Genomic DNA, 72,089 nt, shown 5'->3' with positions numbered 1-72,089 from the left:
AGCACAACCCGTAAGGGCTGCAAACAATATCCCCTGGTTTGTTCCCCCAACTATCCCAATATTCCTTTCGAGCTTGAGGGTATTATCGCTACAAAACTTTGATTCCCGATGAACACAATTTCCAGGAACCCAAATCCCTCCTCTCACCCAAGAATCCCACTCCGGCTATTTCAAGAATTGAATTCTTGATTTTATGCTGGTCCCACTAGTTTTTTTATTCCTGAAGTTTTGGTAAATGCTTGAATGAATGGGGATGTGTGTGATTCATTTTCCTATCATTTCATTTCCCTTTGGTAAACATGCCCTTAGAGTGTAATAATTGGTGTGCTTGAATATATATACATGCAAAGTTCTAGTCAAATTCACAAGTTGAGCAAGTGATAAAATTGACCCATTCATTTTCCAACATAAAAAAGCCTTGCAAGTCTTGTTATCCTGTTGTTGGGGTTACTTGTTTGAAGAGGAGCCTGCAATTGTTTTACATATCACTTTTTTCAACTTCATTGATCCTTCAAACAAACTGAATCAAACTCCACTCCACCACACAAGTGGTCACCATTCAAAGTAATAATTTTGATCTTTAAGCGTGCAAACTTCAGTGTAGTGCTGGTTACCGGATCCATACCTGAAACCCGTAAAGGGTTTTGAGTAGTCCATTATGTCGGTATCCCTGCAAAGGGAGTCGCATATGTTACCATAAAGGGTTTATGTTAACAGACAAACAGTAGAGAAACTAATACTCAAACATAGATCAAGACAGATGCAATGAGAAGAAAATTTGAAACGCGCTTAAAACAAGATGCAGAAGTGTGCAGATGAAACGGGAGACTAAATGATCATCCAATTTCAACCTCACAAAGTAACAACCGTTATAATGTGCAAACGATATGAAGCTGGTCTTCTCTTGACATACTTAGCATTTGATATTTCCTTTCATCACAAGGCGGCCAACACTACCGTAAACAATACAAAATATAAACTCTAGAAGCGTTCTAAAAGATGCTAGGCGCTAATCGGGTGGCGAGTTAGAGCCTAGTGCCTAGGCAGCTAAGCGGACTAGGCAAATTTAAGTAAGTTTATTATATATTATATAAATAAGTTATACTTAAAAAAAACACATATTATATACATAAATTGCAAAATAAAATGATATATAGATTATAAAGTACTACTACATATTGAAAACATGGGGAGCAAGCACATAATGAGTGTTCATCCAAGTATTCAACAAGTTTATTACATTTTATTGAAACAATAAAATCCAAAATGAAAGTAATCGATTCACTGTCTAACGGAGAGTCGTGACCTAGGCGGTGCCTAGACGGGTCTAGGTCCACTTTCTTAATTTTCAACCGCATTGGAGTGGTGACCAACCGCCTAGCCTAGGTGGAGCCTAGACGGCGCTAAACGAAGATTTTTAGAACACTGAGAATATAATATAGTGTGGTCTTAAATAGAACAAATAATAAAATATTATCTAAACAATTTATATAATATATTTTTTAAATGAACAGTGGATAATTATTCTTTATTTTCTTTATTATAAGGCTGGTGAACTTTCACACAAGACTAAGCATCTTTTTCCACTTTCCTGATTTCCTGCTGCCTATTCTCTCTCTTTTACCTCGACTTCTCCGCTTCTAACTTTCTATCCATTTCATCTTCTTCTCTCCTAAATAACAAAAAATCAAAGAAACTCCCTCAAACCCTCCATCTCTCCATTGCACATCTACCTCTATCCATCCATCTATGCTATGCCACCACGACACTTCTCCATTTTCAGGCACAAAAGTTATGGGTTTGCGCTACATGAGACAGCTAGAGTTTTTGGATTTCTAGTTTGCACAGACACAGAGCAGAGAGACAAGGAACCACCTAGCATATGCCACCTAGCGCCACCTAGTCGGCCACCTAGACTCTCTCCAATTTATTGAACGTTTTGCTCAAAATCGCCACGAAAGCCCACTACCTAGTGCCTAGGCCGTTTTTTAGTATTGGTTTATTTCAACAAGTTAGACAGCTAGGCGGATTTAAGTCAATTTGTTGTATATTGTATAAATAAGTGTTTATTTATTCTAAAAAAAAACACACACACATAATTATATGGGGATACATAAATTGCAAAAATAAAATGACATAAATAATAAAGTATTAAAACATATTGAAAACATGGAGAACAAGTATATAATGAGTATTCGTCCAAGTATTCAAGTCTCTTACATTTTATTGAAATTAGAATGCAAAATGAAAGTTATCGATTTTCTGTCTAAGTAAAAGTCGCGACCTAGGCAGGTTTAGGCAGGTTAAGCAAGCTAAGCAGATGCCTAAGCAGGTCTAGGTACACTTTCTTAATTTTCAAATGCACAGAGACTAATCGGGGCGATGATCAGCAACCCTAGGTGGAGACTTTTAGAACTATGGTTTGTAGCCGTTCCGACAATTTAGTGTATTTATTTTTCTGTTAATTAAATAATGTTCATATTTCATTTGTTCGTCTGTTTATTTTCAACTATCTTTTGTGAGATTTTACATTAAATAAATTATCTAAGAATTTTTGTAAACATCGTGCGCTTGCTAAATCCGTAAATCGCACCAATTAGTTTGAATGCAAATAAAGTTGCTGCTTTGTATCCTTTTTATCTTATACATTTTGATGTGATGTCTTCCAATGCCTCTATGCCTCTATAGAATCAAATTATTTTCCAAGTTCAGAAATCACGAATATTGGAAACTGATCAACTATCTTAGATTTTTAGAATCATAATTTAATTCCTAAAATTTACAAGTTTTTCGAAAATTTTGAACTTTTGCGTGGGCGGACGTACGATCTCCTATTGCTCATGCATACAAAGTTTTCTCCGACCAAAAAAGAAAAGGTGTTAACAAGTTTTTGAAAAGTTCTGATTATAGTATGCCATTTATCACATCATTTCCACGTTTTAAATTAGAGTATTACAATAGGGAATTTCTCGTATATAACCAATATTTAACCCTTAATTTCACAAATGTCAGTTTTTATAAAAACTATCAATCATAGCATAAAACATGCTTTAAATAGACCAAACTACCCTACAAATTAAAATCAAATTACACAACACCTAAAATCGTTGGAATTCATTTTCATTCAAACTCACAACATGATTGCTGTCACCGAACCACTTGAGGGTATTAAAGTCTATTACAATGAAATTTTGGATATATTTGATAGTTTTTATAAAAACTGATATTTACGAAAGTAGAGTGTAAATATTGGCTATATATGATAAATTCTCATTACAATAGGTCGTGCTTGAAAATATAAACTTCTAGTCAAATTCGAGTGTCAAATTCAATAAGTTGAAACTTTTCAAGACACGAAGAGAAAATTGACCCATTCGTTTTCCATATTTCAAAAGAATATTCACTAAAGTCAAATGTCAATTGGAGCACCAAATTCCTGTCTCCCTTCACCTTCCTGGAAATGGAAAACGCAGTTTCCTCTCAGCTTTATTGAGTGTTTCTTGCACAGCCTCTTCTATCTCTGCAGCTCCAATCTTCCCAAAAATACAATAAAATACAGAATTTCAGTATTATTATACGGAAAATTCTATTCTAATCCTTGGCATTTAATTGTAATTTTTTTAATATTAAATAGGTTGTAATAATTATTGAGTTTTTGTTTTTTTTTTCTAGGTTATATATTGATCCCCATAAATAATAAAAATGTTATTTATTAAGTTCCCATAATAAGAAAAGTCATATATTTTTCATTGTGCGTGAATTTCTCTGTATATATGTATATGCGTATTACGTAAATATGTATGTTTAGTTACTATAGTTACGTACCGATACATTTGTATCGATATATTCGTACCGAAAGTTATGTACCGATATATTCGTACCAAAACTTACAAACTGATACTTCTGTACCTATGAGTAAAATAAGATACCTAAAATTATGTACCCATACATTCGTACCGATACTTCCGTACCTATGAATAAAATAATGTACCGAAAGTTATGTATAAATTGTTTTTGTTTTGTTGTTAAATTTTTTTTAATAATAAGAATTTGAATTTGAATTTTGAATAAATCTTTATCTATTAATATGATTAGAGTACAAAAAAAAAACATTAATTATGGATGGGTAAAGAATTTCGAATGGTAAGTTTATAAATAATAAATGTGCTATAATTACTTAAATATGGTAAATTTTTAAAATATGAATTAATATTAGATTTTGAAAACCATTCAGGTTAAAATCTAAAAACAATCTTGTTGTTGAAGTCCTAAAATCTAAAAGTCCCAGGGGTGAGTGGTGAGAAACACCATGTGTGCATTTTCCTATATTCAATTAATTTATGAATAAGACTTGTTCCATCTTCCCATCCTATGTATGTCCATGCAAAGCACAAAGCTTTAAAACGTAGTTGTCATTCTTGGCCAAGAAAGAAACGTAATGACCATTTTAAATAAAATAGAGTAGTTGGTTAGGACAATCTGATTGTCGTTTGGCACTCAAATTGAAATTCTCTTTTCCGTATATTAGATTAGTTGTTAAACAAAAAAGGCTAAATAGTTAAAATGGTCCATGAGATTTGCATAACTCATCACTTTGGTCCCTAACATTTCAAATCGATAAAAGTGGTCCCTGAGATTGTCCATCATCCATCATTTTGGTCATTCCGTTAAAAACTCCGTTAAGTGTTCCAGAGCTCTTAGCCGGAAGTTTGGGCAATTTTCAAAGCTTCGTAACTCAATCGTTTCTTAACCAAATTCGACCCATAATATATCAAAATGAAGAAAGGAAAGTGTAAAATAAGATTATACCTATTTGGAAGCCTAATGGCTGCTGGCGAGACCCTTTCATAACTTCTTCAATACTCAACGAAATCAAGTGATTCAAAAACTAAAATCATACTTCTCGACGAGACGAAGAGAATGGTACCTTTTTAGAAGGCTAAATCACTATGTTTTGGCCGAAAAAGGCTTGAAAGTGACTGTCTTGGTCTCGAGTTAGCCACTTTCGAGCCATTTTCCGGCCAAACTATGACGATTTAACCTTCTAAAAATATACTATTCTCTTCGTCTCGTCGAGAAGTATTATTTTAGTTTTTGAATCACTTGATTTTGTTGAGTATTGAAGAAGTTATGAACGTTAAGTTTATCTAGTTTCCAGTGAGTTTTCCAGTTTTCCTTCGGACCAGGCAACTTTGAGGTTATTTTCCAGCCATTTCTGGCAGTCATTGGGCTTCTAAATAGGTATAATCTTATTCTACACTTTCCTATCTTCATTTTGATATATTATGGGTCGAATTTGGTTAAGAAACAATTGAGTTACGAAGCTATGAAAATTGCCCAAACTTCCAGCCAAGAGCTCGGAGACATTAACGGAGTTTTTAACGGAAAGACCAAAATGATGGATGGTGGACAATCTCAGGGACCACTTTTATCGATTTGAAATGTTAAGGATCAAGTCATGAGTTATGCAAATTTCAAAGATCATTTTGGCTATTTAGCCAACAGAAAAAGTACTAGGTATTATGAAATTTTTTATTTTGTTCAAATTTATCTTATTTTATCAAAATCAGATGAATTAGTATGAGTGAAATTTAAAAGGGAAATCATCTATGCTACTCCTTTTTATTTAATTTTGATAACAAGTGTCCAATTTGTGGTGTGAAAAATGGGTAATGTTAAGAAGACTACATTTGTAGACAAAATTTACGAACTAAATGATGTGCTACCAATATAATTGAGCATGTTTATCAACGCTTAAGTAATAATTCAATCATCATCTTCCGTGTCATTTAATTTGCAAAATTTTGTCTCCCTAGCATTACCCATGAAAAAATAGCAAGAATTTATGATAACTTCAAAATTATGTGCATGCATTCAAGTACCTTGGTTTCAATTTCCAGTTCTGCTGAAAACTCCTCAGGGGAGAAATTAGAGTGAACATTTCTGGCTTTCAAACCCAAATATTGCAAGCACTTAAGAACCTCCAACATAGATTCAATTCCTGATGTAGGATTAGCCACCTTTAATCTAATCTTGCTCCATTTCACTCTTTCCTTTTCATTTTCTACCAAAAGCGCTTCCAGCTCCACGTTCCTCTTGATCAATTCCTCCTTGTACCTCTTCAGCTGCTGAATGTTCATAGCTGTCATTTGCACAATCCAATTCTTATCACTCTGCAACATGTAGAATTGGAACACCAAACAATTATATAAAAAATTTCTTGCTCATTTGCGCAATTCGAAATAGTTATGTGCTCCTCTTAATTTTTCGTAGGAGTGATATTTGCACATCATTTTTCATCTTCTGAACACCCCTTTAATTCTGGCTCTTGAATCTCTTTTAATTTGTTCATCAACTCAATGTCTAGAAAAAACAGAAAGATGTGGATCACTACAATAAAAACACTTTCATGAAAATAAGATTAAGAAACTATAAACAAGCAGTGCAGTATAACTATTTTGGAGCGCTGATAACGGATATTAAATTTAGTTTAATGTGGTTAACTGAATATACCCACCCTGGTTCCATTGGGCAGTAAAGAATGCAAGGCTAAGTAGCTCTGCTTCTGCTTCTCCCTCCTCATGCGCTCGTTGATCATGTGGCGAAAAGCCCGGTGTTTGCCGTCCGGTTCGGCTTCATTTCTTGCCGTTGCAGGTTGCCAGCTTTTCCTCAAGAATTGCAGCATCCTCTTGTTCGTATTCATGGATTTTGTGACATCACTGGGAAGCTTATCAATGACGGGTGTATTTGTGTACAGCACAAAAGCGCTTTGATTCAGTACTACTGGAGGCCTCTCGTCATACCATAACAATTCACCTTCCAATGCTTTGAGGATATATTGGTCCATTTCCTTCTCTCGCTCTCTCTCGCTCTCTCTCTCTCTCTCTCTCTCTGACAGATGTGTGTGTTGTGCCGGGAATTTCAAATTTCAGTTATAAGGCACTTGTCGACCTGGGTTTGATGCAATTAAAAAGCATTTAACACGTGGTCAACTATGTGGTTTTGGTCATGGAGATTTCTCGGTCAAAATAATACATATATTATTCCCCTATACGTACATGATTAACTTTGGAGTCGTTTTGTTGGGCTGATATAAATAGTTGAGTTGATTATTGTACGGACTTGATTTGTCTGTCCTTCCACTTTTCATACTCTCATCTCCTCTTATTTGTACGGTTACGGTTAAATCAAGTTAACATTTTATATTACTATTAATTTTTGTCTTATTATCTTTACAAAAAAAATCAATATAAAATGTTAACGTGGCTTAACCGTGACTGCACAAAATAAGACAGGATAAGAGTGTATGGAAAGTGGGAGGGCAGAGAGGCCGGGTCCTTATTGTACACATATAAAATGTTCATTTTAAGTCCACGTCAACGGCATGTTTACTTGTAAGAAATTTGACAAACATATACTTCATCAAATTTCAAACATGATTGAGAGTAAGGCGAAAAATTAAGTTAGGTCGTGTTTGGTCTTAAAATTGCAGTAGTAAGCTGAAGTTGTTCGAGCTCAATGTCGTTGCGAGGGTGAAGTTGGCCAGGCTTTTGAGCTAAATCTCGTATGGACAAGTCTTTAAAGGAAAGTGAGTCCAATACTTTAAAAAAAATATATAAAAAAAAAAAACTGAAAACTACTTGGGATGTCCACTTCACCTTGAATTTTATTCTTTTGTTTATTCAAGTTTCAGCAATTAGAAAAATCTATTTCTCTAGTCTCACCGCATAAATTCTTTTGCAAAATATTAGCCAAATCAAACGATTGTAGTATCTAATTGTGCTAAAAAAAATGACGCATATAGTATGTTAATAAACATTAAAATGCCATCATGAGAATCAAATTGATAAACGATGTCAAATTAAAATTTGATATTTGCAAGAATAATGTATGGAGTGAATTTGAAAAATACATACAAGTAGTCCTAATTTCTTGTAAAATATGAGATCTCTTTTCTTACATGCTCGTATGGAATTCATCTATGCAAATAGTCTTGGAAGAAACTTGACAAATAGAAAAAAGTTTATTCATTTTAAGTCCATGTCCACGGCATATTTCCTTGAAATATATAGTTCATCAAACATGAGACATCTTCACATCTTTAAACAAAAAAAAAGTACCGTTAGATTGAGTACTAGTTGATTGGCTACATAATAAAAACCAAGAGGTATTACTCGATTTTTCATTTGAACTTGTAAAGTTTGGTCAATTTTTCTATTAAAATTTTATTTTAGCCAATTACTTCCTTAAACTTTTATAATTAATCAAATTTCCCGTCTTTTGATTTTCCAATTTTTTTAACAATTATTCCGTTCATTTTTTTATCATGTGTTGGCCACTTGCTCTGAGGACAAAAGAGTTATTTTACCCATGATAGGCAAAAGCTTTTCGTCCTCATATCTTTGTCGAATCGAATCCAGCAACTTGGAGAAGACGGCAATCTTATTGGAAGAGATGGTCCTCTTCATGAAGGCAACAGAGTCAGCTGATTTAGGCGACAACAACGGTGCTAATTGAAAGATGAGAGACGTCGCTAACGTCCATAATGAAGAGAATAATAGAGTCAAAAGTCAGTTAGTGTTAGTTAGAGTTACTGTAGTAATAATTCTTTTACCTTTCTTATGTGGTAACTTCAGTTAGGTGTTGTTATATATACCCTGTAAAATTATTATCTTGAGTTAATGAGAAAGATTTCATTTCCTCAATATGGCATCTCTCGCCACAGTCTAACAACCTCGATCCTTTCCCAAATTTTCCCACATACCAAACAGTAATTTTCTCACCTGCCAAACAGGTCTACTTTTGCTTCCCTCTTCTCAATTCTTGCTCAGACTTTTGCATCTTTGATCTTTAATGGCAGTAAATTCTTTCGGCTCATATTCTCCGGTGATTGCACCTCCTTGATCTCCTCCTACGATTGTAAATCCGAACACTTCTCCGCTTCTCTCAAACCCTAATTCTTCATTTCAGGCTTCAATCAACTTGATTACAATCCAAAATATCGGTAGTATGGTTCAAACAAAGCTTAAACGCCACAATTATCTTGTCTAGAAATCTCTTTTTGATCCGATCCTCCAACGCTGTAAGCTTACCAGAATCATCGATAGATTTGAGCCACCACCGCCTCAATTTCTTGCTGATCCTTCAGGTAATCTCACCTCTCTTCCAAATCCAGCCTTCGAGCAATGGTATGACAAAGACCAGAACATTATCATCTGGATAAATTCTACTATCTCGGAAGATCTCAGTTTATTCATTGTTGGAATCCAATTTGCCCGTGAGCTTTGGCAGAATCTTAAACGTCGGTTTGGTGGAGTCTCTCGATCACACATTCATCAACTCCGCTCCAATCTTCAATCCATGACCAAAGGATCCTCTTCAATCTTTGAATATCTGCTTTGTATCAAGGACGTTACAGATGCCCTTGTTGCTGCTGGAGCGCCAGTTGATGACAATGATCTTTTCCTTATTATTCTCAGTGGCCTTCCTAATGAATGACTCATTTGTGGGCTCTGTTCAATTCCGTTTGGCTAATACTCTTCATGGCTTTCTTCTCAGTAAAGAGGTGGCTCTTTCCAGAAAGAAGAAAAATCAAGGTTCTTCTTCCAATGAACCATATCAAGCTTTCAATTCCATCCAAGCATCAAATCAACCTCCGCTGCTACCTACACCAAATGTTCCTCAAGTACAAGCTTACAATGCTCAAACTCAGCCAAATAGAAATAATTCACGGCGCAATTTTTCCCATCGCACCAAATTCAATCGCTACAATAACAATCATGGTGGCAATCATGGTGGACATTACTACAACAACAATTACAATTCTCCATACACTGTTCCTTGTCAAATTTGTGAGGATCCTAGTCATCTTGCTATCGATTATTCTAATCGTATGAATCCAAACTTCCAAGGGCAAATTCCACCTGCCAAGCTTGCAATATGTGCCAACACCACCACCTCTTCTTCCCCGCCATGGTTGCTTGACTGTGTGCAAGCTTTCACATGACAAACAATGTTCACAACCTGCAAAATCCTCAGCCATACACTGGTCCTGACAAAGTCTACATTGGAGATGGCCAAGGTTTGCCCATTCTCCAATCAGGATATTCGTTTATTCAAACACCATTTGCTACCTTTAAATTGAATAATGTTTTGCCATGTTCCTCATCTGAAACATGTTCTTATCTCTGCAAATATGTTTCTCATGGATAATTGGTGCTCATTAACCCTAAATCCTTTTTACTTTACTGTCAAGGATCTTACTATGGTGAGGATGCTTTTTAAAGGTCATGTTCGCAGTGGTCTTTATCTATTCTCTATGTCTTCTTCCTCTACAAGAAGGTTCTCTGCAAATCCTGCAATAAAAGCAACTACTCAAATTTGGCATCAACGTTTGGGGCATCTAACTTTCAAAACTTTTCGATCTATTGTATCAAAGTCTACCTTGCCTATTACTAATAATGTCAATCAGTTTCATTGTTCAAATTGCATATTGGGCAAATGTGCCAAATTACCTTTTCATGAATCTATCTGTACGACTTCTAGAGCTTTAAAACTGGTACATGCTGATGTTTGGGGACCAGCACCCTTACTCTCTGTGAGTGGCTATCGGTTCTATGTAATTTTCGTTGATGATTTCACGAAATATACTTGGTTGTATCCTTTGATGCATAAATCAGATGTCTTTCATACATTTGTACAGTTTCAGGCTCTTGTTGAAAACTTGTGTGGAACCAAAATTGGTACTTTACGATTTGATTCAGGGGGTGAATTCCTTAGTTTTGCCTTTAAGACACATCTTGTTCAACATGGTATTCAACAACATCTTAGTTGTCCTTACACCCCTCAGCAAAATGGCTATGCTGAAAGGAAGCACATACATATTGTAGAGACCGCTAGAACCTTATTGGTTGCATCAAAAGTTCCTCAATAATTTTGGGTGGAAGCCTTTCTCATTGCAGTTTATCTAATCAATAGACTACCACCTGTCTCCAAGCCTTCACCATGGGAACAACTCTTCCACAAGTCACCAGACTAATTTCACCTGAAGGTTTTTGGGTGTACATGCTACCCTTGGTTAAAACCTTATACCAACTCCAAACTTGATGCTAAGAGCAAGCTATATGTATTCATTGGCTATAGTTTAGTTCACAAAGGATATAGATGTCTCGATTCTTTAACCAATAAAGTCTACATTTCTAGACATGTTTATTTTGATGAAAGCTCATTTCTTTTTCATCAATCTACCTTTATGTCACTGCCTACATCCCCTTCCACAACCAACACTTCATCATCTTCCTTCTCTTTTACCTTTCCAAACTCCCAATTCAGTCTTGTCCCCATTACCATCACACTTTGTATCCTTACCTATACCACCCACAGAAGTCACTCATGTTCCTTCACCTTCCATTAGTACTTCTCCTACAGTACCCTCATTATCATCTCCAAGGGGTATAATCAACAAGAAGGAATCAATTACAGTGATACTTTTTGTCCAGTGGCAAAGCCAGTCACCATCAGAATCCTACTCACTTTGGCAGTTCAGTCCAATTGGTTTTTGCATCAACTAGATGTTAGTAATGCTTTCTTACATGAAAATTTGAAGGAAAATGTGTTCATGACTTAACCATCTGGATTCATTGATCAAGATCACCCCAATCATGTCTGCTTTTTAAAGAAGTCTGTCTATGGATTAAAACAGGCTCCAAAAGCTTGGTTTGAAAAGCTACAATCTGCATTAATTTCTATGGGATTTCAGGCCTCTCAATCAGATCACAGCTTATTTGTCATTCACAAACTAGTTCTAGTTCTAGTTCTTGTCTATGTGGATAATATACTTATGACCGGACCTTCTTCAATTGCTTGAAGTAAGGTGATATCTCAGTTAAGTGTTCAATTTCCTGTCAAAAACTTAGGAGATCTTCATTACTTTTTTGGGTTAGAAGTACAAAGGTCTTATGCATGAATTTTTATTCATTAGTCTAAATATGTATTAGACTTGCTTAAAAGGAAAAAAATGGATAAAGCAAAGCCCTATGTTACTCTTCTAGGTTCTGCCAAACTTGACCACACTGGTGTATTGCTTGAAGATCCTGTAGAATATAGAACAATTGTTGGGGCTCTTCAATATCTCACTTGGACAAGGCCTGATCTTTCATTTGCTATTAACCTTGTCTGTCAATTCATGCATTCTCCAAGAGATCAACATCTTCAAGCTGTAAAACGAATACTAAGATATCTCAAAGGTTCTTATGGTCATGGTTTATGGTTTTAAAAGGTTTCATCCTCTCTTACACTTAAAACCTTTTCCAATGCTGACTAGGCTAGTTGCTCTTAGGATAGATGATCAACTGGGGGTTTCTGTGTCTTTCTTGGTCCTTCATTCATTAGGTGGAGTGCAAAGAAGCAACACACTGTTGCCCATTCATCCACAGAAGCTGAATATAGGTCTTTAGCCCATACAGCCACAGAAATCACTTGGATATGTCAATTGTTTACTAATATTGGTTTTCAGTTATCTGTTTTACCTCAGATTTGGTGTGATAACATCTCTGAGATTGCTTTAGCCTCAAATCCTATCTTCCATGCTTAGACCAAACATGTCAAAATTGACTACCATTATATTAGGAAGCTTGTTCTTGCCAAGCTTCTCATAGTTCAATTTGTATGTAGTCAAGATCAGCTCGCTGACATCCACACCAAATCACTTCCTCGACAACGGTTTCTTGATTTGAGATCCAAGCTTTCACTTTAACTTTCTTCGTTTAGCTTAAGGGGGTGTGAAGAGAATAATAGAGAGTCAAAAGTCAGTTAGTGTTAGTTAGAGTTACTGTAGTAATAATTCTTTTACCCTTCTTCTGTGGTAACTTCAATTAGGAGTTGTTATATATACTCTGTAAAATTATTATCTTGAGTTAATGAGAAAGATTTCATTTCCTCAATACATAACAGCCTTTCTTAACGCCATTGATGATTCAGATCTCACATGATGTGTCATTGTAGAGAGTATCTGCCTGGAGGCGTTGGATTTTTGTACCTTGACGTGGTGTTTGCCGTTGTCAGAGAGCGACTGCCTTGAGGCTTTGGATTTTTGTACCTTTACGTGGTGTTTGCCATCGTCACTGATGTCGGCAACTGTTTCCAAAAAAATGGTGGAGGTAGCGGTCTCTAAGAACTGCGCCGTGATTAAGAGCTTCCTGCGGCGATATTGGAAGAGGATGGGGATGAGTGTGTAAGAGATGATGCACTGGAGCACCACCACCTACAACATAAGGCTGCTGGATTCTCATGTCTAAAATTGTGGAAATGATGGAGGTCTCCTCCATGAGTGTTGTGAGAGAATGAAAATTTAGAAAGAGTAAAAAAAGTTGAAAATTAAAATGAGCAAAATGACTTTCTTACTCTTTGACATTTCTAACTTTAGTACATGTCAACGAAATATTGGATGAAAAATTCATAAACTTAACGGTAATAGGGACAATGACTAATTATACTACAACATCCCACATCGCCCAGGGGAATAGATCCTGTAAGCCTTATATGTTGTTTGGGCCCAAAATATTAGTTTGGGCCGAGTATAGAATCATTCTCGGCCCGGAAGGCCTTACGATAAGGTTACCATGGAGCGTTTAGTTCATGGGCTTTAAACCTAGGTCAGTTAAGCCATACTGCAAGACAAGTCGAATCCTGGCGCAATAAAGAGTCTCGGCGAGATTAATAACCTGGAAGTGAATCCGGCTCGATAAAGGACTGGGTTCCAAATCGTAGTGAAAAAATGATTGGTCGAGTTGGTGTTTGATTAGGAGAAGAAGTCCTAATCCGAGTAGGGTTTTAACTCGACCTAGAAGGTATCCGGTGCTATAAATAGAGGAGGCTGTGCATCGTTCAAGTCTCTCTAACTCAACACACAACTGCCCTGCATAAACTCTCTCAACAACTTTGAGATTTTTATTTTCTTTTTTCGCTGACACATCTTTCGTTGGCATCAACAGCACTGTGAAAGCAACCGATGATATCTCCAGTCAGCATAGATAGCTCTGTTGCCGTAGAATCAGTCGATCTCGCAGCATCTTCCGTTGGCATCAACAGCACTGCGACAAGGGTGATTGGTTACCTATCCCAATCTCAGTCGAGAAGGATTTCTGAATCCTTATTGATCGAGGTCATCTCATTAGCCTTCTCAGCAAAGTGAGGTGTTACAGCTTACTGATCTCGGCGCATTGCACGTTGAGTTATTTTATGATTGGATACTCTCAAGTGGGATTTAGAGTTCGGCATTCAGACGGCCGAACCATGTTCACCATTAAGACTTATATCCGCTTTGAGTATCTGTGCCCTAACACTTTGGTGTCGATTTAGCGTGAGTTTACTCTGACGAATACCATCACTGTGACCAAATCCAACGATGACGATTCATGAACTTCGTAAGAATAATAGCCTTGTCTTCAGGTTCGAGAACCTAAGAGGCCGAGACGTGTTCCTTCCTTGGTCACAATCGCAAGATGCAGAAGTCAGCTGCGCACCCAACGCAACATTAACAAATTTTACTCCTCGGCCGAGCTCAACCGACGAGTTGGCACGCCCCGCATTCAACCGAATGACGTAGTTAGCTTATAGATTACTCGGCATGCGTGCCACGTAGGCTTAGTAGTTTTTAGGGTCAACATTTTGGCATGCCCAATGAGACCTAGTGCTAAACTACGGAGTTCATGCCAATTGAAACGCGATGGGTAAAAAAGAAAACAGCTATGGGAAAATCAACAGCCGGTTTGCCGATTCAGAACATAGGACAAAGTGTGCCACAGACGCAAAATCCCCTTAACGCTGTGACACCTAAGTCCACAAGCACGACTAGTCAAGAAAGGGAAGTTAATCTCGGCGGTCAGCTTCGCAGTCTTGAAGTCCCTAACAGAAACACTTGAATTCTCAATGAAGGGATAGTGGAGGATTGTGACAAGGATGATGGCGAAGGATCTGATCCACCAACAAGATCGTTTCTTCGAAAATGACTTAATGAGCAGTCTCGAACGGTTGAACAGACGCTTAGTCGAGGAATCAATAAACTGCATGACGTGATACACAGTACTAGTGAGACACAAACCAGATTGCTCGAAATACTGGTTAGTAAAGTCAGCGACGGCAAGTCTTTCGATCTTTTTCAGCACTTGCCACCAAGAAATAATCTGCCACCAATTATACAGGCCGAGTCCATTCCTGCTCGGCTCAAGCCAATTGACTCTGAAAAAGGAGGAGGATCGAATAGTAGGCCAGGCGGGTCCGACCATAAAGTAGAAGCCACACCCGTTGATATGACTGAGGTTCAGCGGATGATCGATTTGGCCATGAAAAAAGGGCCGAAGTTCCCTAAATTTATACATCTGTATCCAGCTTATGTGGAACAGTTCGAATACCCTAGAGGTTTCAAAATCCCAGATTTTAGCCTTTTTGCCAAAGAATCATCCTTATCCTCGTTAGAACATGTGGCTCGTTTCACCGCGCAATGCGAAAATGTCAATAGCGACTTTCACAAGCTGCGACTTTTCAACATTTCGCTGACCGGTTCAGCATTTGCTTGGTATATCAACCTCCCACCAAATTTTGTCCAAAGCTGTGAGGAGTTGGTCGAGAAATTTTATGAGCAGTTTTATCGGCCAGGGATGGAAATATCAATGTCCTCATTAGCAAGGATGGCTCAAGCATTCGATGAGTCACCAATGGATTATCTTACCAGATTTAAATCGGCCAGGAATTGGTGCCGAGTACCTCTCCTCGAAGTCAAATTTGTCAGATTTGCTCTGAACGGTCTTGACGTAGAATACAAAAAGAAATTCTTTGGGGGTAAACTTTCGGGATATGTATGAACTAGCCCAGCATGTCGAGCAATATGATTATTTGCTTCGCAAAGAGAAGATCTCGAAAGCTCCATCCCAAGGGACAATCTACAAAAATCCCACTATCAGTTACGCATCGACCGAAGGTGAATACGTCAGCGTGGACGCAGATGAGATAGTAATAGATAAGCCATACGTTTGCAAGGCACTGACTCAAATTGACTCTAAGGAAGTCAAAACCCGCTCGGCCACTGAAGAAACAATGAAAACGTCAAAAGTTTATACTTTTGATATTACAAAGGCTGACGCAATTTTTGATCAATTGTTGTCAGCAAAGATCATCAAACGTTGGCCTAAGCATAACATTCCCAAGGCCAAAGAGCTTAAAGGAAAGATATATTGCAAATATCATAATTCAAGCAAACATACAACAAATAACTGCGTCGTGTTTCGAGACAACGTCCAAAGCTAGATTGATAACGGCAAACTCAGATTTCCAGAGAAGAAAATGAGTGTTGATACCGACCCGTTTCCCACGACAACAATAAATATGGTAGATGCTCGCCTACCTAGGGACAAAGGAAAAATGAAGGTAGAGGTCGTTACAACGCAATGTTCTCTGAATCAGAATTCTCGGCCACGTTTCAATGCTGATTTCCGTTCAAACAAACCACCTACAGCTCTCACGGGACCCGCTATTATCAAGCCCATGACAGATTACAACACTGATGAAGAAAGTGGGTTGGCGGTTTTATGCAGAAAGTGTAAAGTAAATGTCAGCGCCGAGCCGAAGGAAGAGTCATCTCCAACCACGATGGAACAACCTACAGCCGCAACATAGCGGAAGGTGCTCGACGCAGGTCAACATCAAGGGAAACCTTCAGTCAAACGGCACCTTGACTTTGATGCTTCGTTTTATGATGGAGATTATTACATACGCAATTCTAGCAGCTCGGAATCATCTCAGAGCCAGAAAACTTTCAAACCTCCCGAACCTCGAGACCAGCGATGGTATACATATCACTCTTCAAAAGGCGTCTACACTGCACTGTCCAAATCCCAGAAACGTCGGCACCAAAGAATAGACTGCATGGCCCGCCAACGGGCAGCCCAAGAAACTTCGGTCCCTAAATGGCTACCGAAGGAAACAGTTGCTAATGATGATGAATGACCATCCCCAACTATTATGACAGAGCTGGTTCAAGGGAAACAGCTGGTCAAACAAGATTTTGAAACCACATTTGAGGAGGCTGATAAACGGATTAAACTTTTTCTTCGGCTCGGGGAAATGAAGGCATGCCTCGAGCACTTCAGGCAGGAGGCTAAAAGCTAACTCCCCCCGTTAACCCCACAAGAACCTTTGATCAAAATTCAACAGAATTTACATTTACCATTCATCGAGGAGGCCTTGGAATATATGCGAGAGTTTCATAAAAAACATTCGGCTAACGATTTATATGGTTTGCCGAAAGCATGTCAAGATACAATTGATCTCGTCCTTACTTGCCCTGATGCCAAGCGAATTATTCAAAAGACCTTAGACCCAAGGTTGAAAGCTAGGTTCCAGCACATACGAGAAGCTCGAGTCCTGGGCTTTAAAGTCGACCCGTACACTGATATCGATGTGACATACCTTCTTTTCTTATTAGAGGATCTTCAGTATTTACGGTACCACTTCGAAGTCTTTTCGGCCGTTTCTCTCTTCGGCCTTACGGCTGATGAAATAACACGAGTCGCACGGTTGGATGCCTATCTCTACACTAAGGATGCCCGTATAATGTACCAAGAGCAAGCTCGTATCCTGGCACCAATCCCAGGCATAATTCTGATTTCAGACGAACCTGAGGCACCTAAACAGAACAAACAGACTTCCGAAGAGACACCGTGGGAACAAACCATCGAATAAGGAGCACAGGAGTCTCTTAGTTCAACTCCGACGGAAGCAGATACAGCAGTCAGTGACCAGGAAAGATGAGAGCCTGAAGAGGGAGATGGTAACCCGATGGGCCCATCGGTCCTGGATAACATGGAAATCAGTATGGTCCATGTTTTGCCCGCTGACTTTCAGTCGAGCACATCTCAACCAAATTTCCTCGACAGCGACATAGTTACCGAGGAAGCTGGTTATATTGATTTTGTAACTGTTGCCGAAGTCGAGTCAACAACAAAAGATGACAACCTCAAGGCTGCTTTGGCCGAATTATTTCATCGATCATCATCGGCCAAACTTCATCATTTGAAGCCATGGTATGTAACGGCCCATATCGAAAGGTATCCAATCTCCAAAGTTTTTGTCGACTGTAAAGCCACCGTCAATATCATGCCTGTAAACATCATGAAGGCGTTACGTCGCTCTAATGACGAACTTATCCCCTTTGGGATCACAATGAACAGTTTCATTGGAGACAAATCCCAAACCAAAGGGGTGTTTCCTTTAGCGGTAAACATCGCTGGTCGTAATCACATGACCGTCTTTTTCATCGTCGACTCCAAGACCGAGTATAATGCACTGCTCAGTCAAGACTGGATTCATCAAACCAGCTGTATTCCTTCGTCATTATATCAAGTGCTCATTTTTTGGGACGACAAATCAATCATCGTTCACCTGGCTGATAATCAGCCTTTCGAAGCTAACATGATCCAAGCACGGTATTATGATGACCACGTCGGCTACATCACCCTACAAGGTTTTAACGATGAATGACGGTCGACTCAGATTTCTGTTCAGAAAGCTATCGAGGTTGGCGCCGAAACTGTCCACCAGGATTCGGCGAGACTCGGGTTAGCTGACTTCATCCCCGACCCCGTTGTCTGTCACCGATCGGGAAAAACATCGTGTAGCGGTTTCATCTACTATGGAACAACTGTTAGCTCATTGGTATACTATATCTAAGCAACCAAATTCAGGCGTTAACCTCGTAGAGTTCTCTGCCAAATGAGATAATGGTCATGTCTTATCTCTTGACAAAATTCAAGCTGCCTCGGTCGAGCTCAAAGACAATCGGCCCCAAGTCAATGACCCATTGGAAGAAATTAATGTTGGGACGGCCGATGACCCACGGCCTTTATTTATTAGGGTTTTGCTCCCCCAACCTATGAAAGCCGAACTTCGTGCTCTGCTCGAAGAGTTCAAAGATTGTTTTGCTTGGAGCTACCACGAGATGCCTGGCTTAGACCGCACTCTCGTCGAGCATGAGTTACGTATTAAACCTGGGTGTAAACCCTTCCGTCAACCACCTCGATGATTCTCGATCGAAGTGCAACTCAGCATCAAGGATGAACTTGTTCGTCTCTTGAAAGCAGGGTTCATTCGAACAGCTCGATACGTTAAATGGTTGGCAAATATCGTTCCTGTTTTAAAGAAAAGTGGTGCATTGCGCATTTGCATCGACTTCAGAAATCTGAATCTGGCAACTCCCAAAGATGAGTATATAATGCCAATTTCAGATTTGTTAATCGATACTGCAGTGAATCATGTGATCTTATCTTTTATGGATGGACATGTCGGGTACAACCAAATTTTCATTGCCGAAGCCGATGTGCACAAGACTGCTTTTCGCTGCCCGGGGGCACTTGGTACATACGAATGGGTTGTCATGCCATTCGGCCTCAAGAACACCGGTGCCACGTACCAACGAGCAATGAACACCATATTTCATGATTTAATTGGAACCATCGTCAAAGTCTACATCGACGATGTTGTAATCAAATCTAAATGCCGGCAGACACATCTGGATGATCTCCGACAGGCTTTCCTCTGTATGCGTCAACACAACCTCAAAATGAATCCTGCCAAATGTGCCTTCGGTGTGTCGGCCAGTAATTTTCTTGGTTTCCTCGTGTATCACCGTGGGATTGAAGTGGATGAAAATAAAGCACGCGCAATCATCAATGCTCCACCCCCGACGACGAAGAAACAACTACAGTTCTTACTCGGTAAGATAAATTTTCTCCGTCGATTTATAGGTAACTCGGCTGGTAAAATGAAAGCGTTCTTTACACTTTTGAAACTCAAGGACTCATATAAATTTGAGTGGAAAGACGAGCATCAGGCAGCGTTTACGCAAATCAAAGTCTCCCTCACGACACCACCTGTCATTGTCCCACCCCGGCGTGGTAAGCCTCTCAAGCTATATATCTCGACGGTCGAAGAGTCCATCAGCTGCCTCCTCGCGCAAGACAACGATGCCGAACGAGAGCAGGCTATTTTTTATCTAAGTTGAAATCTCAATCAACTGGAGATCAATTATTCCGCCATCGAGAAGCTCTGCCTAGCCGTATTTTTCACCGCCTCCAAGCTTAGGCATTACATGCTCCCATCGGTCACCCAAGTCATTGCCCAGACCGACGTCATCCGCTACATGCTCACCTGACCAATCGTAAAAGGTCGAATTGGGAAGTAGACAATGGCGTTGTCTGAGTTTAGCTTGCAATACATGCCCCAGTAAGTTGTCAAAGGCCAGGCATTGGCTGATTTCCTTGCTCAACACCCTTCCCTATATGGTTTTGGGGGCAACGACGTCGAAATTGGCATGGTTGAAACGCGCGATAACCACTGGACGATGTACTTTGACGGCTCATGTGCTTCATCCTCGGCTGGCGTTGGAATTGTCATTCAATCTCCAAACCACGATCGTTGGTATTTTTTGCTCAAGCTGGATTTTGAATGCACAAATAATCAAGCCGAATACAAAGCCCTTATCATCGGGCTTGGAATCCTTCATGACTTGCAGGCGACCCTTGCCCTCATCATCGGCGACTCCAAACTTGTGATTAACTAACTTAATGGTTCTTTTCGATGCATGAGTTGTACTCTGGCACCCTACCACATGGTTGCCAGCTATTTGGTCAAATCCTTCGACGGTATTACATTTGAACATATTTTTCGGATTCATAATACCGACGCAGACAAATTAGCTCAAATCGCCTCTGGTGCATAATTCCTGAGGGGCAAGCTAGGCCGAGAAATACCCGTGTTACGACAGCTATACCCAATCTTGGTTAACCAGTAAGTCCTCCGACGCGACAACGTGATACGCACAAGAGTCATGTCCTTACCTTCGTTGTTAGACCGACAAGACCTTATCTATGTTTACGCCGTCGAGGCAATACCAGATGATTGGAGAAAGCCCATTATGCAGTATCTTGACAATCCCAATGGCAAACACAGTCGCAAGACAAGAGTTCATGCCACAAACTATGTCATGTATCAAAACGAGTTATACCGAAAAGGTGAGGATGGTCTATTACTGCTATGCCTCGGCCCCCAAGAGGGTATTCAAGCAATCACGGAAGTCCATGAAGGGGTTTACGTAGCTCATCAGTCCGGGCGTAAAATACGATGGGTGCTTTGACGACACGGCTATTTTTGTCAAAGAATACTAAAGGATTGTATCGAGTTCGCATGAGGGTGCATACAGTGTCAGATTCATGGTCCTATACAAAGGGTCCCGGCCGAATCATTACATTCGGTCACTAACCATGGTGGTTTATGGGATGGGCCATGGATGTAATCGGCAAAATCACACCATCTTCCGGGGCTGCCAAGCACGCATGGATACTGGTAGCAACCGATTACTTCACTAAGTGGGTCGAAGTAAAATCGTACACCGAGCTAACATCTAAAGAAGTTTACGACTTTGTGGAAGAACACATGTGACCAGATTCGGCGACCAGAAATGATCATAACTGATAATGGCACAATCTTTACAGCCGAGAGGTTTAAAGAATATACGGTAAGTTTGAAAATTCAGCTTGAACAGTCTACACCGTATTATCCACAAGCAAATGGGCAGGCCGAGGCACCAAAATGTTGATCGACATTCTCGAGAAATAATAAAAGAAAGGCCCGACATATGGCATTTAAAGTTGAATGAGGCTTTATGGGCATATCGAACATCGCTCCGATCGGCGATTGGGACAACCCCGTATGCACTAACCTACGGACACGATGCAATGTTACCAGTCGAGTTAAGCATAAATTCGTTACGAATAATTGAACAAAGTAGTCTATTCAGCACCGAATATAATCAGTCCATAAGACAGGAGTTAGAAGATTTAGAAGAAGCGCGACTTGATGCTTATAACTTGCTGGTGGCACAAAAACAGATTGTCGAGCGAGCCTATAATCAAAAGGTTCGACAGAAAACATTTGACGAGGGAGAATTGGTTTGGCAAATGGTGTTGCCTATAGGACTTAAAGACCCCAGGTTCGGCAAATGGTCGCCAAATTGGGAAGGGTCGTTCGTCATACATAAGGTTCTTGGCAAAAGCGCATATCATCTTAGAGACCGGACCGGTTTGGTTCACAGATTACCAATCAATGGGAAGTTTTTAAAGAAGTACTATCCGGTCACATGGGAAATGCGGGAATAGATATTCATTTCATTAGATTGATAGAAAAATACACGGATTGAGTAAGTCGAGCAGGTTGCATTCAAATAAATTCAGGGTGAAGAAGGGAGAAGAGTTTCAAGAACAGCCTTCAGCTCCAGCCATCTCACTTCGCCCATTATGACTTCAGCTTGCCGATTCTACTTGTCCATCTTTAGCTGCTCGACTTTCTTGACTTTAGCCGCGTAGTCGGTTAAACAAGATTTGCCGCTCGACTCAAAGTCTTTCGTAAGATCAGAAGCAATTACTGACCTTTGAGTTTGGAGTTCGACAATTTGGCGATCGATGTCAACCAGTTTCTCTTTCTTCGACTTCAAGGCTTCAATTTTTGGGCGAATGGCGTCTTAAGTAGCTGTTCCAGTCTTCAGGACAGCTTCGGCGTGGAGAGCTTTTTCAAAAATGACAAAAAACTCTCGAGTTCGCTCCAGGGTAGAAGACGCTTGAGTGATGGCTTCAGTACTCAAGAGACCTTCAACGGCGAGAGCATTAATACACTCACCCATGAAGTCGAGACCCTTGCGTTCAAGAATTTGTGAAGCTGAAAGAGAAAAGAGTTTTTTTAGCTTAACAAGCACATTGCATTCGGCTGTCGAGGAAGGCCCGATTGTGGTCGTCGAAGGGCCAGCCGCCCCCGAAGTGGTCAAGAGAAGGGCGTCAAATTCGATCTCCCATGAAAGCTGCATGAAAGGGAGTCGTCAGAATAAGCCAAATCTTCAGAAAATAAGAAGGGGGAAATGATAGACCTGCCCAGAAAAGACTTCGGCCATGTCTGCTGGTTCGTTGCTCGAACCCAGAGAGCTCAATGGCCGAGCCCAATGTTTTAAGCTACTTCTCAATTCACGCGGTCGATGAAGGTTATCTACATTTGACGGCCATTGAGGTGGCCAAGAGATATAGATAACGCCCCTCGGCGCATAAAATTTTTGGTGAAAAGAAAACGCGGGCACCTGACATTTAATATTTTTCTGGTTTAGAATTTAGGTAAGAGAGTGATTAAGAGAACAATAATAAGGGTGCTTACGTAGGCAGAAGTGGCTTCCTGGGGAGGGATGCCTAGGTTTTGATCTTGTAGATGAATTGGCGTCTTCGCCGTTGCTTCAGTTTTAACGGCAAGACCCTTTCCACGATCGGCCGCAGGGGGATCGACTTGGCCGATCGTTTTAACCACATGAGGTGGGTTGGTTGGTCGAGGACGACTTTCCAGCGGGATTTCGTCACTCTCGTCATCCCAGAATAAAGTGTGTTAGAAATTCTAACATTAATTGAAAACGAAAATTACCAACCACACAATTATACCTCCAAGATGATCGCTAATTGTCTTAGAATCTTGGAGGGTGTTTTCTTCACCACCGAAGTCATTTTCTCCAAGACAGGGGTAACGATTGGCTCCAAAGCTATCATTTTCTCGACTAGTGGAGAAGTAGTTGGATCTGCCGGTGGCGGAGGAGTCGCTAGCTTGACCAGTGGAGCAGTCCTTGGCCTGATCACGACTGGAGGGTCAGGACGAGCTTTGGATGCCTAACCTGTCGGAGCTGACTGCACGACCGTCGGGATGCGTACGGCTGGGGTCGAAGGAGAAGCATCTGGAGTGGCTGTTCCCGTCGTTTGGCTAGAGATGACATGAATTTCTCGTTGCCCTTTGTTTGCTAATTTCTTGACGCGTTTTGTAGGACGAGGGACTACGGCGGCCGTCTCAGTCTCCTGTCAGGGTCGTTTGCTCGGCTTGGAAGAGGGGATTGCCTTTTTCTTGGATGCAATTGCAGCTACTGCTTCTACCTTTTTCGACACTCATCTGCCTAAGAATTGAAAGCCAAGTCAATAACAATAAGGATATATATATATATATATATATATATATATATATATATATATATATATATCTAAATATATAAAGGAAGCTATATACCATGGGTGGCCTCTTTAGGTTGTGGAGCAGGAGCCTTGTGGGGACGATCGCCGAATATCTTGTTAATAACATCTTCGACCGGTGCGCTGAAGAAGCTATGAGTGTATTCTTCCCACCAATCGTCGAAGGTATCGGTGCTAAGAGATTCTAAAGTGACCGGTCGAAGGCGGAATTGTTGGCATCGCTCCTGGAACTCCTTGTCTGAAGAACCGGGTTCGCGTCCGCGGCTTAGGACGAACCATGAGGAGAGAAGGGGGACGGGGCAACCTTGGAGGTAGCCAAACTACCGAGCGAGGAAGTTGGGAAGATACACTTCCCAACCCGCTCGGCGACCCTCACAGCCGAGAGGCAGGTCGCGGGTAAGCACGAAAGACCCCTAGGATTGACGAAGGTCAAAATCTTCATCCGCGCCCCACACGGATGTAGGAAGCCTGATCGACAAAGGCTATTCTCGACGACTACAGATCAAGAACTCGTCATTAGAAAGATCGTCGAAAGCGAAAAGGTATCTGAACACCTCTTCAGCTTGGTGAGGGGGTGTTGGCCGAGAAGCCAGCTAAGGGCCGAGCGTTTCCGTAGGCGAGAAATCAGCAATCGTTGGCCGAAGAGGGGCGAAGTAGACCTGCAACCAGAGTTGGAAGACCCAGAGATGACCATTATGGTGCGGGTGGACCTTATCTAAGGTCGTTTCAGCCAAGCAGCGTAGGAGATGGGGGAGAATGGTCGGGCTAAGTGCTAGAGTGTGACCGCTAGCTAGGGTTTCGGCCACTGGCATGTTCTCGACCAGACATTTATTGGATTTGGTACAACAGATAAATTTGTTGTACCAATAGAAGAGGAAAGCCTCGTGTTCCCCTTCTCGTAGAGCCTTTTCTCCTTGGCTGGCAAAATGGAGATAAAGGGTGTTATAGTTGAAGAAGTTCTTGTGAAGTTTGTGAACCTCTTCTTTCGAGGGTGCATGGCCTTCACCACTCAGCGTCTCAAGGGCCCATTTGTCGAAAAGCGCCTTCAGGTCAAGGAAGTCCCCAAGATGGCAGTAATGTCAAGGATGGTGGGACCAATGGGGCCGAGAGGGAGGACCATGGTGTTGGTAGCCGAACACCAGAAGCATAAGGCTGCTAAGAGGAGCTCCTTGTCTAGGATGACTTCCATGAATGAAAGGTGAATGACGTCGTAGATGCCTGGGGCTTTCCCTTGCTCGCCGAAAAGTTTTTCCATTCGTACGACCCAAGCTACCCAGGCTGTAGTGGTCGAGGGCCATGAACTTTAAGGCCTTGCTAAGTCCCACTTCGACCATTCAAACCCTTGCAGCAAGGGTGATAGGCAGTGCTCCTTGAGAAGTCCGATGATGGTTGGTGGTACTGCCACTTTGAAGAGAGGACCCAAGATTTGATGAAGGGTGCTCATGTCATTTTCAAAACAGATGGTTTTGATCAAACTTCAATCAATAATTTTCTGGCATTGGTCACATTCCTTGGAAAGCTTAGAGATGAAAAAGGCCATTGTAAGTGGGTTTAAGAAGCGACACGAGAGGAATTTTCTGGGTTGGGGGTTTGAAGACGAAGATCTGGAAGAAAGGGATTCACTGGAGAAGGAGGGCAAGAAATTTCAGAGAGTTTGAAAGCGTAAAGTACAAATGAGAGAATTTCGGTATTTATATAATAGTGGAAGGAAGGGCAATCGTTCAAAATTCAAAATGAAGGGTAAAATCGACCGAAGAATTTGCTAATCATTATGAAAATTCAGAGAATCCAGTTGAAAAGACCGAGGGTTTCGTGTTTTGGGGGGCGCACAATTGCGTGTGGCGGTGAGATAGACGTTTGGGTGTCTGCACGATGGTGAATGGTTCGCGGATCAAGGTAGCATGGTTGTGCTCAGCAACAAGGTCATGATGGTATGACGGTTCAGGGAGCTGCACGTTTTAAACGTCATCATTAGGGATTAGCCGTGTTAAAAGATGCCACATGGTGTATTGGTCAGCAGGATCAAGATCGTGCAATCGTGCTCAATAAATGCGCCTTGGAAATAGAGTATTTGGATTTTGAGTATTAGTTTCGCTTCTTCAAGGTCGGAGCTCGACCAGAGGATTCAGGCCAAAGACCTTAGAAGCGAGGGGGCAATGTTTGGGCCCAAAATATTAGTTTGGGCCGAGTATAGAATCATTCTCAGCCCGGAAGGCCTTACGACAAGGTTACCATGGAGCGTTTAGTTCGTGGGCTTTCAAACCTAAGTCGGTTAAGCCATACTGCAAGACGAGTCAAATCCTAGCGTAATAAGGAGTCTCGGTGAGATTAATAACCCGGAAGTGAATCAGGCACGATAAAGGACTGGGTTCAAAATCGTAGTGAAAAAATGACTGGTCGAGTTGGTGTTTGATTAGGAGAAGAAGTCCTAATCCGAGTAAGGTTTTAACTCAACCTAGAAGGTATCCGGTGCTATAAATAAAGGAGGTTGTGCATCGTTCAAGTCTCTCCAACTCAACACACAACTGCCCTGCGCAAACTCTCTCAACAACTTTGAGATTTTTATTTTCTCTTTTCGCTGACACATCTTCCGTTGGCATCAACAGCACTGTGAAAGCAACCGGTGATATCTTCAGTCGACATAGATAGCTCTGTCGCCGTAGAATCAGCCGATCTCGCAGCATCTTCCGTTGGCATCAACAACACTACGGCGAGGGCAGTTGGTTACCTATCCCAGTCTCGGTCAAGAAGGATTTTCGAATCCTTATTGATCGAGGTCATCTCATTAGCCTTCTCGGCGAAGTGAGGTGTTACAGCTTACTGAGCTCAGCGCATTGCACGTCGAGTTATTTTATGATTGGATACTCTCAAGTGGGATTTAGAGTTCGGCATTCAGACGGTCGAACCACGTTCACCATTAAGACTTATATCCGCTTTAAGTATCTATGCCCCTACACTTTGGTGTCGATTCGGCATGAGTTTACTCTGACGAATACCATCACTGTGACCGAATCCAATGATGACGATTCGTGAACTTCATAAGAATAGTAGCCTTGTCTTCAGGTTCGAAAACCCAAGAGGCCGAGACGTGTTCCTTCATCGGTTGCAATCGCAAGATGCAGAAGTCAGCCGCACACCCAACATAACATCAACAAATTTTACTTCTCGACCGAGCTCTGCCGACAAGTTGGCACGCCCCACATTCAACCGAATGACGTAGTTAGCTTATAGATTACTCGGCCTACGTGCCACGTAGGCTTAGTAGTTTTTAGGGTCAACATCTCTACCTAGCACGAAGCCTTTTGAGAGCTCACTAGCTTCGGGTTCCATCGGAACTCCAAAGTTAAGCGAGTTCGCACGAGAGCAATCCCATGATGAGTGACCCATTGGGAAGTTCTCGTGTGAGTTCCCAAAAAAAAAACCGTGAGGGCGTGGTCGGGGCCCAAAGAGGACAATATCGTGCTATGGCGGAGTAGAGCCCGGGATGTGGTGGGGGCCCGGGCCAGGATGTGACAATTTGGTATCAAAGCCAATCCCTGGCCGGAAGTGTGCCGACGAGGACGTCGGGCCCCTAAGGGGGGTGGATTGTAACATCCCACATCGCCCAGGAGAATGGATCCTTATATGTATATTCTCATCTCTACCTAGCACAAGGCCTTTTAGGAGCTCACTGGTTTCGGGTTCCATATGAACTCCGAAGTTAAGCGTGTTTGCACGAGAGCAATTCTAGGATGGGTGATCCACTGGGAAGTTCTTGTGTGAGTTCCCATAAACAAAACTGTGAGGGCATGGTCAGGGCCCAAAATGAACAATATCGTGCTACGGCGAAGTCGAGCCGGGAATGTGATAGGGGTTCGGGCCGAGATGTGACATATACGATTTTAGAAGGGTAATTGATTAAAATTAAACTTTAAGGAGAAATCAGTTTATACCTTTAAAAATCAAATGCTAGGCCGAGTTTGGTCTTAAAATTGTAGGATTGAGCTAAAATTAGGTTGGGCATTCAAGCTCATTGGCATTGCGAGGATGAAGTTGGCCTGGCTTGAGCCTAGCCAAGTAAAAAAATCACCCTAAAATTGTTTTGATGTACAATTTCTAGATGTTTGACTGTAATAACACATGGTTGACAACATGCTCAATTGAATAAAGGGCTATATGCTAAAAAATGGCCCGTTTTGATTTAAAAAAAAAAAGAACTTATCTCTAATAGTGATATGGGCAAAAAATGTGTGGAATCCATCAGGCTAAAAGTTGGCCAAAATATGTGTGGAATCCACTCGGCCAAAAGTTGGCCAAAAGGCTAACGAGCTGGCTACTTTCCAGCCACCCTCCAAGCTCGATTTTTCCATCCCTCCACCATGTAATCCAATGGATGGGATGGACCCAAAGCATGATCAATATGTTAAAACTATTTCCACAATGTTTTCGAAAAGAAGCATCAGAGTGGGCTCGAAAGAATCAAAATAACATTTTAGCAATTAGAACATCTAGTTTTTTAGTTTCACCGTATAATACCCCAATCATTTTAGCCTTGGCATAGTATTTTAACAAACATTAAGATGTCGTCACAAGAATCAAATTGATAAATTATTTTAAATTAAATTGATATTTGCAAGAATAATCTATGATGCGAAACTTAAAATAAACGGCGAGCCACACAAGTAGTCCAAAAATCTTGTAAAATATGAGAATCCTTTTCTTACCTGCTCTAAAGGACTGCAAATAACATCTTAAACACAATTGGCTTGACAATTTGTTGATACACATCCAATATTGGAGTGATATCAACAATATCTTATTTATTCATAGTTTTATAAACTTAAGCCCCCATTCCTAAGTTTTGGGCAACAACTTTGGCGAATGCAACTCCCTTAACAAATGCAGCTACCTTCACCAATTGAAACACCACTCCGATTCCATCTTCTGCAACCCTAGGAATACTAGAGTCCAATGACAATTCTGCCCCAGAAGTAGTACTCTTAATCTTCTTATTCTTCTTTACATGCATATACTTGCTACAGTTCAGAACCTTGAAAAACTCATCCACAGCACTCACCCACCAGATCCCGGAACAAGTGAAGCCTTCGAAAAACGCCAAGTGACCGCCGTGCTTTGTGGTGGCCAAAACAACATTCACATTGTTCCTACATTCATCCCAAGGAATGGACTCTCTGGTGCAGATTGGATCGTCCAACGCGCTGATACAAAGAAGGGGAACCGCCACGTTGCACACGTAGATGGAACTGCTTGTGCGCCTGTAAAATGTGTCGACAGTCTCAACCTTCTCCACGTCACAGGTAGCATGGTAGTGTCGAATGCAATGCATCTTGCCGTCCCAATTTGCAAGCCGGGAGTAGGCATGCTGGTGAAATTGTGCATACCATTGAAGGCCTTTTGTTAGAGCTTTGTCATATAACTTCTGCAGCAAGGTACGCTGAATGAATCTGTCACCAATGAGAAAGTCCCACGGATTACAGATGGCTGCAGCGCCAGCAACCGGGACATTGTTTCCGTCTTCCCCAAGATACTTCACCAAAATGTTGGCACCTAGACATACGAAAGTATCGATGCCAACGGAAATTAAATTGGAAATTTGATTGAAATGTACTACTAGGAAGAGTAGTGTTAACTTACCAAAGAATCTCGACCGTAAATTGATGAAATAGTTTAATTAAATTGTAGTCGAAAATTAACAGCTTAATCAGTCTGGCAAGAAGAACATTTCCTGACAAGAAAATACTAGAAATTCACTCACCTATGCTTGTTCCGATAAGAAACAATGGAGCCTTGGGATGCTTATGGTGGAGGTGATTACTGACTTCGCGAATATCATCAGTCCATCCGCAATTGTAGATGAAGTCTGAAGTAAGTGGAACTCCACCAAGTCCTCTGTGGTTGCTGATTACTACATTCCATCCCATTTTAGCTGTGTTAAAGGCAAGATGCCTTACATAAGCGGAATCCGAATCACTTGTTAGTCCGGGAAGTACAACTACAATGGGGGTTGTGCTGTCATCTTTAGGCACAAGACCACCACCAAATATATGAGATCTCGCTGCCGCCGCCCAATCCAACGCAATAGTACCGCCATCCGACAGGCGAAAAGATTCTCTTTGGTATGTGACGTCAGGAGTGTTGCCAAAAAAATTGAGGAAAAGATTCTGCAGATGAGGGCTGGCGAGCCAGGGCGTGGCCAAGTACCGGGCATGGAGTACCCGGCACTTGGAAACCATGCCGTGGTAGATGTGGGAATTGGAGTTGTATGTCAAGTCCACATAAGAGCCTCTGAATCCAGTGAAAAAGTCTTGCCAGAAATGGAAGTCCAAGTAGTTGTAGAGGAACACATAGGAGATGATGAGGAACCCTAACAAGTAGTGCCAGACGGGAATGAGGGTCGCGGCGGTGAAAAGAAGTTCGTAGGGGTTGGCGGAAGAGTCATGAAAGCTCCGAAAGCAGTCCATGACGATGGCGTTGTCTCTTCAGAGTGGAAAACTGAAGTGAATGGCTCTCTCTGTAGGCAGTGCTTTCCTGCGTGTGTGCTGGTGAGATATTGTAAACGCTCTCGTACTAATTGGGAGCATTAAAAACATGATCTAAAACTAAAGTGCATTGGGATTTATCTGGTCAGTTTCCAATGAATTTAATTAATTTTTGTTGAAACAAATCAATGGATTAGACTCGTAATAGTCGGGGATTTCTAGTAATCAAGCGAAATGAACGAAGACTATTAATTAATGTGTTGAGTTGATTAGTTCTAGAATTTGAATAATAGATGAACACCATGTTTGAATATTTCCTACATGCAGTAACTCAAAAGTTTCTTAGCTCAGTTAATTAGGAGCATCCGTCTATACAGTCAAGTTCCAAAGTTCGACTCCCCTTCCCCCCCTTCCCCCAATATTGCTTCTATCAGAAAATAGCAAACCTTGTTTAACGACCCATATCTAAAAAAATAGAAAAATAAGGTAGTTATCAACATGGCTTTGAAAATGCAAGAGCCCTTGCTTGACGACGTGGGTTCAAACCCGTCGGCAGTTAATCTAACATCCTAATCTAACAAAATCTATCCTTTGACCCAAAAAAAACACACACAGCATTTAAAATGGATTTTTCCCAATCTATATGACACCAAGTACATATATCACCATCAAATATTGAAATCAGTAAAGTTGTAGACTAGAATAGGTGATGAAATATCCACTGTGATTTAAGAATCATATTCATTTACATAGAAGGCTTCTCTAGCAAAACTGTTATACAAGTTTGGGACCTGAAAACATCAATATGCCCTAAAAACCAGCTATATCTAACTCCTCCCACAATTTAAGACGACTTATCCTGCTGTATGTGTTATTTCTAGTTCAAGAATTAATAGACATGGGAGATCGTGACAGAAACTTGTACCATAAAACTAACGTAGAGTTACGTAGATGTCAGCCTGCCCAAATTATCTGTACAATGTGACGAGCAACCATTGTGACAATTTCTGAACGCTGCTGTACCATTGGTTTATGTTCAGTTGATTCCATCATTGTAGGGAGTTATCTTCTTCATCTTGCTAATCATTGTCTAGTGAACCCTCTGGCACAGCATACAAATGTTGTCGAGGAACTTCCAATTCCGTTTGAGAATCCTCATTCTGGATATTAAAAGGAAAAATGGATTCCAGGTGAGGATCGTGAGTTGAGTAATTGCCTTCATCTTCACCATCATTTTCTGCGCTATATGTTTCAAGATAAACATCTTCTTCCTTCAAAAGGATAACAAAAGGATTAAGATGTCAGAAAAGAAAAATAATGAAAAGAACTTGAAAACCTTGAGTTCTAACGATAAGGACAAAATAAGGGGTAAAGTGAATAGTACCAGGATTGACTTTTTAGTGTAAATATGTGATTTTTCGTTAAAGTGAACAGTACCAGGAGCTTTTCGTTGAAGTTCCCATGTCAGAACAGTTGGTTTAACTACAGTTTAACCACAAAGAGAGTAAACATAGAAGATTAAGCAAATACTAGCCTCGGAATCATCATCATCATCAGTCGGATATGAAGAATCTAATTTGTCGTACAATACTTCATCTCCATGCTCTTTCACAGCATCCATTTGTTCCTATCAATGCGATACATGAGCCACTTAGAACGAAAGGAAGAAAATGATATTTTTATATTTCGCATGCCAAGTGAGTAATAGCAATAAGTGAAAGTGTTAGGGGCATACTATTTCGGATCTAAGTGTGTCCACTTTACTCTGCACCACTGAAATATGTTTTAGAAGAGCCTGTTCCACAGAGAAAAAAATTAAGTTAGGAACATTATTGTTCACAAAATTAAATAAGTTTAGTGTGTTTTAATGGAAAAGATGAACGGGGTTAAACAGATCGAACCGCACAAACCAAGCATTAAGTACTTACTGGCAACCTTTATAAAGCTACACTTGCTGGAGTGAATTCTTAAATGCATGTGTTGTTAACTATCTGATAAAACTAGGATGTTTGAACAATTAGCAATTAAATTTAGAGTGGTACCTCCTGCCGTTGAATCTCAATAGAGCGTGCCAATGCTTTCCTTTTTGTCAAGAGATTCTTTGGCCTCAATGTAGAAGGTCGGTGATAGTCCTTTCCCCGGTACACAATTATGGCAAACTTTTTGGAAACTTTATCCACTGAAACCAAGACACCTCCGCTCTCAGCTTCTAGTGCTAATGCAATTTTTTTTACCTGCTCAAAACTTTTAGCATTCACCATTATCTTGACCAATTCCCGGTATTTCCAGTGTAAATGCATGTTCTCCACTGTACCATCAAACACTCCACGTCTACCTGAAGAAATCAATTTTCCATAAGTAGACTATACTAAAATCGCAGTCAAGATAAAAAGGTAAAGGGAGAATTGTTATACCAAGAAGTAAGAAAGCTTTCATCCGTAAACCAAGCTTACGAAACATAAACCTCTCTTCATCAGTAATGCTGTCTGGGTCAGCTTGCTGCATAGATGGTTTCAAACACTCCTCTACCTTAGATAAGGCTTGTTCAGCTTTCATTAACTTTCTTTCAGCCTGACAGGCAAAATTTCAAATGTTCAAATGAAGGGAAATTCTAGTATTGGAAGGGTATGATGTCAAAGTAAGTATTCAGACTTGGACTGAAACTACAAGATGTTTCTTATATTTGCAATCCAAAGTTTCCAGGAACTTACAAAGGCAAGCTTTCGTTCAAGCTTTCTGCACAAATTGGAGTGCCTTAATATGTCTGCTTCTTGCATCACTTTTTTCTTATGATGATTATCCATCCTCTTTCCCCACTTAGCATCTGCATCCAAGGTCTCCCCAAGTGTACCCGCGGTACCAAAGTGTTGAGCTTGTTCAACATTTGGTATGACCATGGCTGAAGCTCTTAACCTTGCCTGCTCCTCTTCATCTTGAAGGGATTTCGCCAATCTCTCCCTTTCCAGTAACGCTTCAGTGACCTCTGGAGACAAAAAATTCTTCCCCCTATAGAAGACCAAGAAGTCCTTGTTTCGAGATAGCAGCACACCCCCAGTCAATCTCTGCAGAAAATAAATAAGATTTGATTGTATGTAAATATGAAATATGAACTCAGATGTAAAATAATGAAGTATATTGGCCTTTAATATTCCATGTTACCAAGCCATGCATGTTATAAGTCGTAAACTGCTTTGATCTATAATTTTTATTGTACAATAACAAACCTTTCTACAGATATGTCATTCAGATTCCAAATCATCTAGACTTACAATCTAGATAAAATGATGAACAACGAAACAAAGGATTTAGGAAGACAAAGAAAACTACTTTCTTTGGTGCATCTATAAAGCGTTTCATAAGAAAACAGCACATAGAATTGTAACTTCATGTTGAGGAATTTATCTGGTTAATTCCTACTAAATAGAAAATGAGAAGAAAATTGACTTCATAGCAGTAAGAATAATATCTTTGGAAGGATGAAGATGAAAAAATTGCATTTCACTTAATGAGAACTTCGGCAAAACAAATTTAGGCTTCATTGTTAAAACAGCACTACATGGACATCACCAATTAACTACTTAAGCACAACCAAGCTGCAACTAAAATAATACAAATGCACTACAAAGACACTAAACAAGGAGCTTTCAAAATGACACCTTCTCTCAATGTATTGCATTGAGTCATTTTCAAGTCCCTCTATCTAACTTTTGTAATGCAGACCGTGGAACTTTAAATTCCCTTATCCAAACATAGTTAGTGAACCAGTCCCTTTCTGATGTAAAACCTCTGTCAGCGATTCAACCCACTTTCATATTTCTAACAAATAATCTCTAGAAAAAACTCGAACCTGGCCAATCTTGTTTCTCTCTTTAGAATCTTGTTTCTCTTTTTGTAAGTGGCAAGTTGGCCAACACTATCAATGCATGTTGTCAAGAGCATTGTATTCTAGTTCCCATTTGTCTACTAACTTTTCACATGATAGATGCTGATTGCTAGACTTAATAACTAAAATTGTAAGAATAGTATTCACCCAGACTTAACTCAGCATACCAATTTTGAGTTGGTTGACTGCAACAAAAGTGTGTGGCAAGGTGCTGCTTGACAAATAATACCACCTAATGAGACATAAATTGACCGAGTTCTATTACCTTGATGTCTTCAGCCATTCGCTCGCTAGTAGTCAGCTGGACACCACGTTTCAGTGCAATCTTTGAAATCAAACTTCGTTCCCATAATTTAGCCATGGCCACTGCTAGACCCTGGAGCTGTCTGCTTCGACCTATGGACAAAGTTTAAACATTATCAAATCAGCATCTTGTCACTTATGTGCAACACATGAAATTGCATACCTAAAGCAAAATGTGGTGGAAGAACCCTCGCCAGCCTTCTCAAAGATGTTGCCTCTTGTAAACCAAGGGAAGATCGCACACCATATGGAAGTACTCTGAAGGGTGGTTCGTAACCAGGAACTATCCCTGGAAGCATATCTGCATCTACAGGTAATGGATCACATCCGGGCCAATCTTTGAATCTGGGGCCTAAACTATCTAAAAGTTCGTCTACTTCATCTTCATACTTCACTTCTGGCAATTGTTCTGTGTCTTTCTTCTCCAAGAAAGTACTCTCCAGCTTTTCTTGGGGTGTATTTACATTACCATAAGAAGCAATCTCAACAAAGTCTCCCACAGATTTATCAGCAACAGTTGGTAAAGATGCCGAAGAGCTGTCATTTTTCTTGTATATCCGCTTGTTTAGTTGCACTGAAGGAACCTCATAGCTCACACCTCTGTATAAAGAAAGAGATGTGCCCGACCTCCAGACCACCAAACCACCAGTTTTCCGCTGATAATAACAAGAAAACAAAACAAAATCAATATATTAGATGCGAACAACCATGTCGTCCTTAAACATGCTATTCTAAAAACTTTTAAAAACTTTCTCTTTTTGTTTTGCTTTTCATTTTATGTTCTTAATGACAAATTTCATTGCAGAAGATAAATACTGAAAGACCAAAGGAAACCTTTGAGGTGCAGGTACAACTTTATGTATTCATGTTCAGTTTGTAGATCAAAAACGAAGAAAACTCCTTGAGCTTCCAACTCTAGCTCAATTTTCTGTTTTGATGTATATATTTTTTTTGTGTTTTATCCTTATATATCCTTTCACTTGATATCAAATGAATAATCAACGCTGAGTGGATGAGTTTAATAAAAAGATGAGAAACAAAACTAACACACAAACTTGTAACGAAAGTCATAAGAAACAAACCTCCAATATCTCATGCATTCTCTTCATGTTAAGAGCTGGTGGACCTTCAACTTTCAATCTCACAATCTCCGAAGTCTTCCATCTCTCGTGGATCATGTCCACTACGGCTTGGGTAACACCAGCACCTCCAATCCTAGTTTTGTGCTTCTTCTGAAATGTCAAATTCCTCAGCCTCCTCAACTCAGACTCTGGAAGTGTCAATTCCGCTACTGAAGTCCTACTCTTCCTCCTCACCGAACCCTCCTCCTGCTTCTCTTCCTCTGCAGGCTTTTCCCATGGAAACCTTACCTTCCCATCACTTCCAAACACATTCTCTACCCCCAATGGCGAATCAGCCGAGAACCTACCCCTCGAATTTGGCAGCATTCCTTCCTCAACATAAAATATATCCTCCACTGAACCCTTCTCAATCACTCTCCCCCTTACTTCCCCTTTACTGTCATTACTATCATCAACGTACCCAAACTTCTTCAATTTCTCCACTATCTTCTCCATTGTACTACCACCACCACTTCCGGAACCATTCCCACCTTCACTACTCTGATAATCCAACACGGCCCGAGGCGGTTTTGGTCGATTATGCTTGTGGGATTCATTCCATTTATTAATCCAACTACTACTACACAAATTCCTCTTAGGTTTACACTGATAAACGGGTCGATTTCTCCCAACAAAATTCGATTTCCTCATTGGGTTTGGGTCAGGGTTTAAAGGAGAGCTGATAATGCAGTGGGTGGTATAGAAAGTGTCGTTCTTGAAAGGAATTGAGGAGCCATACCTGAAGAACTGGATATGGGCGCTATTGAATTTCGACAAGGAGCTCTGGAACGAGTCGAACAAGCTCGTAGGGTAAAGTTGACGACTGGGCATGAGAGTCATCGCGGATTGAAGAGACGGAGGGGCATCAATTTTATCAGAGGTTTGGTGAGGTTTTACGGGGTTCAACTGATGGGAGAACAAACACTGTTAACTTCTTCTTCCTCGTGTACTCTGGCTATGTTGCTAGCTTGTTATTATCCGTGGCGGAGAGCAAATATCTAAGCGGCTGCACTTATGTTTTTATATTTTTTTATGATGAAGAAATTTATTAAAGCTTAAAACCTCTAATACAACCATTTCTATATATAATCAAAATTAATGGCCTCCATAACCAAAAATGGAAGACAATAATCCTAAAAATGAGGGTTGCACACTGAGGTCCAAATGAGCTAATGCGTCCACCATGCGTCCACCATGAAACTAGCCTCCCTATAAATATACTTCCAATTGATATGCTGAAACCTAGAAGCCAACCATTTTATATCCTCTATGATAGGTTTAAGATGCGGCATCCAAACATCTTGCACCACCTGGATGACTAGCCTAGAATCCCCTTCCACCATTAGCATCTTCACACCTTTATGCTTGGTAAGCAAAAGCCATTCCTTTAAAGCAACAGTCTCCGCAACTAAAATGGTGACTGCATCAAAGTTGAATGCCCTGGTACCAACAGGTTGCCCCTCCTCATTTCTGAGAACAACAGCAGTTGCAGAACGATCTAAACTAACAAACTCATCAAAGTTTAATTTCACATAACCATGCGATGAAGGATGCCAGCAAATGGGGTGTTGGTGCCAAGGATCACCCCTAGAGATCTTCTTACAATTAACCTTAAAAATGATTACACTTATGGCAATAGAGATACCTCTAGCATGTCACATCCCAGACTGGCTCCACCATAGCATGATATTGCCCGCTTTGGGCTTCGGCAACGTCCTCATGGCTTTGTTTCTGGGAACTCACACGAGAACTTCCCAGTGGGTCACCCATCCTGGGAATGCTCTCTTCCGAACTCGCTTAACTTCGGAGTTCCGATGGAACCCGAAGTTAGTGAGTTTCCAAAAGGCCTCGTGTTATATGGAGGTGGGCATGTAGATATAAAGCACATCACCTCTCTCTCCGTTGATTGATGTGAGATGCTACATAGCAGGACTAGGATTCATACTTCTAAAAACTTTATTATTTCTATCATTCCACATTTGCCAACAATTAAGAAGAGCTTTACTAAGATCACTCAAATCATTGCATTCAGCATTATCAATTATTTCCATCAAATCTAACACATTATTAAACTGAGTCCAATTATTCTTCCAAAGACTTACCAGAAAAAGCTTCAATATTTCTTTAGCATGCTGGCAATTAAGAAAAAGGTGATTTTGCGTCTCATCCTCATTGCCACACATAGGGCACAATTTGTTAATATTTTGAATGAATTTACTCAATCTCATCCTACTATGAAGTTTTTCATGAGTAAAAAGCCAAGCGAAAATTTTTATGCCCTCCTATTTTTCTATTATTTTTTTGCGTAATACTAGTGAGACTAAATTTAGAAAGAAATTTTACAAACTAAATGATGCGTCACTAATAAAAATGAGCACATTTATCAACGCTCACGTAATAAGCTACTTATTAACTTCTTTGTCCTTTAGTTTCTAAAATTTTGTTTACAAATTTAGCTGCCTAGCATTACCCTTTTTTTTTTAAGTAGCACATACTTCTTTGTTATTATAAGTGTTAGAGAGATCAAAATTTTAAATTAACTTTGCAAACTAAATGATGTGTCACTAAAAAGAAATAGTTTTACAAAATATGTAATGGGACATAACAATTTACTTGCAACGAATAAGCGATGATGGATTATTTTTCTTGAATATCACATGATGTGTGAAAAAGTACGAGGACATTACAAGTGCTAAACTATCATATTGGTCTTATATTGATTGTAAGTGGTAACTTTCATGTGAATAAACTGTAAATGATAAATTATCAATTGATTTTATCTCAGTTGTGTGTAAGTTTAAAGTGAATAAATTGTAACGGTCAAATTGTTAACTGGTTATATCCAAACTTTAATAAGTTTTACGTGAATAAATTAAATGTTAAATGTATTTTCACTACCATAAGCGCTACATTAGCCAATTTACCATAGCATTCCTAAGTGGCTCATTATATAAAGAGTTGATTATAAATTCCTTAGACTGCTCCACTATAGTGTACTCAAACCCAAATTTTTGAAATGCACTAATAATGATTCGTTTACTAATCCATAACCAGAATGGGCGGAATCGAAAGGATCAACGTGAGGCGGAAAAGAGTAAAAAGAACCGGAAAACCCCCGAAAAAAGAGAAAACTGTCCGCTGCCGTGGCCTCCCTCCCTCGTTCAAATTGCGTGGAAGCCTTCCAGTTTGTCCTTCCCATCGACTTATTCCCACCAGCAGATCTCTTCCAGAACCCAGAAAGTTTTCTCAATTGGGGTTTTCTTTTCTTCCGAATCGTTACCAGGTCCGTTCTCTGAAGCCCTCTTTGTTATCTCTTCCGAATTTCAGTTTAATCAGATTTGTCTTTTGTCCCATGGCCTTTGAATTTTGATTCTGCAATCTTCAATTCGGATGCTTCAAGTTTTTTTGGGAGGTTTTTTGTATCTGGGTTTTGAGTAAAATTTCTTTATTTCATAGATAAAGATTTAATTTGCTGTATTTGGTTGATGTATTGTTTGTTAGACAAAATACTTGATTCATTTATTTGATCGGCAAAATGGCCTCTGTTGAGTCCTGCTATGTGAACTTAGGTGTGTAGAGGGAGCACACTGCTCTAGCCCATTACGCTAAATGGTGAATTAATAAGAGAAATTATATGTATTATTTCAGTTACCCTTATATAATCATACTAACTTGGATTTTAAAAACAATTGAAGGGGATTTTGACAAGTAATATCTAACAGACTGAGTAGTGTGCAACTGTCTGGCTAGCAGTGCACAAAGAGGAAGAGATGTATCTCTTAATAATTGATTTAGTGGTGTTTTGTACGGGTCAGATTACAGCGTACGTATGACTTGTTTGATCCTTTGTGAACGAATGATATGATTTCTTGAATGCATGTTACTTATTTCTCTCTGTCTCTCTCTGCCTCTTGTTCGAGTGATTTGAAATTCTAATTTCTCATTGCGTATGGTTTCAAGTATGTTAATAGTGCTGGTGATTCTGTAACACATAGTTGTTTGGAACGGCGCCGCACATTTTTGTATTGGTTCTTTACATCATTCCTCTAATCAATGCCTGATAGATTAGCTCCCCATCGTCCAACGCTTCTATGTTTAGAGATGTTTTCCGAGCCTGCTATTCATTCTTGCTTCTCATTTTTCTCTCGGGCCCTTGTTTTCTTTTTATACGTTTCCTAAGAAGCTGGTTGATTGATATGTCAAACCTCTGCTTATAACCTTGTTTCTTTAGGTAAATTTTCCAAGTAGATTTGAGCATGTTTTATCAAGTGGAATTGCTCAGGGAAGTGCCTGTCCTTGCTGAAAATCTAGACCGAGACAGACTTGTTTCTACAAGGTCCGTTGTCACACGGCTTTTGGAGGATTTGTTAAGGGAGAAGGCAGACAAGGACCTCGGATACTTTCTTGCAGTCACTGGCCTAAAGAGGATAGGAAAGGGAGAAGTTGTGGACAACTCTGGAGACGTCTTCTTCCCTGTAGTATTCAATTGTCGCATGTTCCTACCTTGCAAGGGAGAGATCTTGGAAGGAGTCGTTCATCACATATACAGGCTTGGGGTTTTCTTGAGATGTGGACCTGTTAAATATGTTTTTCTCTCCGCTCGGAAAATGCCAAACTTCCGCTATGTTGCTGGCGAAAATCCAGTCTACTTGAACGACGACCTTGCAAAGATAGATAACGATGTTGTAATTCGCTTCAAGGTGCTTGGAGTCAGATGGATAGAGATTAGGGACGATATAAGGAAGGAGTTTGTGATGCTTGCCAGTTTAGAGGGCGATTCGCTTGGTCCCCTTACATTACCAGGTCCTGATGGACTGGATTTGTAATTCTTCAAATCAGATGAAGGTTTCTTTCCTCTTTGTAAATTAACTGGTGGGAAATAAATCTGAATTTTCTTTGTTGTGGACATGAGATTACCAAAATCATTTACTACATGTTCTTTTTAAACATAAGAAGAATAGTACACGTATGGACCGTAGAATGACTTTCTGGATTGGTAATCACAGCTCTTTTAGCGACGTTTTCATTTGAAGTTTTGCATAAAACTCTGGGATGTTAAAATGCATTTGAATTTATTTGCACTTCTGCACTCAAATTTAAACTTCCATCTCTGTAAATTATATAAGAAATGAAATATTTTCTAAAAAAATATGGAAGTGGTGTCAATTATATATGTGGCCGCGGGCAATGGAAACAGGTGGCAATTGTAGTTTAAGGCAGAGAGACTTTTTAAGTGCTAGATATCAAGCGGTACTCTACATGTCACAATATAAGCGAAGAAAATAATATATTTTTTCGTGTCCTTCACTTATATTATAACACGTGAAGTGCCCACTTGAATACCCAGCATTTGAAACATTTCTCCTTTTAAGGTGTGACTAGGGACGACAACCTTTCAATTTGGGAACGGAAATTTCATATCAATAATATAATTCAACGATCAAAACCGTCTATATTTTAGAACATCATTTATACATCGTCATCGTGAAAAAATTAAACAAATACAAAAGCTTTAAGATAGATATTTCAAATCGTTAAAATATATTACGGAGTAGGCTCCACAAAAACGTTTGACAAAAGTTGCGTAAAAAAGTGTTATCACGTAACGACTCTATCATATTATTTTATATAATAGATATTATCGAGATGGATTAGGAGAAAAAGACGGTTCAAAAACCTTTATAACCATATTCAAAATCATAACTGAATAACATTTACGAGTTTTCTCCATACCTAAGATTTCCAAATTTTCTTCCCAAATTCACACCATTTTGAGCGGTGCCCTTAATCAACCTGCAAGTAACACATAGGATAGAGAGGAAGAGGGAAGGAGGAAGGTAGAAGGAGCAGAGCTCCAATATTTTTGTTTATATTTCATTTGTGTAAATTTTGATCTGATTACAAACCAAAGAGCAAGTGCTCTTATACACTAGTGTGACTACAGCCAGCTGGCATTTCTAACAAATTTCCCTAATAACAAGTAAAACCCTCAATTACAACTAACATGACTCTTAATTTGTGATTAAGATAATCACGATCCTCGGTTGAAAACAGTAACGGGTTGAATTGGCGTGACACATAACGCATGCCAAAACAAACAAAAACCAAGGAAAGTGTGAAGAGTCCCCTTCTCCCAAGCCACTCGCCAGTCACGCAGTCTGCTCAGCTGGAGGAAAAGGTATGTGCTTTAGCTTTTGCAAACCCTAATTTGTGTCCATATATGTGTGTGTATGTATATTTATATATCAATGTATATGCATTTTTGTGCTTGGATTATTAGAGTAATTGGGTTTCACATATATTGAGAAATTGGATTTGGGTTTGTAGTTTTGTGAAATTTGGCTTCACAGTGAGTCCTTGAGCGATGGGATTTTGTGGGTCTGGTACTGAAATGGAGAGGTTTGGAGAACATTCGAATAGATTGAACAGCCAATTTGTGGTTTCAGGACCTCTTTGCGTTAGAGATTGAGATAGAAGATCATTTCAGGGAATGGGAAAATGGGGGTTAGGGTTTAGGGTTTAGGCCTGATTTAATAGTGATAGGTATGTCTTTGTATCAGTGCAGGAGTTCCGCTCACTTAGCAGCAGGAATGTACCTTAGTTTTCCACAACTAAACTGCAGCCAGTGATGGCCGGGTGGGTAAGAAGTAAATTTTCCGACCCTTCCCGTCCTTGCTTTGATTTATAATCTCCATTTTTTGCTCTCGTTCTCACCTTCGGGAATGTGGGTGTTCCTGTGCCCTCCCCTCCACCCTTTTCTTAAAGATATTTCCTTATAAAGGAAACTGCTATATATACGTAATGTAGAACTAGTTTACATTAACAAACTTGATAAGTTATTACACTTTAAACAATATAAAATAGAATGAAAGGTGAAAAACTTAATAATTATACTTAACAAGTTAGCATATTATATATTTTTGTGGACAAAAGGGGCAAGGATTGGCCCGGATCGGAGATTTCTATTGCCCAAAACTCTGAATGAGGTAGGTTGTGCGGCCAATTCTTGAGGCAGTGTTTACCCTCATGCAGAGCTCTGTAGGTCTGTACGCTCGATTGTTTTCTAATACCTCTGCTCTGATCTTAAAATCTAAAATATATATGCCATTCATGACATGAGATAAGGATTGACAATATGTCGTATTTCGGGTTTTCTTTTCTTGGTAGGTCTTTGTTGATAATAATGAATGATGAATTAAAAAGGGGAGTGAGATGAGGGTTGAGGAACCGGGAGAGCATTCTCTATCAGCTTCTGCAACTTTACCTGTTTTCTGTCTATTTACTTTATAGAGAGAGGTTCTTTTTTGTGGTATGTATAATAATTAATAATTCAGTTGCAGTGGTCATATGATGATAGGCATATGGTAAGGGGGATTGAATCCTATGATTTTATAGAGAGAAGTCAAGTGATAGAGTCAGCTGAACATTGAGTCTTTGAGGCATATGTAAAACCACGGGAAAGAGTTCTAGTAGGTAGATTCACTCCTGTCACGAACAAAGTAGGGCCTATAGTTGAGCTGGTGTTGCTCACAAAGTATTTATTTTCCTCAAATCTGAGTATCCCGCTTCTTCAGAAAAGGGAAAAGGTTTGGGAAGACAATAGTGAGAATGAAATGTGAGAAAAGTAGTTTCAATGAAGACGGCGAAGGGAGAGCATGCGTGAAGGGCCCAGTGTGAGTTTTGGGAGCAGGAGAGAAAATTTGGGTAAAGATTATCTAAAAAACTGACATTGTCAGTATCTAGTTTGTTATTTCTATAATCCTTTGTAGCCATCTGAGCGATCTTGGAACAGTTGTGATTTAGTTGTCACTCTGCTCTGGCAGGAGAGCAGGATTCACTTGGTTTATTGTTTGGTTGCTCTTTACATGTTTTCCAAAGCTTTCTAGGTTTTTGCAGTTGTGATTTCGACACTCATGCATGTATATGTACTTGAGCCTTCTCTTAATTAAAGCTAGAAAACTGATTTGGAAACTTCGTTCTAGGTTTTAAATAATATGAATCATCCAGAGATATTTTGGTAATATGGATTGGTTTAGAAACTGGTCTCCTGCTTAATTATTTGTCCTCACGGCAATCACCTTCTAGCAGGTTGTTACTTGCAGTTACTATGCCTTTCGTGAACAATCTTCTTTCAGCTCATGATTTTTTACATTTATAGAATATTGACTGCAGGCTAATGATTAACATACACAACAAGGACAGAGTGTGAGAAGAATTTAGGGATCGGAGCTCATGTAGAATTTGGTTGCTGTTTCTTTGTTTGGTTTATGACAGGTTGGAATTAGCAGCCATGTTTCTGAAAGTACAGTTGCCCTGGAATGTCGTAATCCCTGCTGAGAGCTTGGATATGAAGGGGTTGATGCTCCAAAAGTCGATTGTTGTCCGCCTGCTGGAGGACTTTGCATCAAGAAAGGCAACCAAAGATCTGGGCTACTATCTCGCTCTCACAACTCTGGAGAGTGTAGGAGAGGGCAAAGTGAGGCAGCAGAGTGGGGATGTTCTGTTTCCAGTTGTTTTTAGCGCTGTTACCTTCAAGCTTTTCAGAGGAGAGATCGCAGAGGGCGTAGTTCACAAAGTTCTGAAGCATGGAGTTTTCCTGAGTTGCGGCCCAGTTGAAAACATGTATCTCTCGAAGATGAAGATGCCGGATTATGATTATGTGCCTGGGGAGAATCCTGTATTCATGAACAGGAAGATGTCAAAAATTGAGAAAGGCACCACCGTACGCTTCATTGTCATTGGGACTAAGTGGCTTGAGGCACAAAGGGAATTTCAGGCTTTGGTTGGCTTGCATGCAGATTATCTAGGACCGGTTTCTTAGATTGGTTTCCTTTGTAAGCAAATTGGACAAGTGTTGTTCCTTTCTAATCATGATTTTAGAAATGTACGACTTTTAGCACTGCTGGCTGCTGTTGCTGACCTTATTAGTCTGTCTTTGCTGTGTTAATGTCCTTTTGTTTTTCTGTATGCACTTTACAAATCATCAATTTAGCTTTTTGCCTACTCTCTAAATTGTTTCCTTGAAACCTTGATGAACTGAATTTGTTGCGACCGAGTGTTTCCATTCGAGCCAATGGCGATTGCAACCTATCTGTGACGTCTATTGGCTGTTTTCATTCAAGAGAAGAGTATCAACACAAAACAGCACAGGGAGCTTTGAAACGGCTCACTTAATTCGTACTCTCTTCTAGCAACAAATCAACAACAATGTCAGGGGTTCCTCAAACAAGGAACAAGCACCATCACCATGGAGAGCCTGCAGGGCGAGCTGACGAGCAAATACCATTCGTTTGGCGGCGTGTGTGGGCAGAAATAGCTCCAGCTACCTGAGTCGGAAAAACCTTGGTGTTTTCCACAATGTGTCACACCAAGGACATATTGGTAGACTGCTCCCGTAAACTGATGTGATTCAGAAGGAATCACCCTCTATGGTAAAGTTTTGGAATCCCCTTTCCACCGCCAAAGCTGCCCCCTCTCTGGTCGCAAGAGCTTCCACCTGCAGCGGAACATCATCACTCTTAATGCAAAGGATTGGTCGTAGTGCGAATTTGAGAGCTTCCTAATGCAAAGGATTGGCCAACCAACGTTGATGTTCTAGATTGACTGCTCAACCATACCAAGTCAAATTTAACTTTTTTGCTTTTAACTCTTGTGGATTAAAAAGGAATTGAATCAAATTTGGCTTCAAATATAACTTTTGTATTTTCCAAGGCTGGGATCCCACTTTTGACGCTAGAGTTATACCCAAAGTCAAATATGACTTTGCGTATAACTCCAAAATCATATATGATCTCAACTATTCCGGTACATTGAAGAGGAATTGAGCCAATTTTAGAGAAAAATAGATTTTCCGGTAGGTTAGACATAGTTCAGCAAATATCTACCTTTATTTATTTTATTTTTTTAAGTTTCAGCAAGTATGTACCGAAAATGTGCAAATTTTCAGTAGGTATGGTGTAAAATAGTTTCAGTAGCTACAAAACCAACAACCTCAACGATGTTCCTCCATATAAAAATACTTATGTTTCTTCTCCATCGTTTTGATAAGGTATGAGAGAGGAATCAAAGTTTTATACTAGTAATATACAAATACTTGATGCAAATGGTGGATTACCTTCGTGGATGACGTATTTTTTCCTATTGCATTCGAGGTTCAACCATTTCCAGCACTCCTCTTTAGATTATAGCTTAGAATAGGGCCGGTCATGAGATTTTTGAGGCTTGGGACGACGCCAAAAAATGGCCTTTACTTCATATAAGAAAATTATTTGTTTTCACACGTAAGACTTAGATAAAATTATACATAGAAAAACACTTCAAACTCAATAATTTAGAAACATGGAAAAACTAATTTATTTTGTATCGAGAGAAGGAAACCAAAAAACTCCGGACGTATAAGTAGATAGATGATGAGTTTTGGTTTCATTCTATCTTAACTTTTAAAGTGTTTTTGTATAAATCGTGAGGTGTTTTTTTTTCTTATTTACTAACCTTGTCAATATGTGACACATCCCGACCCGAATTGTCCACTAGGACTCTGAATCGAGTTGTGTTGGCCGACACCTGGAAGGTGACGAAGCCATAAAGTGTAGTGATGTGGAAAATGTGAATGAATTTAAACCTAAAAGTGCCTAAATACAAGAGTGCGTTGTGAGCGGGAATGAATCCACTTCACACATGATGTCAGAGCATAAGTAAAGTAGAGTAGAGTGGATTGAGAATCATACCATCGAAGGTAATCTCCAATACCAAGATTTGCCACAAATCCTCGTCGATAAGAAAGCTTAACTATTAAAACCTGAAGTCCGCACTACAATTTCCTAGCACGAATATCGAGGCATCACGAACCATCATCGCCTGTGGCCAAGTCCAATTTGATCGAGAAAAGCCTCAAATCACCATGAACTTGTCGGAACCCTAGAATTGGGTGTTCTTCAATTCGATCAATCTGTAACACCATCGCCCCTAAAACTATTTGGGCTTTGTTCCTAACCTCCAGAGAAGTGTTTTTGTGATGGTGATTGAAGGTAAATGTTTCAGAAATGGGTGGATCGCCGCCTAATACCCACGAAGTCGTGCGTCGGCCTTCATGAAATTGGAACCAAAACTCTCTGTTTTTGGGCTGAGATGGTGGATGGGAGGCCACCTGAGTGATTGGTAGGTGATGGATGGTGGTGATCAATGAGAAAAATGGCGGAATTCGCCGGATTTGGAACCGGGTCGAAACTAGGTTGTGCACGAGTTGAAAGGGAAGGGTTTATGATCCCATGCCTCTCACTCCTCTCTCCTTTCTTCCCTTCTCTTTCTCCCATTGGTCCACTCACCTCCTCATTCTCTGGTTCGTCCACCTCCCATCAGATGGGGACTTCCTCCCCTGTACCACTTTCCTTTCCATTCTTCTCATTTTCTGATTGGTTACCATTCCCACATGGTGGGAGTTTTAATTAATTTATAACTAAACTTTAAATAACTAATTTCTAACGTCCGTAACTATACCGTTATAATTCGAACTCGCAAACGGCTTTCGCCTATGCGTTCGTACTAATGAGTACTACTCAAATACGCTAAAAGAATAAGTCATAAGTTTCTCTAGACGATGGTCAATGGAAGTCAAAGTCCTTGCCTCTAGGGTATTTTTGTCAATTCATGCTTTTAAAATTACTAAAAAAAACGTAAAATGAGGGACGGGTTGTCACAATCTACCCACCTAAAAAAAATTTCATCCTCGAAATTTAAAATCATTTGTTATACAAAAATAGTGAAAAGAAAAGAAAAACAGCTATGTAAAGAAGATATCAAGTTAGAGCGGTTGCATAAAAAATAATGTCATTCTGTCGCAATCGGAGTGCAGTGATTCCTCTTTCATACCCCCAAACTCATACTTTTCTTCTCCTTCAATACAAAACTATAATATACTGCTTTTATAGAACATACAGTCAATATATATAAAATAACATAAAGTAATTGTACTAAAATTAAAATTGAACATAGACTATTTTTCATCTACGCACTCGTTGCTTTACGTACTCTGAAGATAAGTATTTAGTATCTTTGGGTCGAGCCCAAACAATGAATAACTAATTAAGTTAGTAAATACAAATGCTAATGTAGAATGACCTACTTGTTTTCTTGCTTAACGAATCCAACGAATAAGTTATTGATATTACGGTCTGTAGCCCGCAATATCGACAACTTATTGTTGTCTCGATAAGCAAGTAACAAATTCCTGAGGGTGTAATATTACCATCATGCCCCTTATTAGGAATATACACACATCGTCCGAACAAAACCTCGATCGTGCTCACACACTACCCTCTCAGGCAATGTCATCAACATTACACAATTTCTTACATCATAATCTCGATCATTCAAATACCTTTTTGTATTACTCCTCTGTCAATCATACACTATGCATAAAGTCTCCATGCAACGTTTTCAAACAGTGCCAAACTCAAAATCGAAATTGTAACCGTAGTTACACATAACTCTAGAGGGATAGGTGTTAGTCATAATCATACTGAAACCATAATACACATACATACAATATGTCCACCAAGGTCGAGATAACTCATTCCAACTAGCCATTACTCTAAGGATGAAACATGGTATTATACCAAAAACTTAGTATGCATGGCCTTCAAGAGGGTTTCCCAAGATTTAGAAGTGATATGCGCATCACAATGAGATACGGTAGTGACATGCATACCATATAATCGAACAATGTAATCCACAACACCTTAGCGAACAGATTCATAATGAGTTTTTCTCGATTTTAGAGAAAAGCTAAGTCAAGAAGGCTAAATGAGCACTCAAGAATTTGAGGGTCAACACAAGTCCATCAAATCTAGAGTTCAAGATATCTAGGTTGATTGTATGATCTCACACTACAAAGGTAGTTTACAAAATATTCAATCACCAACGGTAAAGGTTCACTCAGTAGAGTAATTGTTGGGTGATTGAAGAATTAATGGTTGCAATTAAAATTTCAATGTCTGAGTGATTATTCTAGATGGTCTGCTTACCTCAGAAATAAAACGAAAAGCAGTGGAGTAGACACGTACTCATGATTGACTAAAATGCTTTCCAGCACAAGAAGATGAAATACCGTCAGAATAGACACCTATGGAAGAGTAAGAAAATCTAAAGAATTCAAGAAAGAGAAATTCTCTCAAAGGATCAACAATGTAGTCCATCTGGGCCAATAGAAAGTGGGTTGACTTGTTAAGTCGGTCTCTAATCACCAAACGTCATCATAATCTCCACATGCATGAGATACCTTGTACCAGGAGCTTATGGTAATATTTCCCTATCTCCATTCAGATACAGGAAGCGATTACAACCATTCGAATGATTCTTAATGATTTGTAGGTAACGTCAAACCAAGCTCGTGGATTCCAACTAAAATGGAATATGACAGGTTGAAAATATTTCAAAGATAATTAATGTCTTTTTGCACAACCGGGACAATACACGATAGTGCAATCATAGATGTTGATTTAGTTCTTCCACTGCCGCTGTCGAAAATTTAATTATTTTCAAAAGAAAGTGCATTTAAAAAGTTTGTGAGATTGGTGAAAGTTCTAGACACATTTCTCAACAAAGAAGTGTCATTCGGTTTCCCAAATGAAAATGATAACAATTGACTCTAGGTCATGAATAAGATGGTTCATTTCAAACGGTTTTTACCATTGGAAAGTATAAGCGATTATCCATCATGCTACCTCAGCACAGTCAAAACATCTAGAGAACATGTCATCATGGATATCCAAGTGATCAATGTCATTGAAAAGTGTAAAATGAAGGTGAAATGAGACAACAATTCAGTTGTCAGAAACTTTATTCATAACTAACATCCCGATTAAACTAACTTTCCTCGGTTGTGAGTGAGGAAAACACTATAGCTGAAAATCGCTAACCAATTGTCGATAAAATCGATAAGACCAAAGATATCTCAAAATTCACAATATTTTGTGAGAATTTCTACTTTCTTTCTCTACAATCTTTTTGGAAAAAGAAAGGAATATCGCTTATGGAGATCACATCTCCCGAGAAAAGTACCAATTTAATCAAAGTTAACAGTTGAAGAATTTGATATAAAGCTAACTGTCGATGTCTAAAGATTAGATTCGTCATTGAAGTAGGTAAGTAAGTCGTCAACAAAGCTACTACAAATTCGTTAGGTTATGGAAGAAAACTCAAGTTTCAAAGGTGGGTTGGCTAGACCATCAACTTGAAGTAGGGGATAAAGTGTTTAGTCTAGGTATGACCCTAAGATTCAATCTTTCGCCTTCATGGGTAGGATTGAGGTTTCCAAGATAAAGTGTTTAGTCTTGGGTTAGGTAAGTTCCTAATTGGTAAACTTTATAACTAAGTTTCTCAATGACGTCGAGAACGTTCAAAATGAGTAAGTCAAATTGGCGTAATACTAAGAAGTGGGTCGATGATGTACTTCACTACACCATTTGATGATTTCCCAGATAAAATTTTGGGAAACGCCGCCAAAGGTATTCGTCCTTGAAACGCACCATACTACTTCTTTTCCCTACGACACCTCCTAATAGGTCTTCATGACTTTCTCGATACTCAACTTGCTCTTACAGCGGGAAATTAACTCATGCTTCAATTCTAATGCTTGTGGATGGAAGTGACCACAAGAATGAATTGTTGAGAACGTTCTAGTTACCTAGATGGGTAAAACAATTAACACAACTGCGAGTTTACGCTTCTTCTAAGAGGCTTGCTCCTAAGTTTCTAAGATTTAGTTTCTTCGGCTTGAGTAGTCACTGTTAACCAATCTATTAATTGCGCTGCTAATCATGCATTTTAAATATGTTGATATTGTTCGTTATCTTGAAACTATGAACCAACGTTTTGGTATAAAGGTATCACTTCTAGATACTAATACATATGTCTGGTATCAGAAGTCATACTGCCTGAATACTGGTTAACAACTCCCAGATATCGGATAATATTGTCAATTAGTAGTGCTACAATGGACTAACCACAGGCTAGAGCCCACTCAGATAATTGGTTTTGGACGATTGGTAAGGAACTGGTTCGATGGGGTGGTTTCATTAAATGTAAAGAAAATACTTACTATTTCGGGGATTTATACTAACCGTAGGTGTAATATCTTGTACACATGTGCCTATGCTCGTCGAAATGATGAGTACATCACCAAAAGAAACTCGGGAAACTAGCATTGGTAGGAACGTCCTAAGGTCGAAAAAGAATTTTCTAATAATCTACTTTAGGATAGACTTAAACGGAAGTCGATCTTCCTCCTGAAAATCCAGAATGATCACTAGTGCATTTGGAAAGATTAGTGCTACTAGGGATCAAAAGTGATTGTCCCAAGATGTTCTTTCGTAGAGTGCTACCACTTTAGCACCACATCGTCACACAAGACATTTCTAGAGTCTTGACGAGAGTAGACTTCGTAGGATATCAAATAGGTGGTATTCTAACAGATACTGCCAAGGAATCAAAATTATTTCTGATTTCCAATCTTGAAAGGTTTAGTACTGATGGTTGGAGAATAGTGATGGAAATGGTTGGTAAAGTCTCCGGTGATACATAGTTATCGATACATTAGCCCTGCTTTAGGGTCATTAACTTGCCTCAAATTTACACCTTTCCTTGGCAGGGCCATCAACTTGCCTCAAATTTACACTTTTCCTTGGCAGGGAATTTCTTCGCTTTAAGTCTAAGGCGTTCGCTAAAGTAATCTTCTAGAATGTCAACAAGTCGACAAAACTGCCCAAAACCTATGAAAAATAACAAATTTTTCGTGATTCGACCAGGTTGCAAGATTCGAACATTAGCTTAAGAACCTAGAATGCTTACATCACACGTGTGATGAATGCGATATTGCCCAACTTATGCTCTGATACCAAACTGACACATCCCGACCTGGATTGTCCACTAGGACTCCGTATCGAGTTGTGTTGGCCGACACCTGAAAGGTGACAAAGCCATAAAGTGTAGTGATGTGGAAAATGTGAATGAATTTAAACCTAAAAGTGTCTAAATACAAGAGTGCGTTGTGAGCGGGAATGAACCCATTTCACACGTGACGTCAAAGCATAAGTAAAGTACAGTATAGTGGATTGAGAATCATACCATTGAAGGTAATCTCCAATACCAATATTTGCCATGAATCCCCGTCGATAAGAAAGCTCAACTATTAAAACCTGTAGTCCGTGTTATAATTCCCTAGCACAAATATCGAGGCGTCATGAACCATCATTGTCTATGGCCAAGTCCAATTTGATTGGGAAAAGCCTCAAATCTCCATGAACTCGCCGGAACTCTAGAATTAGGTATTTTTCAATTCGATCAATCTGCAACACCACCACCCCTAAAACTGTTTGGACTTTGTTCCTGACCTCCAGAAAAGTGTTTTGGTGGTGGTGATTGTAGGTAAGTGTTTCAGAAATGGGTGGATTGCTGCCTAATGCCCATGAAGCCATACGTGGGAGGCCACCTGAGTGATTGGAAAGTGATGGATTGTGGTGATCAACGAGAAAAATGGCGGAATTCGCCAGATTTGGAACCGGGTCGAAACTTGGTTGTGCACAGGTTGAAAGGGAAGGGTTCATGATCCCGTGCCTCTCACTCATCTCTCATTTCTTTCATTCTCTTCCTCCCATTGGTCCACTCACCTCCTCATTCTCTGGTTCGTCCACCTCCCATCAAATGGGGACTTCTTCCCCTGTACCACATTCTTTTCCATTCTTCCCCTATTCTGATTGGTTACCATTCCCACATGGTGGGAGTTTTAATTAATTTATAACTAAACTTTAAATAACTAATTTTTAACGTCCGTAACTATACCATTATAATTCGGACCCACAAACGGCTTTCACTTATGCATTTGTACTAATGAGTACTACTCAAATACGCTAAAAGAATAAGTCATACGTTTCTCTAGATGATGGTCAATGGAAGTCAAAGTCCTTGCCTCTAGGGCATTTTCGTCAATTCACGCTTTTAAAATTACTAGAAAAAAGGGAGTTTTAACAAAAAAACCCACGGTACTGTTCACTTTAATGAAAAACCATATTTTTACACTAAAAAGTCAAACCTGATACTATTCACTTTACCCTATATTTTGTCTTTATCATTAAAACTCAAAGTTTTCAAGCCATTTTCATTAGTTTTCCTTTAATAAAGGTAAAATTAGGGACATGTTGTCACAATATGGGACTAAAAATATAGTGATGTTTAAACCTTTTGATGACACGTCATAAGATTTGCAAATTTGGTCTAAAAATTTGTTATTCGTATTACTCTTTGTTAAATGTTAGACTTGGATTGGAACGAATGTTTAAAAACTACTAGCTAGTAATTCAAAAGAAATTAATAACCAAATAGAAATTCATAAAAATTGAAAAAGAATAAACATGCACATAGCATTTCGAACTTATGACCTCTCGTTCATTTTCAACTTTTCCTGGGACTCCTCTTAGGTTATAGCTTATAATAATGAGAACTTTCATGAAAATGGCCTGTGTTAAGTTTATTTTAACCAAAAACCATGCTATAACTTTATTTAATGAAAAAGACTTAAATTTTAATGAAAAACCCGTAAACTTTAATAAAAAGGACAAAAAAGACTTAAATTTTAATATTTAACGGTATTACTTTATTTATGAAATTTACTACAATGTGTATGAAACTTATTACACTATTTATGAAACTTAACGATACTACATTGTTTATGAAATTTAACGGTACTTCACTGTTTATGAAATTTACTACATTGTTTATGAAACTTAACAGTGCTACATTGTTTATAAAACTTAATTGTACTACACTGTTTATGAAACTTAACGGTACTACATTGTTTATGAAACTTAACGTGTGCTGGGCACACATGTTTATATTTTATGTTTTTTTATTGTCCTTATCATTAAATAAAGTTATTAGATGATTTTTTTGTTAAAATGCAAAGTTTTGAAGTCATTTTCATTAATTTTTCTTATTAAAATCCAATGAAACCATTTTTCATTAATTTCCTAATTTAAGAACTAATTAAGGTGGACCTAGAAGACTAGGCCACCACAAAGAAAAGAAAAGAGGGGACACCTTACCTGATAAGGTTTGATCATTTGACCAACAACAACAAAATTTTATCTCACTAAGCAAGGTTTGTTATATGAATCTTAGAATGTCATTGCGCTCGGTTTTGTATCATGTCTTCTGTTAGATCCAAGTGGTCCAAATCTTTTCTTAAAGTCTATTTCCAAGTCTTCAATCATTTGACCAAACAAAAAAAAAGTCCATGTTTGATTGATCATGGAAAGCCTGCTTGATGACCGAGGTGTTTTCTGTCTAACTAGTTATTAACGATGATGAGCAAGAGAAACACATGGAGATGGAGGGTAGGGATGAGGGTGAGTGTTAATTAAGGTAGTGAACAGATCAGCCTTTTCACCAGGTCTCAATAATGAAGCTCATTTTTTCAGTTAATTATATTGTTTCTGAGAGACGCCAGCTTTGATGTTCATGCTCTATTCATAGTAAAAAAATAAATAACAATACTATTGGGCAACTTTTTTTTTTTCTTTTTTTGAGTAGAGCGATAGCGTTAGTGGGTCAAATAGTTAGTTAACTTAATTGTTAAGGAGGAGGAAAATTGGTAAGAGATCGAACCCACATTGAGTGCATTGACATGATTTCTTTTCGTCACTACGGTAAAATATCCTGTGCAATTGCTATTGCCTCCCTCCAACTGTAATATTCTATTCCTTGCTCTTCTTTCATCTGTGGAAAGATGGAAAAACTTGATATTCGCACCACCTTCTTCAGCCAAGAGACTCGATATGTGCTTCCAATTTTGCTCTTCCTTCTTCTAAAAATCCGATCGACAAAAGCGAGGGGATATTCTTCTCTCTAATGGGAGTTATGTATTTAATATTAAATCATGCAAGTTATATATTTTTACCATAAGCGATATTACTATATATTATAGAGAACTTTCATGAAAAGGGTTTAGGATAAGTTTATTTTAATAAAAAACCATGTTATAACTTTATTTAATTAAAAAAACTTCAATTTTAATAACGAGGACAAAAGAACTTAAATTATAATAAAAAAGACATATTTTAATATTAAAAAAATAAAAAAAATTTGAAGCGTGGACCCACGCGTCCTCACACAAACTGTTTATGAAACTTTCTACATTGTTTATAAAACTTAACGGTACTATACTGTTTATGAAACTTACGACGCTGTTTATGAACTTACTACACTGTTTATGAAAACTTACGACACTGTTTATGAAACTTACTACACTTTTTATGAAACTTACTACACTGTTTATGAAACTTAACGGTATTACACTATTTATCAAATTTAATGGTGCTACACTGTTTATGAAACTTAATTGTACTACACTGTTATGAAACTTAACAGTACTATATTCTTCTCTCTCCTCTTCTTGAATTTTCTTGGCACATTCTCACATTCCAAACACATTTTCTTGTTCTAATTTTCTTTGATACTCATCAAATTTTCTTTGTATCTCTTCAAATTCTTAACTTTCCACATCAATTACTTAATTTTCTTCTATTGTCTGCCCATCTGCGGCTTCCTCTTCTTCTTCACCTACAATCTTAACTTACTACACCACGTGTTATTATATAAGTGGTGAGAAATTTTATTTTTTACATCACTTGTGAAATCCCGTTCCTGGATTTCACTATGTTAACTACGTATTTGTATTAACGAGATTTATATTATTTTCGCGAATTTATATTAAATTTTATTAAAAATAGATTTTAATTAAACTAATTACGAAGTTTGAATTTTTGTCGGTCATCATTAAAAATCTTTGGACTTTATGGGGTCACACTAAGCATAATTGGATAGAGCTCGATCTTACGAGTGCATAGGCGAAAATCGTTCGCGAATCGGAGTTGAAACAAAGAAATTAGAGACGTTTTAGTTGTTAAAAATATAATTAAAATATAAATAAAAATTAGAAGCTGCCTGATGGCAGTAGGAGAGGGGGAAAATAGAGAGTTGCAGGAGAGAAAATGAGGGAGAGTAACCAATCATAAATGAAAAAGGAAAGGAAATGAGGGAAGGGAGAAGGAGAGAACCGACCAACCAGGTTTCTCCACCCGACCCGATTCTATCTTTTCCGTCTGATGTCTGTTTGAGGTGGTTTCGGTGTCTATGAAAAGCTCCCAGCGAGTCCAATGTCTATGTGGTGTTAGATTTCTAAATACCTAACATAATTTTACAAATCGAAGCCACAAAGTTCCTGTTTGTCCGGCGATTTTTCCCCTTTCTTGGTGATTTTGACAATGATTATTGTCGATCACCACCACCAATAGACTCCCCTCAACCTTAGGAACAAGGCCCAAGCATTGGATGAGGCGTCAAAGTTCATTTTGGCGATGAATCGAGGACACCCATTTTGAGGGTTCTCGACAGATCGAGGTGGTTTTCAAGTGTTTCCCAGCCGAATTGGACTTCGACCCAAGTATGAAAATTATTCCCCTAAATGTCCTCTACATTTTTGTAAAATTTGGTAATTTTTGGAGTAAAATTAGGTTTCTGTTCGCCGGAAATCGCCGCATGCGGCAGTGCGAGGCCAGTGGGCCAACTATGTCTTTCTAGGCTAAATTCGATACCCTGAATCTATATGCGAAATCGATTGACAAAATCCTGTCATTTGGGCATATTTTTGTTAAAGGTCGCCACTTAATCATTATAACAATCGACGATCTGACCGTTAGATCGTTACCAAACTTTAATATGTTGTTATACATAATATTTGAGGACCTTTAGAACTTACGAATTGGAAATCCAGTGGGCGGATCTTCCTGATTGATCTACTAGGGTTGATTTTGATCAAAATGTTCGTAATCGTTCTTGAATACTAAAATTAGTAATACTAGAGACTAAGTAGGGTTTAGTGAGCTATCCCAGATAATATATACCTCAGTTTACGTGTATAGGATACCTTATTGTGATATAGATGTGTATTTATCTTCTTGATAATATGAATGACAATGTGAGCCTAGAATCCTATTAGAAGTATTCCATAGAACTTGTATGCTTGTGTGACATGTTAGTTAGTGGTTATGAGAAATTGATAGTTCAGGCGATTACGTCGTAATTCATAGGGGTTGAGATAGGGGTAAGGATGTTGTGTGTTGATCTAACTGCACCATGTAGTAGTGGTACCTGGATGGTTTTGCTTGGTATATCCACGATAGGGGAGCATACGTATTTCAGGGGTGATCATGATTGCTTGGTATATCTGTGATGGGTGATCACCGCCTGCACGATTAAACTATGCTTATGATTCTGCTTGGTTTATCCTTAATGGGGGACCATACACATTCTAGGAGTGATCATGCTTGGTATATCTGCGATGGGTGATCACTACCTAGAGTTAGAATGTGGTCCTGCTTGATATATCCGCGATAGGGGACCATACGTATTTCAGGGGTGATCATGCTTGGTATATCCGTGATGGGTAATCACTGCCTACACGATTAGAATATGCATATGGTTATGCTTGGTATATCCGCAAAAGGGGACCATATGCATTCTATGGGTGATTAGGATTTGTTGTACTTGGTACATTTCGATAGGCGATCATATTTTAGTTAGATTTCGTTGAGTAGTCTGTAATCCCTACTCTTGTTCATTTCCATAAGGTTAGTTCGACCCTAGATTCGAGTGAATAGGAATTGCTCACAGTAGATGTTGTGTTTATAAATTAGAATTATCATGTTATTACTTGGAATCCAGGTAGGGAATTATTTAGAGTAGAGTTCATTTACTAAATTTCGTGAATTGATATGTGATCTTATTGATTGATTAATGTAGTTAAATGTTAATATCGTGCATCTTTGATTCTTGGGATTGATTAATTGGAGTGATTGTGGAATGTTGTTGGATATGATTGCTATTACTATGATCAGATTCATTGAGCAATGTGGCTAGAGAATAATATTGTGCTTCGTTGTTGTCTTTGAGATGTTGCATGCTATAAATTGCGGTATTATGTTGAAACATAGTGATTTATAGGATGGATGAAATGGAAATCTTGATTGTCATGTGGATTTGTTATGTAGCCCTGAATCTAGTAATTCATGGTTGTTAAGTCCCAATAATTGATTGAGGAATGCTATGCCTTCCTATTAGAACGCACTGGGATAAATGTCTGAGTATAGTGATTGGTGAACTACGAATGGTTTGATCCCTTCTTAGGATACCTAGGCAGTCTAACGCTAAGGTTAGATACAACCATGAAATAAAAGAAAATGAATGTGTGGTTAAATCATTGATTGTGTTTTGGTCTTGTCTCGGAGGAGAGGCATCATAGATAAATAGGAATATGGTGACGTCACATGTCGATCTTGGTCATATGTCGGGATTGGGTCGTGACAACTTTTAGTGGTATTAGAACTTAGGTATTAGGTCTGAGTACCTTTACCCTTGGATGTTAGAAATTGTGTCATAGAGTTGGAATGTATTGTTATTGATTTTACAGTTGAATCTTGAATGTTGATGATTGTTAATTGAATCATGAGTATATTGATGAATTCGTAGTGGCATTCTTTGTGCTTGTACAAAGATTGGTGTTGAAGTCGTGCAATGACTGTATTTGTGAGTTTAGGTACAATGTGGTCGAACTTGAGTTAGCTAAATCTGGATATACCTGAAGTGTGAACGTGTTTGTGCATCATTATTTGTTTGAATTGTTGCATTGGTGGATAGTGAATTGATACTGAAAATTTCAAGGACGAAATTTTATAAGGCGGGAAGAATATGAAATCCTGTTCATGGATTTCACTATTGTAAACTACGTATTTGTATTAACAAGATTTTATATTATTTTCCGGAATTTATATTAAATTTAGATTTTAATTAAACTAATTACGAAGTTTGAATTTTGGTGAGTAATCATTAAAAATATGTGGACTTTACGGGGACACACTAAGTATAATTGGATAAAGCTCGATCCTACAAACTCGTAGGCGAAAACCGTTCGCGAATCGGAGTTGAAATGAAGAAATTAGAGACGTTTTAGTTGTTAAAAAAATAATACTAAAAATAAAAATAAAATTTGAAGCTGCCAGATGGCAGCAGGAGAGAGGGGAAAAGAGAGAGTTGTGGGAGAGAAAAGGATGGAGGGTGACCGATCAGAAAGGAAAAAAGGAGGGGAAATGAGGGAAGGGATAAGGAGAGAACTGGCCAACCTGGTTTCTCCACCCGACCCGGTTCCTTGACCTGATTCTATCTCCTCTATTCGATGTCCGTTCGAGGTGGTTGCTATCACACCCCAATCCCGACATATGTCCAAGATCGACACGTGATGTTAGCACGTCCCTGTTTATTTAACATGTCTCACCATAGTAACAACCATCATATCCAACATCATTCCACAATCACTCCAAGTAATCAATTCCAATAATCAAAGATGCACGATATGAACATTGAACTATTTTAATCAATCAATAAGATCACATATCAATTCACAAAATTTAATAAAGGAATCCCACATGCTTCCCTACCTAGATTCCAAGTAATAACGTTATAAACCAAATTTATAACACAATGTCTACTGTGAGCAATTCCTATTCACTTGAATCTAGGGCTGAACTAACCTTATGAGAATGAGTAAGAGAAAGGATTCCAGACACTCACCGGAATCCAACTAAATTATGGTCGTCTATCAAAATGTACCAAATACAACAAATCCTCATCACCCCTAGAATGCGTATTGTCACGCCCCGATGTCAATATACGTCCAAGATCGATGCGTGATAGTAGACTATAGGGGAATGCCAGAAAATACAAACTGAATACTAAACTGAAAATAACAATGATCACATTTGTTTAAGGAAAGGTATAGGGGTAACCTAACACTCTAAGTTCTCTAAACTCTGTCTGCTACCCCAAAGCTCCACGTATCAACTAAACATGCACAATCGCCCCCTACACTATGGGAATGGTGCACCGGGCAAACAACAACCCCGATAACCCGCGAAGCTCGTGTGAGTAACAAAAATACGACGTATGTGATAATAATAAAAACCATCCATCAATCACAGTTTATAAACATCAAATATAAAATCATACCTTATAATATCATAAATAAACCATTGAAAATCCCGAAGGAGTCACGTAGACATCCATTGACCCGTCTGAAGTCAAACACAAGGTTATGAATCAATAACTTATGCAATACGCCAAAATGCAGGGCTAGAGCAACACAGTTCGGTCGAAGCCTACATCTTTGAAGAATGTGATTTCGAACCACTCAATGAAATCCAACAAAATCGGGTTCCAGACCACTCAACGGAATCAAAATACCAAGCGGGATTTCGGACCACTCAACGAAATCCAAACCAGGATACGATTCCAAACCACTCAACAAAATCACGGAGTACAATAGATATCGAACCACTCAACTAAATCCAAGGCAAGATACGATTCTGAACCACTCAATGGAATCGCGGAACACAAGGGATTTCAGACCTCTCAACAGAATCTAGACGGAGCAAGGTATCAGACCACTCAACGGAACCCCAACGGAACCCAGTTTTGAATCACTGAAAGGAACCAAGCAGAAGTCCAAGGAACATAAAAATGGCTTGAAGGAACAAGACATGAATCAAGTTACTCATTTTACAAAGGCTTAATGAAATGAAACAAAGCACAAGTACTAAATTTAGAACAGGTCAATGAAGCGAGAAATGAAACAATATCGAAGTAAACAAATCCCCATGACAATGGGTTAAAAGTCCATTACTAGCCCTCACATTTCACAAACAATTCAACAAACATTTCACAAACATTTCCAATACATAAGTCAAATCACATTTAATAAAATAGATCGATGGCTAAATATAAAAATATCAATTTTATAGAAAACATGTTTATAAAACAGAGTCATATCCACAAAGGATAATAATATAAGAAATCAGGGTAATAACTATATCACATATATTAAAGTCACTCACCTGGAGTCCGCGCTACAACTCCCTAGCATGACTATCGAGGTGTCACGAACGATTGTCGCCTAGAACAAATAACAAATCATGTCTTAGAATTTTATCGATAGAACACGTAATTGTAGCTTGTACACATCATATAGGATATGCTAGATGGATTTAGATTCAGTTGACCAAAAGTTAACCGTCGGGTCCACAACCTTAGAAATTCAATCTGGAAGATCTACACATCAGATTTCAGATCCAATACTTCCTAGGGTCCTCATTATGCTCATAGAACAACATATTAAAATTTTATCGTGATCCGACGGTCGAATATTTGCCAATCACAAGTTCAAGTGGCGGTTATATTCAATACTAGATTCAAACAATCGAACCATACCAAGCGGATATCAAATCTGAAATCAGGACATCGATTAACTTCAAAAGGAAATGTTAGCCCACTGGCCACGTGCTGCTGCAGGTGGCGGTTTCCAGCGAACAGAAACCACAAATTCCGATCGACTCCAAAATTTGCCAAATTTTATAGAAATGTAGAGCTCTATGAGGGAAATATTTTTCATACCTAGGCCGAAGTCCACTTTGGCAAGGAAGTGGCTTGAAAATGCCAAGAACCACTAAAAACCCAAAAAATGGTTGAACCTCGATTCGTCCACTCCGGTATTCCGTCGCCAAACTTGTTTGGGGTTTATTCCTAGGCTCAAGAGGTGTCTAATTGTGCTGGTAATTGAAAAAGAATGTTTTTAGAAATGGTGGATCACCGGTAAGGGTTTCATAACATTGACATGGGTATTCTTCATGAAACAATGATGAAGTCTTGTAGATTTTGCTTATAATTGGGATGCTAGGATGTCATGGTGATGTTTGGTGGTGATGGGAGGTTGAAGAAAGATGGAAAAATTGACAAAAAACCTGTCGAAATAGTCACAGGAAACCGGTTGGGAGAAACTGGTTGCGGGTCTGAAACTGGTCGAAGGTTTGAGATCCAGTTGGCTACTCCACACTTCTCTAATTTCTCTCCCATCTCTTCTTTCTGATTGGGCAATCCCACATCTTCTGTCTCTCATTTCTCTTTTTTCTTTCCATCACAGCCACACACGTAACTCCAGATCAAAGCTCCAGCAAATCTAGAGCCTTCCAGATTAATAATTAAATGACCATTTTGTCCATATCTTTGTTCATTTATATCTTTTTCGTTATAACTCCAAATTACATTCTATTTGTGCTGACGCATTCGTAGCGAGATGTCCTATCCGAATATGTAAAGAAACTGGAAAATAATTAAAGGATCAAATAAGTCCGTGAAGAATCTCGTTTAATACAATAGGGGCAATTTCGTCCTTTTACTCATAAAAATAACTAAACACCGTAAATATAAAAACGTCAAAACTACAAATACAAATATGAAATACAAAGTATGTAATTTTAAATAGTGAAATTTGGGACGGGATTTCACACGTATGGTCCCCTATTACGGATATACCAAGCAGAACCATAGGCATAATCTAAGCGTGCAGACAGTGATCACCCATCGCGGATATACCAAGTAGGACCACATCCAAACTCTAGGTAGTGATCACCCATTTTGGATATACCAAGCATGATCACTCCTAGAATGCGCATGGTCCTTCATTGCGGATAAACAAAGCAGAACCATATGCATAGTCTAATAACGTAGGCAGTGATCACCCATCACGGATATACCAAGCAGGACTGTATCCTATAGCTCTAGGTAGTGATTACCTATCCCTACCTCAACCCCTATGAGTTACAATGTAATACCCTGAAAATTTAAATATATGAATATGTGGAGGAAAATCGAAAATATATCGATTTATGGTTATGGAAATTTAATTGAGGAATTTTAAAATTTTGTTACTGGAAATTATTATAATTTATGTATTTTTATTATTGAGATTTTATATTATTTTTTGAGAATTTATATTAATTTATTTGAATTGAGTTTTAAGTTAAACTCGTTACGAAATTTGAAGTTTGGAAATTAATGATCTAAAATTTGTAGACCTTTTGAGGTCACAATTTATATGTTTGAATAGAGCTCAATCTCACGAACGCGTAAGCGCTAACCGTTTGTGAAACGGAGTTAGAACGAATAAGTTATTAACGTTGAAAGTTAGGGATATTTTGGTAATTTTAACCTTCTTTGGAAATTAATGATCTAAAATTCGTAAACCTTTCGAGGTGACAATTTATATGTTTGAATAGAGCTCGATCTCATGAATGCATAGGTGCAAACCATTCGTGAAACAGAATTATAACGAAGAAGTTATTAGTGTTGAAAGTCAGAGATATTTTGGTAATTTTAACCTCTTTAGAAGGCTCCAGATTTTATGGAGCCAAGTGATATGCCACGTGTGTGGCTGGGATGAAAGGAAAATAAAATAAGAGTGAGAGATGGATGGCTGGGATGAGAAGAAGAGAAGAGAAATGAGAGAAATGAGCAATGGGACTGACCAATCAGGAAGAGAGGAAATGAGGGAGAAGAGAAAGAGGGAGCTGGATCCCTCTTCGACCCGCCAACCGGACCCGGCCGTATCTCCCGATTCCAGCCACCGTTGATGATGGGACCTGTGCCAAAATGATCCTTACCTCGAACCCATTCGTTCTCTCTTCCAATTGCACATAGGAAAATTAGCCTTGAATTTGGGAGAAACCGCACGGTGGGTGCGGGGGTTCTTGCCGTAGATCCTCCCATTTCTTGAGGTCGGGAACAAAGCCCGAACAATTTTTGGGGCGGCAGAGTTGTTTTGGAGTCGAATTAAGAACACCCAAATTAAGGGTTTCCAGTGGTTCAAGGGTAATTTGAGGTGTTTCCTGGCCTAATTGGACTTCAGCCCAAGTATGAAAGTTGTTCCTCTCATTCAAATCTACTTACCTGTAAAATTTGGTAGTTTTTAGAGTTAGTCGAAAAATTGAGTTTTCGATCGCTGGAAACCGCCATCTACGACGGCGCGTGGCCAGTGGGCCGATTGGATGTTCTAAATACAAATTTGGTACCCATTGGATGTGTTTTAATCATTAGAACTAATGTTGGATATTTCGTTTGTTTGGAATATAATCGAAAATGGATTAAGATTTAATGGTGAACTATGAAAGGCTTAATCCCACTCAAGGGTACGTAGGCAGTCTAACAAGGGTTAGATGTAGCCCTAAATAATTGAGAATTAATCTTTTGTTAAGAAATTAATAGAAGAAATTTGGGGATTAAATTGATAATTTAATCGTTGTTTTGATAATTAAAATATGGATATAGTTTTGTGAGGAATTAAGGAATTGAAGTCAAGACTCGTGGTTAATGGTAGTAAATTAAGCAAGAGTTTAAATTGGGCCTATCATCGGAATTATTTCCCGAAAATAAATATTTCGGGGTGGGGCGTTACATACAACGTAGGCACCTGCACTATCAACTTCTCATGGCCACTAACTAAAATGTCACATAAGCATATAAGTTCTACAAAATATTTCTAATAGGATTTTAGGCTCACATTGTCATGACAGTTATCACACATATCATTCATATTATCAAGAAAGTAAATACACATATATATCTCACAATAAGGTGTCCCATACATGTAAATCGAGGTATATATTATCTGGGATAACTCACGAACCAATATAGGCCTACTACGACCCACATAGTCTCTAGTATTACTAATTTTAATATTTAAGATCAATTCATAACATATTAACCAAAAGTCAACTTTCTATCACAGAGGGTTCCACAACCCTATATAATTCGATCTGGAACATCCGCTCATGGATTTCTGATTCGTAACTTCCTAAGAGTCTCTTTAATCTTCTAGAACAATATCTTAAAATTTTGGAATGATCCAACGGTCGGATCTCCGCCAGTCGCTAAAATTAAGAGGAGGTCAATGTTTGGTTTTACAAACTTAGAAGTTCAATTCGGGAAGATCCGTATGTCGGATTCCCAATCCGTAAGTTTCTAATGTCCTCAAATATTACATATTATAATGCATTAAAGTTTGGCAACGACCCATCGGTCGGATCGTCAATTCATATAATGATCAAGTGGTGTACCATAATGAAAATAGGTTCAAACAATCAAATCACATCAAGTGGATAACAAATTTGAAATCAGGACTGGCCAGGCGTCGCCGCATGTGGCTGCCGGCCGCCTTGACTTGCTGGAAAATTCACCTAACTCAAAAAATTACCAATTTTACAGCAATGTAGAGCACAACAAGAGGAAAAACTTTCATACCTGGGTCGAAATCTAATTCGGCCAGGAAACACCTAAAACCCACCTCAATCCGTAGGAACCCTAGAAATGGGTGTTCTTCAATTTGTCGAATTTGCAACTCTGCTGCCCCCAAAATTGTTTGGGCTTTCTTCTTGGCCTCAATAGAAGGCTAATGGTGGTGGTGATCGAAGGAAAACATTTCACAAATGATGGATCACCGTCGAGAATCACCTAGACTCGTTGGTGGGTTCCTGGCAAAACCAAAGTCAAAACTCGTCGGGTTTGGTTGATTTGCTAGAAAAGCACTGCGAAGCATTAGAAAATCACGCCAGGCATCTGGGTTAGAACCGGGTCGTGGTTGGAAAACAAGTCAAAGTAAGATCTGATTCTCCTCTCTTCTCTTCCTTCCCTCATTTCTTCCTATCTGATTTGCTAGTTTCTCCCCTCCTTTCCCTCATTTCTCTTCTCTTCTTCCCATCTCAGCCGTACACATGGCAACCAGATTGTTGCTGTAGCAAATTTGGAGCCTTCTAGGTAATGGTCAAATGACCATTTTTCCCTCAACTTTGTTCGTTTATAACTCTTTCGTTATAATTCTAAATTACATTCCGTTTGCGCCTATGCGTCCATATCAAGACATACTACCCGAATATGTAAAGAAATCTAGAAAATCATGAACGGATCAAATACGTCTGCTAAGAATCCTGTTTAATACAGTAGGGGCAATTTTATCCTTTAGTTATAAAAAAAATTATACGCCGCAAATACAAACGCGTCGAAACGAAGAATACAAAATACATAATTTTAAATAATGAAATTCGAGGACGGGGATTTCACATCCTTCCCTCCTTAAAAAAATTTTGTCCTCGAAATTTCCATTGTCAACCTACTTAACACTACAATAATTCCACTGATAACGAAACACTGAATGGCATTCACACTTCATCAATTCTCAGATTAAGCTAACCTTAAGTTCGATAGTTTCGAACTTTAATTCACCACACAAAATAATCACAAACATAGCCATATCATCAAAGAAGATACCAATTCCATGACACAACTTAGACCTAGTACCTAAGCTTTGATACCACTAAAAGTTGTCACACCCCGGTCCCGACATACGTCCAAGATAGACACATGACGTCAGCACATCCCTGTTTATTTAACATGTCTCGCCTTCGAGACAAGACCAAAACACAATAATTGATTTAACCACGCATTCATTTCCTTTTATTTCATGGCTGCATCTAACCTTTGCGTTAGACTACCTACATATACTAAGAAGGGATCAAGCCATTCGTAGTTCACCATTCACTACACTCCGACGTTTATCACAATACATTCTAACATAAAGGCATAGCATCCCTTAATCAATTATTAGAACTTGACAAGAATGAAATTACTAGATTCAGGGCTACATAATAAACCCACATGACAATCAAGATTTCCACTTCATCCATCATATAAATCACTATGTTTCAACATAATACCGTAATTCATAACATGCAACATCTCAAAGAACAATCAACGAAGCACAATATTATTCTCTAGCCACATTGGTCAACAAGTCTAATTATAGCAATAACAATCATATCCAACATCATTCCACAATCACTCCAATTAATCAATTCCATGAATCAAAGATGTACGATATGAACATAACTACGTTAATCAATCAATAAGATCACATATCAATTCACAAAATTTAATAAAGGAATCCCACAAACTTCCCTACCTAGATTCCAAGTAATAATGTGATATGACACACCCCGTCCCGAAGGAGGGCATGCTGGCCGTCACGATCTACCCACCTTAAAAAATTTCGTCCTCGAAATTCACACAATTTTTACAATCCATCAATATCTAGAAAACAACCTGAAACACATCTCTCATTCGATTTACGGATCTTCCGGAATTGGAGTTGTAAGTTCATAAAATAGAATGTTAACCGTCACTTGGTTTTGACAATTGACGGAGATCCAACCGTTGGATGATAATGAAATTTTAGGATGTTGTTCTAGAGATATATTGTGGACCTCTGGAAGTTATGGATTGGAAATCTGAGTTGCAGATCTTCCAGATCGAACTACGTAGTGACGTTTTTATATAAGTTGTATATTCTATCGATATGATTCTGAGGTTTGATTTGATGATTGTTCTAGGCGCCGATCGTCATGACACCTTAATGTGTTATGCTAAGGAGTTGTAGGGCGAACTCCAAGTGAGTGGGCAGTTGTTTTCTATTTATACCTATATACTATTGATTTTCCCAGAAATTGAATTTATATGAAAGTATGTTTTAAAATGTCATGCATGCATATTGTGAATTATATGAATTGATAATTGATGCATATATATATATATATATATATGTGTGTGTGTGTGTGTGTGTGTGTGTGTGTGTGTGTGTGTGTGTGTGTGTGTGTGTGTGTGTGTGTGTGTGTGAATTGGTGCTGTGGACGCACAGGTGAGTATCAAGTGAGTTTTATGTTATTTATGTGAATCATTGATGATGTGAATTGTGTTGAGAGCTCATAACCTGCACCCTGGTGATAGTGCTTATATTATTCACCCTGCACCACACGCTCACCTTGGATCCAAGTAGGTACATGTCGTACAGACCGATAGAGGGTTCCGACGTGCTAGTCGTATAGACCACTAGAGGTGGTTCCGACTGGTAGGTGACCTTAGATTATGTGCATAGATGATTGATGAGAGAAGCACTAGAGCGTATTCTTACACCATTTTTGTCGTACAGACTACTTCAGGTAGTTCCGATTTATGTGCAGAGTAGTGCCGTACAAGTCACAATTGGTGACACTGGTTGGATTGGATATTGGATATTGAGCTATAGAATTAACTGTACAGGACCAACTGCAGGGTCTCCGGTTGATTCCTTATTTCACCTGTTATAATGTTGCATCCTTATTATGTTTTGATGCATAGCATGGCATGTTTTCTTGAAAAGTGTTAAAGACTTGCGATTTGAGTTTTGAGATTATATATGATTATATATATATACTATTTTCTGGGAAAGTATACAGGTTTTACAGTAAGGGGTTAGAATTATTGTTAATTGAAATATTTTCGAAAAACTTTGTTTTACTGACCCACTCAATCTTGTTTTGCGCCCCTCCAGGTTTAAGATAACAGAGCTTTGGTGGCCACGAGGAATCCAACGGTGTTCTGACAGAATTCACAAAAGTAGGATTCACCCTTGGGTGTTATATCTTAGTAATTGTATCTTTAAAGCTTCCAAACTGTGTAAATGGTTACGTCACTCTCACGTGACGGCCAGCATGCCCTTCTTTGGGACGGGGTGTGTCATGATAAATATAATTTATAAGCAATTCATGTTCACTCGAATCTAGGGTCCGACTAACCTTATAAGAATGAGTAAGAGTAAGGATTCTGGACACTCACCGGAATCTATCTAAATTATGGTCACCCATCGAAATGTACCAAATACAACAAATCCTCATCACCCTTAGAATGCGTGTGGTCCCTTATTGCGGATACACCAAGCAGAACCATATGCATGATATAAGTGTGCAGACATTGATCGCCCATCGTGAATATACCAAGCATGATCACCCCTGAAATACGTATGGTCCCTCATCGCACATATACCAAGTAGGACCACATCATAACTCTAGGTAGTGATCAACTATCGCGGATACCCCAAGCATGATCGCTCCTAGAATGCATATGGTCCCCCATTGCGAATAACCCAAGCAAAACCATATGCATAGTCTAATAACATAGGTAGTGATCACCCATCGCGGATATACCAAGCGTGATCCCCATAACAGTCCTCCATCGTTGATATACCAAGCAGGACTGTATCTTATAGCTTTGGGTAGTGATCACCCAAAGTGAATATACCAAGCATGATCAGTCCTAGAATGCATATGGTCCCCCATTGCAAATAAACCAAGCAGAACCATATGTATAGTTTAATAATGTAGGTAGTGATTATCCATCGCGGATATACCAAGCATGATCACTCCTATAATGCATATGGTCCCCCATTACGGATAAACCAACAAAACCATAAGTATAGTCTAATCGTGCAGGCGGTGTTCACCCATCGCGGGTATACTAAGCATGATCACCCCTGTAATACGTATGGTCCCCTATCCCATATATACCAAATAGGACCATCCATGTACCACTGCTACATGGTGCTGTAAATTCAACACACAACCAACCCCTACCTCAACCTCTATGAGTTACAATGTAGGCATCTACACTCTAAACTTCTCATGGCCACTAACTAACATGTCAAATAAGCATATAAGTTCTACATAATATTTCTAGTAGGATTCTAGGCTCACATTGTCATAACAATTATCATACATATCATTCATATTATCAAGAAGGTAAATACACATATATATCACAATAAGGCATCCCATACACGTAAACCGATGTATATATATTATCTCATTAATATTCCAGAACAATATCCAAAAATTTTCGTTCCAACGGTTGGATCTTTGTCAATTGCTAAAATTAAGAGGCGGTCAACGTTTGGTTTTACAAACTTAGAAGTTCAATTTGGGAAGATCTGTAAGTTTATAATGTCCTCAAATATTACGTACTATAACACATTAAATTTTGGTGACAATCCAACTATCGGATCGTTGATTCATATAATGATCAAGTGGTGTACCATAATGAAAATAGGTTCAAACACTCAAATCACATCAAGCGGATAAGAAATCTAAAATTATAACATCTAATTTAACTTAAAAAGGCATCGTCGACCCACTAACCACACGCTTCTGCCCCCAAAATTGTTTGGGCTTTGTTCCTGGCCTCAATAGAAGGCAAATCGTGGTGGTGATCAAAGGAAAATGTTTCACAAATGATGGATCACCACCCAGAATCAATCGAACCTGTCGATGGTTTCCTTTCAAAACCAAAGTCAATACTCGTCAAGTTTGGTTGAAGATTGAAGGGAAAGTGGCCGGGATATGATTTAGTGGTGGTGAAGAGCTCTGATTTCCTAAAAAAACATTCCGAAGAAGTTGGAAAATCACGCCGAGCGTCAGGGTTAGAACCGGGGCACGGTTGGAAAACGGGTTAAAGGAAGATCCAGTTCTCCTATCTTCTCTCCTTTATTTCATGTCCTCTGATTCGCCAGTTTCTCCCCTCCTTTCCCTCATTTCTCTTCTCTTCTTCCTATCTTAGCTATACATGTGGCACCCAGATTGTTGCTCCAGCAAATCTGGAGCCTTCTACGTAATGGCCAAATGACCATTTTGCCCTCAACTTTGTTCGTTTATAACTCTTTCATTATAACTCCAAATTACATTTCGTTTGCGCCCATGCATCCGTATCGAGACGTACTATCCGAATATGTAAAGAAGTCTAGAAAATCATGGAAAGATTAAATACATCCTTGAAGAATCCCATTTAATACAATAGGGGCAATTTCATCCTTTTACTTATCGAAAAAAATTATACGTTGCAAATACAAACGTGTTGAAACTAAGAATACGAAATACATAATTTTAAATAGTGAAATCTAGGGACAGGATTTCACAGTGTTAGTGTCTATGATAAGCTCTCGACGAGCCCAATGTCTCTGCGGTGTTAGATTTTTAAATTCCTAACCCAATTTTACAAATCGAAGCCATAAAGTTCTGGTTTGTCTAGCGAGTTTCCCTTTTTTTGGTGATTTTGAAAACAATTACCATCGATCACCACCACCAATAGTCTACCCTCAACCCCAGGAGCAAGGCCCAAGTATTGGTGAGGCGTCGAAGTTCGTTTTGGCGATGAATCGAAAACACCCATTTTTAGGGTTCCAGAAGGATTGAGGTGGTTTTCAGGTGTTTTCCGGCTGAATTAACTTTGGTGTAGGTATGAAAATTATTCCCCTAGACGTACTCTACATTTTTTGTAAAATTTGGTAATTTTTGGAGTTAGTCGAAAAATTGAGTTTCCGTTCGTCAAAAACCACCGCATGTGGTGGCACGTCGCCAAAGGGCTAACTCTGTCTTTCTAGGCTAAATTGGATACCCCAAATCCATATGTGACATCGGTTGATGAAATCCCTTCATTTGGACATATTTTTGTTAGAGGCCGCCACTTGATCATTATAATAATTGATGATCTGATTGTTAGATCGTTACCAAACTTTATTATGTTATTATACGTAATATTTGAGGACCTTAGGAACTTACGGATTGGAAATCTAGTGAGTGGGTCTTCCTGATTGATCTACTAGGGTTGATTTTGATCAAAATGTTCTTAATCGTTCTTGAATATTAAAATTAGTATTACTAGAGACTAAGTAGGGCTTAGTGAGCCTATATCAGTTAGTGAGCTATCCTAGGTAATATATACCTCATATTACGTGTGTGGGATGCCTTATTGTGATATAGATGTGTATTTATCTTCTTGATAATATTAATGACATGTATGGTAACTATTATGACATTGTAAGCCTAGAATCATATTAGAAGTATTCTGTAGAACTTGTATGCTTGTGTGACATGTTAGTTAGTGGTCATGAGAAATTGATTGTGCAGGCAATTACGTTGTAAGGGGTTGAGATAGGGGTAAAGTGATTGTGTGTTGATCTAACTGCACCATGTAGCAGTGGTACATGGATGGTCCTTCTTGGTATATCCGCGATAGATGACCATATGTATTTCAGGGGTGATCACACTTGGTATATTCGTGATGGGTGATCACTGCCTGCACAATAAGAATGTGCTTATGGTTATCCTTGGTTTATCTGCAATGGGGGTCCATATGCATTCTAGGAGTGATCATGCTTGGTATATCCGCGATGGGTGATCACTGCCTGCACAATTAGATTATACTTATGGTTCTGCTTGGTATATCCATAATAGGGGACCATACGCATTCTAGGGGTGATAAGGATTAGTTGTACTGGGTACATTTTGATAGGCGATCATATTTTAGTTGGATTCCATTGAGTGGTCTGGAATCCCTACTCTTGCTCATTTCCATAAGGTTAGTC

The 72,089-nt window shown here is 39.0% G+C and overlaps 4 protein-coding genes and 1 pseudogene across 8 annotated transcripts; 2 read left to right on the top strand and 3 right to left on the bottom strand.

Moving 5' to 3' along the window:
* Window positions 1-3,236: 3,236 nt before the first annotated feature.
* Window positions 3,237-6,904, bottom strand: LOC126606471 (transcription factor bHLH92-like). Its single transcript, XM_050273862.1, has 3 exons — window positions 6,518-6,904; window positions 5,883-6,173; window positions 3,237-3,533 (listed from the first exon to the last, which is right to left on the bottom strand). The coding sequence occupies exons 1-3, from the start codon at window positions 6,845-6,847 to the stop codon at window positions 3,447-3,449; spliced, it is 708 nt and encodes a 235-aa protein (XP_050129819.1). The 5' UTR covers window positions 6,848-6,904; the 3' UTR covers window positions 3,237-3,446.
* Window positions 6,905-28,791: 21,887 nt separating this feature from the next.
* LOC126608373 (embryogenesis-associated protein EMB8-like) lies at window positions 28,792-30,890 on the bottom strand. The gene is made up of 2 exons (XM_050276246.1): window positions 29,848-30,890; window positions 28,792-29,639 (listed from the first exon to the last, which is right to left on the bottom strand). The coding sequence occupies exons 1-2, from the start codon at window positions 30,551-30,553 to the stop codon at window positions 28,912-28,914; spliced, it is 1,434 nt and encodes a 477-aa protein (XP_050132203.1). The 5' UTR covers window positions 30,554-30,890; the 3' UTR covers window positions 28,792-28,911.
* Window positions 30,891-31,276: 386 nt separating this feature from the next.
* Window positions 31,277-36,899, bottom strand: LOC126608372 (CRM-domain containing factor CFM3A, chloroplastic/mitochondrial-like). 3 transcript variants are annotated; one of them, XM_050276245.1, is made up of 9 exons: window positions 35,840-36,898; window positions 34,921-35,413; window positions 34,720-34,850; window positions 33,283-33,633; window positions 32,986-33,142; window positions 32,614-32,906; window positions 32,307-32,366; window positions 32,102-32,198; window positions 31,277-31,838 (listed from the first exon to the last, which is right to left on the bottom strand). In XM_050276245.1, exons 1-9 carry the CDS (start codon window positions 36,716-36,718, stop codon window positions 31,651-31,653), a joined length of 2,649 nt encoding a protein of 882 aa, XP_050132202.1. In that variant the 5' UTR covers window positions 36,719-36,898; the 3' UTR covers window positions 31,277-31,650. The 3 variants fall into 3 exon arrangements, 1 of the variants encoding a protein (XP_050132202.1); XR_007617846.1 differs by having other exon boundaries at window positions 31,805-31,842; window positions 32,009-32,198; window positions 35,840-36,899; XR_007617845.1 differs by having other exon boundaries at window positions 31,805-31,842; window positions 31,956-32,198.
* Window positions 36,900-38,864: 1,965 nt separating this feature from the next.
* LOC126606418 (DNA-directed RNA polymerase V subunit 7-like) lies at window positions 38,865-40,784 on the top strand (annotated as a pseudogene).
* Window positions 40,785-41,891: 1,107 nt separating this feature from the next.
* LOC126608966 (DNA-directed RNA polymerase V subunit 7-like) lies at window positions 41,892-44,890 on the top strand. Of its 3 annotated transcripts, none has more exons than XM_050276982.1 (2): window positions 41,892-42,056; window positions 44,153-44,890. In XM_050276982.1, exon 2 carries the CDS (start codon window positions 44,169-44,171, stop codon window positions 44,697-44,699), a length of 531 nt encoding a protein of 176 aa, XP_050132939.1. In that variant the 5' UTR covers window positions 41,892-42,056; window positions 44,153-44,168; the 3' UTR covers window positions 44,700-44,890. The 3 variants fall into 3 exon arrangements, with proteins under 3 accessions (XP_050132939.1, XP_050132940.1, XP_050132941.1); XM_050276983.1 differs by having other exon boundaries at window positions 44,051-44,890; XM_050276984.1 differs by having other exon boundaries at window positions 41,910-42,056; window positions 44,037-44,890.
* The last annotated feature ends 27,199 nt before the right edge of the window (window positions 44,891-72,089 follow it).

The sequence above is a fragment of the Malus sylvestris genome, chromosome 16 (genome assembly GCF_916048215.2).
Source record: "Malus sylvestris chromosome 16, drMalSylv7.2, whole genome shotgun sequence".
NCBI lineage: Eukaryota > Viridiplantae > Streptophyta > Magnoliopsida > Rosales > Rosaceae > Malus > Malus sylvestris.
Note: the sequence above shows the minus strand (reverse complement) of the source record. Positions and strands in the feature narration are given on the sequence as shown.

Coding starts and splice junctions, on each gene's coding strand:
- LOC126606471 (XM_050273862.1), bottom strand. CDS start 6,847: ATGGACCAATATATCCTCAAAGCATTGGAAGGTGAATTGTTATGGTAT. Junction 6,174..6,517: donor TACTGCCCAATGGAACCAGG/GTGGGTATATTC, acceptor TACATGTTGCAG/AGTGATAAGAATTGGATTGT. Junction 3,534..5,882: donor AACTGGAAATTGAAACCAAG/GTACTTGAATGC, acceptor ATTTTTGGGAAG/ATTGGAGCTGCAGAGATAGA.
- LOC126608373 (XM_050276246.1), bottom strand. CDS start 30,553: ATGGACTGCTTTCGGAGCTTTCATGACTCTTCCGCCAACCCCTACGAA. Junction 29,640..29,847: donor TCTTATCGGAACAAGCATAG/GTGAGTGAATTT, acceptor TCGTATGTCTAG/GTGCCAACATTTTGGTGAAG.
- LOC126608372 (XM_050276245.1), bottom strand. CDS start 36,718: ATGACTCTCATGCCCAGTCGTCAACTTTACCCTACGAGCTTGTTCGAC. Junction 35,414..35,839: donor GAATGCATGAGATATTGGAG/GTTTGTTTCTTA, acceptor TGTTATTATCAG/CGGAAAACTGGTGGTTTGGT. Junction 32,907..32,985: donor GAAAGCTTTCTTACTTCTTG/GTATAACAATTC, acceptor TGATTTCTTCAG/GTAGACGTGGAGTGTTTGAT.
- LOC126608966 (XM_050276982.1), top strand. CDS start 44,169: ATGTTTCTGAAAGTACAGTTGCCCTGGAATGTCGTAATCCCTGCTGAG.